The 70,883-nt window shown below is 44.8% G+C and overlaps 2 protein-coding genes across 8 annotated transcripts; one reads left to right on the forward strand and one right to left on the reverse strand.

Annotated features, from left to right (window-relative positions):
* Positions 1-20,191: 20,191 nt before the first annotated feature.
* Positions 20,192-32,209, forward strand: LOC121445334 (glucosamine-6-phosphate isomerase 1). Of its 4 annotated transcripts, none has more exons than XM_041647412.1 (7): positions 20,192-20,278; positions 20,893-21,022; positions 24,050-24,151; positions 26,888-27,070; positions 27,481-27,665; positions 29,620-29,794; positions 30,796-32,209. In XM_041647412.1, exons 2-7 carry the CDS (start codon positions 20,899-20,901, stop codon positions 30,894-30,896), a joined length of 870 nt encoding a protein of 289 aa, XP_041503346.1. In that variant the 5' UTR covers positions 20,192-20,278; positions 20,893-20,898; the 3' UTR covers positions 30,897-32,209. The 4 variants fall into 4 exon arrangements, with proteins under 4 accessions (XP_041503346.1, XP_041503345.1, XP_041503348.1 ...); XM_041647411.1 differs by having other exon boundaries at positions 20,216-20,270; XM_041647414.1 differs by having other exon boundaries at positions 20,216-20,270; positions 26,888-27,046.
* A 4,196-nt stretch (positions 32,210-36,405) lies between these two features.
* Positions 36,406-60,118, reverse strand: LOC121445337 (E3 ubiquitin-protein ligase RNF14). Of its 4 annotated transcripts, none has more exons than XM_041647418.1 (9): positions 59,997-60,118; positions 57,388-57,546; positions 56,748-56,909; positions 55,589-55,740; positions 47,480-48,010; positions 45,553-45,781; positions 40,613-40,785; positions 38,464-38,594; positions 36,406-37,675 (listed from the first exon to the last, which is right to left on the reverse strand). In XM_041647418.1, exons 3-9 carry the CDS (start codon positions 56,899-56,901, stop codon positions 37,618-37,620), a joined length of 1,428 nt encoding a protein of 475 aa, XP_041503352.1. In that variant the 5' UTR covers positions 56,902-56,909; positions 57,388-57,546; positions 59,997-60,118; the 3' UTR covers positions 36,406-37,617. The 4 variants fall into 4 exon arrangements, with proteins under 4 accessions (XP_041503352.1, XP_041503353.1, XP_041503350.1 ...); XM_041647419.1 differs by lacking the exon at positions 59,997-60,118 and adding an exon at positions 59,364-59,972; XM_041647416.1 differs by lacking the exon at positions 59,997-60,118 and adding an exon at positions 58,737-59,292.
* Positions 60,119-70,883: the final 10,765 nt, after the last annotated feature.

The raw sequence follows: 70,883 nt of genomic DNA on the forward strand, positions 1-70,883 counted from the left end.
GGATGGAATCTCAGCCTCGATAAGAACCGGCTTTAGGGCATTTTCTTAATTAGTGATTGATGGGAGAGGGTCCAGTGCACTGTGAGTGGTGCCGTTGATGGTCCTGCGTTCTATGAGAAAGAAGGCTGAGCAAGCCTTTCAGAGCAAGCCATTAAGCAACCCAACTCCATGACCTCTGTATCAGTTTCTGCCTTCAGGTTCCTGTCCTTTATGAGTTCCTATCCTGCCTTCCTTTGATGATGAACTGTGCTGTGGAAGAGTAAGGAGAATAAGCCCTTTCCTCCTAAGTTGCTCTCATCATGATGTTTCGTCACAGCAATAGAAACCAATGACATCATTGCCCTCAACCCCTCCCCTTACTATCCTCTCAACCCTCCCATCCCTTCCCATCCAACTTTGAGATTACTTCTTTTCTTTCCCTATCAAGTCTACTTTGTGAACTTTGTGTCTTGAGGTTAGGGTCTTCTCTGGTGTGCAGTCAGCCTACCAGAGGCCCCATCATTAAAGAAAACTGTAGTAATAAGTGCGGCGGGGCTGCGTCCCCAACACCCCAGCCGCCTGCCCGGCTAGCTTATGCCCCGAAATAATTACATGGACACTGTATTCTTTTAAACACTGCTTGGCCCATCCTCTTCTAGGCTAATTCTCACATATTAATTTAGCTCATTTCTAATCGTCTGTGTGTAGCACCCCAAGGTGCGCTTACCAGGAAGATTCTAGCCTATGTCCATCCTGGGTCGACCTTCATCGCTTGTGTCTGCCAGGGAGCAGGGCATGGCGTCTCTCTCTGAGGCATCTGCTCCCGAGAGAGCTGTGGAGTCTCTGAGCTCACTTCCTCTTCCTCCCAGTGTTCTGTTCTGTTTACTCCTCCCACCTATCCTCTAACCAATAAAATGGGCCAGGGCAGTGCCTTTATTAGCCAATGACCGTCCTCCATCATTTCCCCTTTTTCGGTTTAAACAAAAAAAAAGGCTTTAACATAGCAAAATTACATATAACAAAACAGTTATCAAGTAAAAGTTACAATAATCTTTATCATAACTAAGGAAAACTATAACTATAACTAACTATTCTTAACTCCATCAAAGACTCCAGAAAGATATATTACCTAAGTAAACAAGAACTAAGAAACTTCAAACTCTAGAAATGACAAAGACATCTCGCTGCCTGGACAGTCACCCAAAGTTCCTCTGTATCGTTGGGGCATCCATCTTCAGCCTTCAGGCCCATGGTATCCAGCAGACATTTCCATAAAGCAGGAAAATTCAAAGTCAGTTCAGTCACTATCTGTTGTGTCCTGCAGAATGTCTCGCAGACTCTTTCATGAATCAGGAACCCCGAAAGATCATCTCACCTTAGGCAAGTTCAGTAGTCCTCTCTCTGTGGGTTCTCTGTGTCCAGTTTATGCAATAGTCCAGGCAAGAGCAGTTTCTTGCCCAAATGGCTATCAAACTCCATAAGGTGCCTCTTTGATGCCCATCTTCCTCTTGAAGTACATTGGTGCTGCCAGGAGCAGAGTGTCTCATTGTCATGAAAAGTCCTCAGTTATTAAAACATTAAATGTCCTATTCTGTAATCTTTGAAAGACATGAGGAATGTCTATCTAAAATATATCTCTATATATCTAGAAAATCTAATTAATATGACTACAAGCTTTACTATTATCGATGATTATCCATTAACAACCTATATTTCTTAATTATACAGTACATATTTAAATGAACTACACAATCACAATACCTTAATCAAAATCAGAAACATATATATAACAAAATTGACCGTAAATCTCTATCAATAAAGCAAAATCTATACTAATGCAAATTATTCATACCTATATCATATCCCCCTTTAAATGTAAAAGAACATTTATAAACATTTTTTGGGAATATGGGCACAGGTATTTCTCCCCAAACTGCTTCCTGCTGAATGGGGGCGTCGTTAATTAGGTCTTTCATGGTATAACCTGTGTTCTAGTTTCATCTCAGTTGGCAGTTGAGCGAAGCAATTTTTTGAAGGCGTTCACACCAACCCTTCAGGAGGGCGTGGTCATCATACCAAATCGGAATAGAAGAAATGAACAGCGTCTCATCCTCTGTGAAAACAAAATAAGAAACTCCTTTCCAAAGCATCATGTCCTTAGATCCAAATTTCAAAGTCAAGGCATCAAAATATCTATGTCGGATTAGTTCAGCAGCATTTATAAATAAATATCTTTTAGCAGCTGTTGCTCCTTCCTCAGCATTCAAACAATTCAAAGAGAGCATAATAGCATACAGTATCAAGATTCTCTGTGTATTTTCCATCTTTGTGCAGCTTTGTTTTAACCTCTATTTTGTTTATTTTTACTTTTAACTCTTTGCTTTTTGAGACAGGTTCTCTGTATCTTTGACCTGAAGTAACTCTGTAGACCAGGCTGTCTTTGAACTCTCAGAGATCCGCCTGTCTCTGCCTCCCAGGCATTGGGATTAAAGGTGTAAACTAGTACACCTTGAACTCACAGAGATCTGTTTGTCTCTGCCTTCTAGGCACTGGGATTAAAGGCATGTGCTACCACACACAACAACTCTCTTCCTTTTTTTGTTTTTTACTTTAAGAACTTCAACTTTTAGTCTGCATATATTTTTAACACACTGTAAACCATTTAAAAATTTTCTTTGTCTTTGAATCTCTCTTTACTGTATATCTCTCTTTTTCTGACCACATGAGTCTTTAATTTACCAAGCAATATCAGTAGGATTAAAGGCGTGGCTTTGCCAGCTAGATCCAGTCCATTCCTTAGCTTTCCAGCCTCATGGCTGAGGTACTGGCTGTAGCCAGCAAGCGAGCTTCAGCAGCCTGTGCTTGCAAACCGCACAAGCCGCCTGCGTAAAAGAGTCAGAGTTTGCCCTGGCAGGACGGCCCAGAAAGCCGGCATTTTCAAACGGCGCAGCTTTTTTCCTGCTGTGGCTGAAAACCGAAAAGTATGTGTTCAGCTTTTCGTCAACACCGTTTAAGTGTTTCGTGGCAGGACCTCTTAATGAGCTGCAGGCTTTGCAGCTAAAGCTGAGTCAGGAAGCCTCTCTTAGATGAGGTGCTTGCTTGCCTATAGCAAGCAGAGTAGAACCGAGAAATTGCTGCTACCAAGAAACCAGGCACAATGCTTTCATTTTGTTCTAGAATTACTTCCCAAGCTGTCTCAGGCTTTATGTGGAAGCAGTTGTCCACGTGGGCGCCATATGAAGTAATAAGGGCGTCGGGGCTGCGTCTCCAACACCCCAGCCGCCTGCCCGGCTAGCTTATGCCCTGAAATAATTACATGGACACTGTATTCTTTTTTTTTTTTAATTTTTTTTTATTGCGAAAAGAAAAAAAAACATAAACAAAAAAACAAGTTTCCACCTCCTCCCAGCCTCCCATTTCCCTTCCCCTCCTCCCACCCTTCTCCCCCTCCTCCCACCCTTCTCCCGACACTGTATTCTTTTAAACACTGCTTGGCCCATCCTCTTCTAGGCTAATTCTCACATATTAATTTAGCTCATTTCTAATCGTCTGTGTGTAGCACCCCAAGGTGCGCTTACCGGGAAGATTCTAGCCTATGTCCATCCTGGGTCGACCTTCATCGCTTGTGTCTGCCAGGGAGCAGGGCATGGCGTCTCTCTCTGAGGCGTCTGCTCCCGAGAGAGCTGTGGAGTCTCTGAGCTCACTTCCTCTTCCTCCCAGTGTTCTGTTCTGTTTACTCCTCCCACCTATCCTCTAACCAATAAAATGGGCCAGGGCAGTGCCTTTATTAGCCAATGACCGTCCTCCATCAGAAAACTGACTTTCCCTCCCCCGCCACTATCCTATGCCAATAGTTCCTCAGCCAGTGGTGGGATTACAAGTCCACCTTCCCCACCATTTACTGGGGTTTTTCTTGAGCTGGAGTTTACACAGGTCTTGTGCATGCTGTTAAAATCACTGTGAGTTCATATGTGCCTCTGCCCTGCTTGTGTCTGGAAAATGGTTTCCTTGACATTATCCATATTCTCAGGCTCTTACAAAACTTTCCATTCCCTCTTTCACAAAAAACCCTGAGCCTTTCTGGGAAGGGGTGTGATGTGAATGTTCAATTTAAGGCTGAGCTCTCTGCACATTGACTAGTTGTTGGGGAGGGTCGTCTGGGTTAATTGGCATCTACTACGAGGAGAAGCTTCTCTGATAAGGGTTGAAAGATGCTGTGGTCTATGGGTATAGCAATAAGTCATTTTTGCTGCCATGTTCATTGAGCAGAATGATAGTATTTTTTTTTTTCCTAGAGCCTGTGACCTATGGAGTCATAGGTTCTTGACCCCCATGGTAGTGTCAGGTATTGATTCCATATCCTGGAGCAGGCCTTTAATGCAAACAGAAAGTGTTTGGTTACTGTGGTGGTTTGAAAGAAAATGTCACCCCCATAGGGAGTTGCACTATTAGGAGGTGTGGTTTTCTTGGAGTAGGTGTGGAGGAAGTATATCACTGTGGCAGCAGACACTGAGGTCTCCTATGCTCAAGCTCTGCACAGTGTGTCACTCAGTTCACTTCCTGTTGCCTGCAGATCAAGTTGTAGAACTCTCAGCTCCTCCTCCAGCACCATGACACCCACCATGACGATAATGGACTAAACCTCTGAACTGTTAAGTTAGCCCCAATTAAATGTTGGACTAAACCTCTGAACTGTTAAGTTAGCCCCAATTAAATGTTTTCCTTTATAAGAGTTCTCATGGTCATGCTCTTTCTTCACAGCAACAGAAACCCTAGACAGCTACTCCCATAAACTTTATGCCACTACTGCATGTGTAGGTCTGTCTTGTCAGAGCAGTCATCATTGTCGTTTGCAGGGGTCACAGCTGGGTGAGAGTGAGCCTTGCATTTCTTCTTGGCAGCGTGCCTAGCACCTTCAAGCTTAGTAAATGCTAGTCAGTGGTGATAAGGCTTGCCAGAGACAGATGTCTCCATATTCTGTGGTTCAGATAAGCCATGTCTTCAGTAATAGGGTCTTATCCCCATGTTCTAGAGGGTAGCTAGGAGTATTAGCAATGACCTGTAATGCTTAGAGGTCTAGGTGTCTGACTAATGGCTTCAAAAGAGACAACCCACTTCTGACCCATGAGCTTTGGACAAGCAACTCCAGTCTCAGAATTTTTAATTTACTTTAAATATTTTAAGGCAGGGTCTCACTACGTAGCCCTAGACAGCCTAAAATTCACAGAGATCTGCTTTCTTCTCCTTCCCAAGTGCTGGGCTCAGAGGTGTGCTCCATCACACCCAGTCCAACTGTTGGAAAATTTTAAGAACGCGATTAAAGATTCATGTTGTTTATTATAACATTGTAATAGGGGAAAATTGGCTGTTGCTCCACAGCAAGGGAATTGATTCAACTATGACACATCTACCTAATGGAACATTATTCAGCTTTTAAAACTATGCTATCATGAATATTCATAGACATAAAAAGATGGTTATAGTAAATTGTTGAAAAGTAATTGTACTATGATAACGTTTCTGTCAATGTAGACAGAGATGTAGGATGTGGTGTGTGTGTATGTGTGTGGTGTGTGTATGTATGTGTGTGGTGTATGTGTGTGTAGTGTGTGGTGTGTGTGTGTGTATGGTGTGTGTGTATGGTGTGTATGTATGTGTGTATGTGTGTGTGTGTGTGTGTGTGTGTGTGGTGTATGTGTGTGTGGTGTGTGTGTGTTACCAGTACCTGACCTACCTGAAATGACTAGAATTTTCATCTTTCCTATTGCCTATATTTCTGTTCTAGTTCCTTTCTGTTGCTGTGATAAAAACACTCGGACCGGCCAGGCGATGGTGGGCACGCCTTTAATCCCAGCACTCGGGAGGCAGAGGCAGGCGGATCTCTGTGAGTTCGAGACCAGCCTGGTCTACAGAGCTAGTTCCAGGACAGGCTCCAAAGCCACAGAGAAACCCTGTCTCAAAAAACCAAAAAAAAAGATAAAAGAAAAGAAAAGCTAACTGGATGGAGCGTGACATCAAGACATCAAGCAAGGTTTATCTTAGGAGGAGGCATCAACAAGGAAGGAACATTAATCCCAGGGTGCTAGCACTGTTCTTCATCAGGCTGTCTCAAAGAAATGCAAGCAGCATATCTTAAAAATATCCACTAGCCATCTTTAAAGAAATTTTTTAAAATCTAAAGACAGTAAAGAGTTTACTTAGTAGAATATATACAAAGCTCTTACTTGTGCATTAACTAATAGCAAAGCCATCAGTGATCTCTGTTCCTTTTCTACTACTGAGCTGCCAAGGGGGCATCTCAACAGTAACTAAACACTCAGTGCCTGTATGAGGCTGGGACTGCTGAACACTGTGAGACTGTCTGGAGCTAGTTGTGGCTTCATCTAGCTAAATATATAGTTAAATTAAAAAAAATTAGGGTTGAGAATTTAGCCAAGGTGGTAGAGTGCCTGTGCTGGGATCAGTCCCCAGTGCCACATAAAACCAGGCTTTGTGTCACAGGCCTGTAATTCTAGCACTTAAATAGAGGCAGAAGGGTCAAAGACTCAAAATCATCCTAGCTTTCAAAGCAAGTTAGGAAGCCAACCTGGCTTATATCATCTCATCTCAAAAAACAAGCTAACAGAAAAACAAAACCAAAAAAATTACTAAGTGAAAATTGAGTTGTACATTTAACTTAATATATAAAAGTTACACTTCAAAAAAAAAGTGTAGCAGGATGGTGGTGGCACATACCTTCCATCCGAGCACTTGGGCTACAGACATAGGCAGATCTACTGAGTTTCAGAACAGCCAAGATGGTTACACAGGTCTCGAAAAAGCAGAGAGAGAGAGAGAGAGAGAGAGAGAGAGAGAGAGAGAGACTTGAGGGGCTGGAGAGGTGGCTTAGCAGTTTGGAGCACTGAATGTTCTTCCAGAGAACCTGGGTGGATTTTGTCTGAGAACTTCAGGTCACAATGACAGAATGACATAACTTAAGACTCGGTCTCAAGACAACGTGTCACAGAGCATGATGAGATCAAACAATAATCAAGAGTCAGGCGATGGTGGCACACGTCTTTAATCCCAGCACTCGGGAGGTAGAGGCAGGCGGATCTCTGTGAGTTCAAGCCAGCCCGGTTTACACAGTGAGTTCCAGGACAGTCAGGACTGTTTCACAGAGAAACCCTGTCTCAAAAAAAAAAAAAAAAAAAAAAAAAAAAACAAAAACCAAGCACCAGCATTAAGAGGATTCATCGTGGAAGGAAGAGTCCTAACCACAAGGACTGGAAGCTGTCAGCCCTCTCCTCCACACGTCCGATATCTTTCCAGAGACTGTCTGTGTGTCCGGGAGCACCTGGTCCTCTTCCCTCTGACCCTGACGCATATTTCAGCATAAATGAAGGCACATGTACTCTAGATCTTACTTTTCCTGGACTGAACTTTTGATGATCCTCACAGAGGCTTGTGGAACTGGGCCCTTTAAATTATTAATTTGTTTACTTTGCAGTATTGGGGATTAAACCCAGGGCCTTGGGCCTGTTAGGCAAATGTCCTTCCACTGTATTATATCCCCAGCCCATTTTGTATGTTTTTTTAAAATTGATTTTATGTGTGTATGTATGTATGTATGCCACATGAGTGTCTGGTGCAATGGTAACTGGAGTTACCGGTGGCGATGAGCCATGATGTAGCCGCTCAAAATCCAGTTCCTCTGTAAGAGCAACAAGTGCTCTAAATTTCTGAGCCATCTCTCCAATCCCAACTTTGTATGTCTGTTGGGGTTTTTTGTTTTGTTTTTGTTTTTTTGGAGGACAGGTGTTGCTGTTGGTTGTTTTTTTTTCAAAACAAGGTCCCTGAGCATAGCCCTAACTGTCCTGGAACTTTGTAGATCAGGCTGGCCTCAAACTCACAGAGCCTTCCAAGTGCTGGGATTAAAGGCATGTACCACCATTGCCTGCTTGTTTTGGGTTTTTGTTTGTTTTGTTTTTGCTTTGAGACAGGGTCTCACTAAATTGCTCAAGCTGGCCTTGAACATACTCTGTAGGTCAGACAGGACAGATAAGCCTTAAATTTACAAATTTCCTGCCTCAGCTTCCCAGTAGTTGGAATTATAGGTCCGTGCCCCCACATCCACCTACCTGTGTCCTTCTGTGTGATTTCATATAGGTGCATAAGTGCCTGTGCACGTTAAGGCCAGAGGAGCACCTCAGCTGCCATTCCTTAGCTGCTATTCATCTTGTTTCTAGGACAAGGTCTCTCATTGGCCTGGAGCTTGTCAGATAGGCTAGGCTGTCCGGCCAGCAAGCCACAGGTATTAGCCTGTCTTTGCCTCCCTAGCGCTGGGCACTGGAATTACAAGCATGTGCCACCACATCCAGGTTTTTATTTATTTTTATTTATTTATTTATTTATTTTGGTTTTTCGAGACAGGGTTTCTCTGTGGCTTTGGAGCCTATCCTGGAACTAGCTCTGTAGACCAGGCTGGTCTCGAACTCCCAGAGATCCACCTGCCTCTGCCTCCCGAGTGCTGGGATTAAAGGCGTGCGCCACCATCGCCCGGCTATTTTATATTATTTTTTTAATGAAACGTGTTTTGGAGGCTCGAACCCAGGTCTTCAAGCTTACAAGATAACCGCTGAGTGAGCTATCACACCAGCCCTAATTGTGACTTTCCAATTGCTCCATTTTATTCTGTATTATAGCTGCATTGAACTGTTCAGTTTTTGATAGACGTTGTCAGCTCTTCCAACGGTTCCTTAAGCCTGGGACTTTTACAAGGAGATAAGAGTTCTATTTCCTCCCATCAGGGTGGGCTTCCTCTACTTCCCCCGGCCCCTCTTCACACAATCGCTTGCATTTATCGGGTACATCTTTGTCCTGTGACTTGCATTTGACTTTGTCGCTACAACGCCCCCCCCCCCCATTTCGAATGCCTTGTTTTTCTCCTTCCAAAGCATTCTAAATTCTGTCTATGCTAATTTTCTGCCACAGCAACAGGCACTTAAATCACTTTAGTGGCTGCTCTTTGCTGAAAAGCTCATTTTCTCCACAAATAAAGAGCTGAAAAGTCCCTTCTGCTCTGAAGTAGATTGGGCCAAGGAAAAACAGACGGGAAGACCTAGAATTAAATCCATATTCAGGAAGGAAAGCGCTGTTCTCAGCAGAAATTCCAACAGTAGCCACCGATAATTACCCAAGTCAACAGTCAGCACCGGCGTCCTCAGCCTCAGCCAGTCACAGACGGCCTCGCTCCAGTAACCACGCTCCAGAGCCAGAGTCAAAAGACACAGCCAATCAGGGAAGCCTCTCCAGACCTCAGCCAATAAATACCTGAGGGCCTCTGGTGACGTCAAGGCAGCCTGGAGCTGATGAGCTAACCCAGCTGAAAGTCCTGAAATGCCTCAACACTTCCTCTTCTGAAAGCCTGCCAGGCTCTGAACGCCAAGTTCCCAAAAGCCTCATAAAACCAGTTCTGGGCTGTTGAGGAGACTTTGAGAATCTGCGCAAATGTCTTTTTTTTTTCTGGCAAACAGGAAGTTCTCTCCCTACCCCGCCCCCATCAGATGCCCAGTTCGGTTTTACGAAACACTTAACCGCTGGCCACCACCCTTCCGCCATCCCTGTTTATGGTTTACCGTGAGTTCAGACTTGTGAGTGACCGGAGAAAGAAAGCGCTCTGCATTTTGCACATTCAGTATTTTTCATTCTTGTGACGGCTTCTATTTTCTATTCTTTTATTTGTTCTTATAGTCATATAGGAACTCACAAATGCCAGGGAGGAAAGTCTATATTTGCTTAGGTATGGATATATATCGGGAGGAAAGAGCCCCTTTATGCTCCTTGTGCATCGTGCAGGCAGCTCATTTAATATAAAAACAGGAAAAAGACTGAAATAAACTAGCTTATATCAACAGGCATAAAGAAAATGCATGAGCCGGGCGGTGGTGGCGCACGCCTTTAATCCCAGCACTCGGGAAGCAGAGGCAGGCGGATCTCTGTGAGTTCGAGACCAGCCTGGTCTACAGAGCTAGTTCCAGGACAGGCTCCAAAACCACAGAGAAACCCTGTCTCGAAAAAACAAAACAAAACAAACAAACAAAAAAAATGCATGAGCAGGGCTCACGCCTTTAGTCTCAGCAATCTGGAGGCAGGAGCAGGAGGGTCTCTGTGAGTTCAAGGCCAGCCAGGTTTGCAGAGCACGTTCCAGGACATCCCGTGCTACACACGCAGTGAGCCTACGACAATATCACACCAAGCAATAGGTATGTATGGTGTCCTCATTTGTACTAAGAGAACTGCAAAGCAGATAAAGTTTTGGTTATGAGAAATCCAGTTTAAAACAATATTGGAAGTTAGGCGTGGCAGCACCAGCCTCTAATCCCAGTTTTCAGGAGTCGGGAGCAAGATGACTAAGTCTGAAGGCTTCCTGGGCTGTATATTGAGACAATCTTAGAAGAAGAAGAGGAGGAGAATAGGGGGAAGCAGAGGTTTAAGGGCTTCCTATCTGAACTGCTAGCGGAAGCGTTTTCTGGTTTGAGGGGGTTCTGTTTTTGTTTTATGTGTATGTGTCTTGTCTGCATATGTGTCTGTGTACCACGTGTGTGCCTGATGCCCCGAAACTGGAGTTACCGAGAGTTATAAGCTGACATGTACATACGGGTGCTAGGAATCCTTGGGGGGAGCAGGCAGTGCTCTTAACCACTGGGCCATCTTGCCAGCCTGGCACTTTCTCGTTCTACATGGGAACTTGGAAGCACTTTTCAAATGCTAAAATAAGATCTGTTGCCAAAATAAAAGCAGCGGTGGTTCCATTACTTATCACAATATCAAAATGGCCACTTGACTTGCTGTAGCCACAACAGAAGTGATCACCGCGCGGGGACAGCTTGTCATTTGTGCTGCGTTTTTCCTACAAAGAGGAAGGTTTGCTTGTAAGGCTATTGCAAGCAGAACCCTTTCCAGATGAGACTTGAGAAACTAATAAATTTCACGGTCTTCTACTGAGTTAGCAGTTAAAGGGAAAACTCCCGTTGCTTTTGTTACCGATAATACAAATAAAACTTTGGGTGAATGTTTAGACAAAAGTACAAATAGTATTTATTCAAAACTGAAGCAAAGCATGGCTGATTTTATGGAAGGTGTCGGCTGTCTCTCCGATTCTGTGAGATGCTGCACAAACAGCATCCAGTGTGTCCCATCAAGACGGTGGTAACTGTCAGGAAACTTGGCCTGTGTCAGCAATCCTGGATTCTAGCTGAGCAGTTCTGGGATTTTAATGATGTCATTGGCATACAGAACTTTTCGTTTCCCTCGCATTCCAAGACCCAGGAAATCTGTAACAAATGCCATTGGAAGAATCCTTCATTTATTTGAAACACTGTTAATTCTAAATAAAAGAACCCCCAAATTCTTGACCTTTAAAATAATCCATTGAATGAAGTCTACTCCTTGTTCAGTTTTCCATGTCAATTTAGCAAGTTGACAGGATTATGCAAATTGAAGAGCAAAGCCTGTCACTGGAGTAGGCCATCGCTGGAAGAACAAGCAGTGACAAAGCTCCTTTTTGTCCTGGGGCAGAGTTTTTAAAAAGTCATTGAGCAGGAGAGTCCCTGCAGCCCTGAAGTGTGAGAGAGTGATGTTCTGCAAAAGGTGTTATGTGCCTAAGCCAATAAAATCTGGTCCACATTATCTTTTTCTTTTCTTCTTTTTTTTTTTTTTTTCAAGATTTATTTGCAGGCCAGAAGAGGGCACCAGACCTCATTACAGATGGTTGTGAGCCACTGTGTAGTTGCTGGGAATTGAACTCAGGACCTTTGGAAAAGAAGGGAGTGCTCTTAACTACTGAGCCATCTCTCCAGACCCTGGAGCACATTTCTTAGCACTGTTACATCTGAGCCAGTACACGTACAGTACTCTGGCTCAGGTAATGGTCTTGAGCATGGTTTTTTATTAATGAATATGTAATGGCCAAAGGAAGGGGGACTTGGTGGATAAAAATGCTTGCTGTGAAAATACCTGAGTTCGAATCACTGAAACCTGCAAAACAAAGCAAAACCCCACATGCATCTGTAATCCCAGTACTCTTGTGGGAAGATGACTGACAGCAGAGAGAGGACAATCCTTGGAAGCTGATGGGCCAGCCAGCCCAACCTATTCAGCAGACTACCAAAGAGACCCTGAACCTAACCTAAGATTGTCCTGACCCCCTTACAGGAGCTTGCGCGTGCACACGTACATGTACACAACACACACACACACACACACACACGGCAAGTCTGATGTGGTACTGGGAAGCCATGGTAAATTGTTAGTGAAACACAGACTATGACTCCAAAAATTTTTCAATTTCAAAATTCTGTTAAATAATCTTGAATTAAGATTAACCAAGTCACCAAAGAAATACAGGTGTATGCTTAAGACATAATTTATTTCAGAGAAATAGTCTATATGCTTAAGACATTTATAATTTATTTCAGATAGTCTATATGATTGTGTTTGAGTATATCAATAGCTTTCTTTTATCTTAATGCATACAAAGTGGAAATAACTGATATGTGTTACTGTATCTCGTGCCTTTATTTATTAAACCTGGGTCTTGCATCCCTGATGCATGTACCTCTGTGTCTTTGTTCATGTCTGGCTGCACACGTCCCTCCTTCTCTACAAAATCAGACCCTATTGATTTTTCCAACTATCTCTCTCTCTCTCTTTTTTTAAGATTTGTTTATTTATTATGTATACAACATTCCTCCCATGTGTGCCTGCAGGCCAGAAGAGGGCACCAGATCTCATTATAGATGGTTGTGAGCCACCATATGGTTGTTGGGAATTGAACTCAGGACCTCTGGAAGAGCAGCCAGTGCTCTCAACAGCTGAGCCATCTCTCCAGCCCTCTAACTATCTCTAAATCTTAGTAATGACCATAGAAATTTCTTAATGGGGGCTGGAGAGATGGCTCAGTGGTTAAGAGCACCACCTGCTCTTCAAGAGGTCCTGAGTTCAATTCCCAGCAACCACATGGTGGCTCACAACCATGTAATGAGATCTGGTGCCCTCCTCTGGCATGTGGGCATACATGGAGGCAGATGTTGTATACATAATACATAATAAATAAATCTTTTTAAAAAAAGAAATTTCTTACTGTTTTACGTATGCGCGAGCATTTACCTCTCTCTAGGGCTATCACTCTCAGTACTGACAGTTCACACCATACAGTAATTAGCATTTCTCTGTTTTGTAGACAAACCAATTAGGGTACAAGGAAACGAAGTCGTTTATCAGAAGTTAAACCATCTCCAGTGGTAGCTCCAGGACTTAGAACCAGACTGGGTGTTGTCAGAGGTGATGGCACATACCATCATCCCAGCACGGGGCAGGCAGAGATGGGACGCTCTCCACTTGCATACCCACCCAAGTGTCATAGTAAGACGCTATCTGAAACAACTGCCACCTATGCAGTAGCTTCAAAGTCCTTTCCCAGAGTCATCCCTGGAACCTGGCCCACACTGTATCTTCCGACATCTGGCCTGCCTTCCCATCCCACATCTGAGTCACAACACCAGCAATGTCTTTCGTTTTCATTCCTTTGTGATGGAGTCTACAATAACTATGTTTGTACTCCCCCCCACACACTTTTTGTTATTTGTTTTTCAAGATGAAGAGTTTCTCTGTGTAGCCCTGACTGTCCTGGAACTCACTCTGTAGACAATCCACCTGCCCCTGCCTCCCAAGTGCTGGGATTGAAGGTGTGTGCCTACCACAGCCTAGTTCAACTTGCTTTTTTATAGACCCAGCTCAGGGGTGGCCCCACTCAATGGACTGAGCTGACCCAAGTCAATCACTAATTAAGAAAATGCTCCAGAGCTACATAGAGAAACCCTGTCTCCCCACCTCCCAAAAGCTAATTAGTTGTACTTGGTATCTTATGTCTTTCCTCTTAGCATTCGGGAAGCAGAGGCAGGTGGATCTCTGAGCTACACAGAGAATCCCTGTCTCGAACACACACCCTCTGCATACAAAAAAGGAAAGGAAGAGGCAGGGGAAGAAGAGGAGGAGGAGAAAAAGATGTCCTACAGGCTTGCCTACAGTCCAGTCTTATGGAGGCATTTTTTTATTTTAGGTTCTCTCCTCTTAGATGACTCTAACCTGTGTCAAGCTAACATAATATTAGCCAGCACAGACTTCTTCCAGCAACTGAAGGCATGTCCTTGAAGAGAATGCTGGGCTCTAGACTCTTGAGAATTAATAAATCTTTTATCCTTTCTTTTTAAAATTTCTTTGAGGCAGGCTATTACTCTGTAACACTGGTAGCTGGCCTAGAACTCACTGGCTACATGCTGGCTAACCTTGAAGTCACAGGGACACTGCTTCCCAAGTGTGCCACCAGCTTGGTGCAAACCTTTTTTTTTTTCTCCTTCTTCCTCCTTTGTTGGGAATCGTGTGGCCTAGTTTCAGACCAGTATATGAGTGTTTGTCCAACGGGTCTCCAGATGAGGCAAAGCCCACGGGGACAGTCTCATTTGGCAAGAGCCATTGGACGCCAGGACAGCGCAGAATACTGCTAGGACCGCGTGACCTGCATGCTCTCTTCTCCCTTGTAATATTGATGATTCTCTTGGCAGTTTTAGTCTATCATGCAGGGGACAGATGTGATCATTCCCGGAAACCCCATTTTTTTCTGAATATTTTCCCCTAAAATTCATTGGGAGCTGATGCTTCTCAGGTTTCTTGCCTGCAGATGCCGGCTGTCACTCTAGATGCCTGCAGATGCTGGCTGTCACTCTAGATGCCAGGAGCTGTTCTCACTCAGTGCTGACAGGATCGGAGGCAGATCACCCCTCTTTCTGTAAAGATGTTTTGAATGGGATTGTTGTTCTTGAAAATGTGTGCCTATGTCAATCACCTTTTAGTTTTGTAAAAACAGTATGTACCTGGCTCGATATTTGGCCAAACAAGAAAATGATTAGTTTTGTTTTGTTTGTTTGTTTGAGACAAGGTTTCCCTGTGTAACGGTCTTAGCTGTCCTGGAACTAGTTTTTGTAGACCAGGCTGGTCTCGAACTCACAGGGATTCACCTGCCTCTGCCTCCAGAGTGCTGGGATTAAAGGTGTGCGCCACCACCACCCGGCCTTAGTGTTGTTTTTGATTTAAAGATGTTTTGATGTAAAAGTTGGGAGAAAAATATATTTGACATATTTGTTAGCCAGACGCTAACATTGGAGGATGAGAAAAATTGTTTGTTAGTATGGGAAAATATGCTTGTTTTTGATGTATAACTAAAGACGGCTGGAGATATTCAGTGCTGGCTTCCTATGTGAAACTCATCTGGTGGTTGGACAATACATTTCTTCGCATTGATAACCTTTCCCCATCTCAGGACTTGAACCCAGGCTGTGGGGAGACCTCAGCATTCCTCCTCTCCCTCCTCTCCCTCCTCTCCCTTCTCTCCCTCCTTTCCCTCCTCCTCCCCTCCCTTCCTCTTTCTTTTCTGAGGGTTGAACTTAGGACCTCACATGTGCTAGACAAGCATTCCACCACTGAGTCACATCTGCAATCAAAACCTTCCTGTCACATAAACTGCTTATCTTGGGGCTGTAGAGATGGTTCAACTCTTAAGACTTTATACTGCTTTTGCAGATGACCCAAGCTCAGCTTCTGGCACCTAAATTGGGTGGCTTCTAATTGCATGTAACTCCAACTCCAAAGGAACTGATGCCCTTTTCTGGACTCTGAGGGCACCTGAATTTACACATATGTACACACACACACACACACACACACACAGTCTTTTTATTTTAAAGAAGCTGATTATCCCAGACATTTGTTCCAGTGATACAAAGCTGATACACAGAGCTAGCATACATGCGAACACTTTATGACTTATCATATCTGTGAGCATTACAGCTTGAATGGAAAGGTCTCCTAGAAGCTGGGAGCCAAGGAATACCACAAAGTCACACCACACGACAAACCTCACACAAGAGATTTATTGGGAGGGAAAAACCAGGAGGGTGGCTGTCTGCTCCATCGAGAAACCACGGCAACTCAACAGGACATGGGGCTTATATAGAGTTTCTTGGGAAAGGGGGTGGAATTTTTCAAGGTGGATATTGGTGGGATTTCATATCCAGAGATTGGACATTTTACTCTATAGGATGGGGGCAGGGTCCAGCAGCTAGGGCAGTTACAGTAGTCTGTGGGTGGAACCTGGCTGTTAGAGGTCCTTGAGGGAGGGGCTTACAATATTACTACAGTAAAATGTATGAAACAACCATACTAAAGGGAGTACAGAGAAAGCACTTGCTTGCTTAAATATCTTTGGCAATGAATGGAGCTTATCACCATCTTAAAGCCCAGAGCAGTTGCACGTAGCCCCAAACTCTTTGATGCACCTGTTTCCCGGGGGTTGTATGGGTTAGCAATCCTGATGCTGTTTTGTACTAGAATTGAGCAATTAAACTGATGGGTAGCAGATAACATCTAAAAGTATGTTTATAAGACGAAATATTACTGTCTAAAGAGGAAATTCTGACCCATTCTCCAACATGAGCAACCCAGGTAGATAGACACTGTTATATGAAAGAAGCCAATGTACTGAGATTAGCCTTCTGAATCCCAGCCAGGGTAACTCCATAGGATGTAAGCTGCGGGTTATCTGATCTACTTGCCAGACTGCCATGAAACAAGACATCCTCCCCACAATCAAACAGTGCCTGCTGAGACCAGCAGAATCCCCGATAAGAGAAAGGGCAGAGTACACGTGAGCAGATACTTTAGCCTGTCTGACCCTGCTGCCTGTGTCGTACTAACACTGGGCAGTTCTCAAAGCACTTGCACATAGAACACAGAGGCTTAGTAGACGTTGGCGTGTGTGTGTGTGTGTGTGTGTGTGTGTGTGTGTGCGTGTGTGTGAGATCAGCTCACCACTCTGTACGGAATCCCATTAAATTCATTTTACAAGGTAAGCTTGTATGAGTCATTCTTGGGGCTGTTGGTGCCATCTCGATTTGGAGGCAGATATTAATTTGACATTTCCCCTGGAGAGTCACCCAGCAGCCCAGCGCAAAGGAACACATTACGCACTGTTTACTGACACGAACAATCTAGAATAGCCTAAGACCAAAGGCAGTAGAAAAGTAGCTGTCAGGGACTGGGGATGGGTGGGCAGAGCTGGGCAAAGAGGAAATGGGAAGTTGTTCTTAGTGGGTGTACCCTTCCAGTTTGGCCAGATGAAAAAGTTCAGGGTTGGAGCCTAGAGGCACAGACCTGTAATCCCAGCACTCGGGGAGCTAAAGTGGGAGGACCAAGAGTACAAGACCCTGAGCTGGGGGATGCATAGCTCAGTGGCAGAGCTCTTAGCAAGCAAGCATGAAGTCCTGGGTTCAACCTCCAGGACCTCAAAAGAGGGAGTGAGTGTGTGTGTGTGCTCGTGCGCGCTCAAAGTCAGCCTGGGCTCTGTAGCAAGACCCTGTCTCTAAAACAACAACAACAACAACAACGTTCTAGAGGTTGAGTGTACAGCATTGTCAATCCATTTAACACTCCTGTAGATGATACAAAGACCATTTGCTTGAGTTACTACCTCAAGCGCATGAGCATTTCTGACTACTCTCCAGGCTGGCTCCAGGTTTCCAGGCTTAACAAAGGCCAGATGCTGGCTCCCTCCAGGAGGGATAATTCAAGAGAGATGGGGTCAGCTGCAGAGTCACCCTCTTTTGGGAAGGGTCTGGATGTAGATGCTGCAGTTCAGGCCTGTGTTTCTCATGCCTGTGGAGATCAGCGCCAGAACTTCCATGTGGGACATCTGCCGTCCTCATATTGAGGTGCAATTTCTGATTAAATTTAAAAGTAGTTTAAAATGTATCGACTTTAGGGAGGCCAGAACCAAATCCCTTAGATTGTAAAGGTGGACTCTACCACATCTGAAGCAGACAAGAATGTCATGCATACAGTCAGTGGAAGAGGAAGATGAACCCCTGGGTCTATCCACAGTAGAACTAGTCAAGAGAACTAAATATAGCTACTGTATACATGAACGACATGACCACTCTCTAAAATGGTTAAGGGGAAGGTTTTTCTTGTAGATATGAGAGAACAGCTAGAGGTATCTGGAGGAGTCTTGAGCAGAGAGAGAAAGAAGTAGACTGGACATGGCCAAGGCTGTCTGTGAGAGAGGGGAGAATAGCAGGGGATGGAGAATAGAAAACAAACCTAGTGAGAATAGCAAGGTTATAAGGAGAATGAGTAACTGGGTGTGTTGGGAGACGCTGTGAACTGAAAGCAATTTAGGGTAGAGGAGAACACGGTGAGAAATCTAGGTTGCTAGCATGGACTTTGAAACATATGACAGGTATTTGTGATACCAGCACATGGTCTGATATACTGATAGCCCCCTGCCCCCCCCCCCAGGTAGCCATGTGTCTCTTCTGCCAGAGGAAAGGGAAATGACTCATTTTTGGCAGATGGGAACCAGTTTCACAAGTTCCTGAGGAATGCTGGCTTTTCTCTAACCACCAGAAATCCTCCTACAGTCCATGTTGAGTTTGTTTCTGGATATTTGGACTGTCTTTTGAAATTTGGGGAACTGGAATTCCCTTTGGACCTAACAGCCACCTCATTGTTTGAGGAAGGCTGTAGGGGCATTTCAATTGTATTTTAATAAATAAAGCCTGCCTGAAGATCTGAGAGTAAAACAGTCCCACTGGTCAGCCTGATAGACCGGGTAATGGTAACACGCACCTTTAATCCCAGTAGCCACAATGACACAGACCTTTAATCCCAGTAGCCACACTAGTTGCCATAGAAACCGGGTGGTGCATGCCTTTAATCCCAGCCCTAGAGAGGATTATAAAACGGGAGGAGACAGCTCTCAGACATAGTCTCATTCTGAGATTCCTGAAGGCAGGATTGCCATTGTCAGACTAAGGTCAAGGTAAGAGGCGGTGTTTTGCTTTTCGGATCTTCAGATTGAAGCAGGTGTGTTTTAGATCTGAGGCAAGGGGTGGTGGTGGGGAATGACACAATGACACGCGGACAGACACAGGCAGTTCCAGGACTGTCTGATTAAAGCAAGCTGTAGTTAGAACTACAGTGGCCAGTGGGTTATCTCTCCCCAAGCTGGGCTTTCAGAGAGTAGCTGCTCACTGGCTTTTGAGGTCCCTTTTTTGGGGGTAGAGTTAGGGTTGATAGAAAACAGCTGTAGAGATAATAGACCTTCAGCACCTGAACAGAAGAGTAAGGGACCAAGGACTCAAGGCTTAGGAAACAAACTTATTCCTATAAAGTTTGGAGACTTAATAACTAAGTATAACAATGTGGCGCCTTAACAATAGTGTGGCGCCTGTTTTGGTTTCCCATGTGGTGGCTCATGCCTTTAATCCTAGCACTCAGGAAAAGAGAGGCAGAGCTATCTTTGTGAGTTCAAAGTCAGCCTGGTCTACATAGTTTCAGGACAGGCAGGGCTATAGAATGGCAAGGACCCTCCTTACTCTCCTTGTTCTGATTTCCATCTCTGGCTGGCTAACACACAAGAATTTCGACATAAGTAACTAGCCTGACTACTGGCAAGGGAACAATAGTTCCCCCTCCGAGAAGCTTCACAAATGAGGTGATTGAAAGGGCAGTGAGTGTACCTTCCTCTGGCTTCCTTGTGACCTGAGCATAGGAGGGAGCCCTTTGACTGTTGATGTCTCTCTGTTCCACTGTGCGATCACGAGTCTGCACAGCCAAACCTTTAAAAAGTCTCCTTTTCAAGGTCAGAATTCTGTGGATAAGGAAAAAAGCTCATACTCATAACCAGATTTAGCTGCAGATTAAGCCCTGTCAAAAGTCCCTTGAAAGCAGTGCTCAGATAGACTGCACCTCTCCTAAGGCCAACATGGGGCAACTCCTTATCCAGAACTCCTGCTCTGCTTGTGCGCACCCCACCCTAGGCTGAGGGGGAACACGATCGCACAGTCAGCAGCCAGAGTCACGGTCCACTTCGCACTTAACATCTAAGTTTGCACAGACAGACACACACACACTTTGCACTTCACACACACAGACACACACACTGCACTTCACACACACATTTTGCAACACACACACACACACACACACACACACACACACACACACACACACACACACACACACACACACACACTCGCCTCCACCCCCAGGTCAGGAGACCGCAAGCCCAGCAGCGCGGCAGGGCTGGGCCGCCCTGAGTCAGCTGGCGGCGCGCGCACCGCGTGACCCGCGGCCACGTGACCCGCGCGGGCCCAGCCGCCAGTGCTGTAACCTTCGCAGCCGCGGGAAGCGTGCGTGTAAGTGGGTACGATCCAGCCGGAGCCCCCGACCCCCGGACCTGGGTCACTGGCGGGCCGAGGGGCAGCGCTAGCGCAGTCTGGGAGGGGGACGGATGGCAAGCCACCTGCCCTCCTGCCGCAGGCTTATCTGTATCCCTTGGTACTTTGGGGAAACTAAGGACCCAGGAAGCACCTTCCCCCCTCTGCAGGACTCGCCGCCTCCTCCTCTAGTGCCCCAAGGTGACCCCGTGGCACCTCTGGTAGCGAAGGGAGCTCGAGGCCGAGAACCCGGCCTGGGTGAGGATGAGGATGTGGGCAAGAACGGGCCCTACTGCTAGGTCACTCCATGCTGTGTGTGTGTGGTTCCAGTGCCCTATCGTGAGATCGAGGAGGCACTGACCCACCCCGTTTACGCAGGAAGGAAAGGGACCAGAAAATTCTGGGGCGTTGGGTGGTCCTCCCTAGCCAAGGATGGCCCCACAATACCGCCTCCTGGTGGTCAGTGGAGGCACCCGGCCTAGCCTGTTCACCTGTGAGCTGGGAGAAGGCTGTTGCCAGGCTAGAGAGACTCTGTCCCCCTCCCCGGCCTTCTCTGCCCCCTGCCCTTCCCTTAATTCAGCCTGTTATCTCCATGCTGCAGGACGAGATGAAGCTCATTATCCTGGACCACTATTCCCAGGCCAGCGAGTGGGCGGCCAAGTACATTAGGAACCGCATCATCCAGTTTAACCCAGGGCCTGACAAGTACTTCACCTTGGGGCTCCCCACCGGTATGCTGTGGGAAAGGGGGTGGTGTGCCGAGGGGCAGACAGGTCGCTGGAGCCCTTTAAAGGGGTCAGGATCATGGGCTCACTTAGCCCAGAGACTTTAAAAGATGGATTAAAATGCTGTTGCCCTGGTGTCCTCCCCGTAGAGAAGAAAGGCACCGGGCTTGCTTTAGTGCTGCCTATTCCTGAAAAATCCTGGAACAGGAGTCTCGGTGAGGCAGTGTTAGTCCTGAGAAAAACCAATTCCACGACTAATTAAAGCAAGCCTTATTAAGAGGTGCACCAGGAACTAGCCAGCCGGCTGCTTCTGGAACCCAAAGTTGGGATTTCAGAAGGCAACATTGGAAGTGAGGAAGACAAGGCTTCTATAGATCTCAGGGGTAGGGGTTCCAGACTGGGGGGAGGCATAGGCGGGGTGATGGGAACAGAATATAACAGGTGGTCAAAGCAAGGAAATCACAAATGGAGTTATCGTAGAGGGTCTTATAACGTTTTGAAACAAATGTAGGGTCTCGAGATGGTTATAAACAACTTTTTGAAACAAACACCCGATTGCCATTCCTGGGACAGGCAGCAGAAAGCCATTTGTAGTTAACGTTACAAGTGGGGCATAGCCTAATCCTTGAGAAACAGAGGTTTAATCATAAACAGGAATGAAGCTAGTTCATCTTTTCTATAAGATGGCTTGTAAGCCTAGGATAGAGGCAGGCTGGTTCCTTAGCAGTAGTGGCATCCTAACTCAACCCTGAGATGTTCATTTTATAGGGTTAATTTCTGTTCTCTGCATGTAGGGGGTACTAGCTAAGTACTGGTCATGGGAGAATTGAGAAGTTAGTCATTCAAATAATTTTCCATAAAACTTAATTGATTAGAAAACCCAATGTCTTCTGAAAAAACAATGTTACCTTTACAGGGAGATACTTTGGTCCAGTGCCTCAAGAAAGTATCCTAAATATTTCTTTCCCAAGTGGGGATATTGGTCTTCGTGGTTTTGTTTGGCCCATCCACAAGAAAGAGGCCTTCAGACTTTTGCAGTAAATAATATAGCAGCAAATGTTTCAGCTTCAATATTATAGCTCCTTATTCTGCCGCTGTAGATAGGAAAACAGCCGCAGACAATATGCACATAATGTGTAGCTCTGTCAATAAAACTTTATTTGTAGACACTGATGTAATTTTTATATGTCATGAAATAGTCTTTTGATTTTTAAAAACTATATTAAAAGTTTAAGACCCATTCTTAGGACTGGGGAGATGGCTCGGCAGTTAAGAGCACCGCTGTCTTGCGGAGGACCCGAGTTCAGTTCCCGGCACCCATATTAGTATGCTCACAACCCTCTGTAACTCCAGCTCCAGGAGCTGCAGGGCCTCTTTAGGAGTCTGTAGCTGCCTGCACTCACACATACATGAAATTGAGAGGGAATCTTTTGTTTTTTGTTTCTTGAGACAGGGTCTCACTAGGTAGCCTTGGCTGGCTTGGAGCTGGCTATGTAGACCAGACTGGTCTCAAACTCAGAGAGATCCGCCGACCTCTCTCCCTAGTGCTGGGATTAAAGGTGTGTGCTACCATGCCTGGCAAGTAAGTCCTTTTAGCTGCTGAGCCTCCTCTCCATTTCCACTCAGTAGATGAGTCTCTGAGTGCCTGCTGTAAGCCAGGCAGTTAAGGTTCTAGGGATAAAGCAACAACACTTAAAAAAAAAAAAAAAAGAACATAAATTCCTACTTCCCAAAGCTTAAATTATAGTGGAGAGAGAGAGGGTAAACAAGTTAATTAGCAAAATGTAGAGTATTTTAGGAGGGAACAGAAGAGAAAAGCAGCACAGGAGAAGGCTAGGGAGCGTGCTTAGTGGGGAGCTGTGTCAGATGTGGGGGCAGAGAAGGCCTCTGGGAAAGCCCGAAGAAGTGAGTTAGCCATGAAGTTGCTAGAAGGAAGAGCACGGCCTATAGAGAGGACTGGGTGGAAAGGCCCTGAGGTGAAGCCCAAGGCAGGCTTGGGCAGTCTCTGTGAGATTAGTTATTATGGGGCAGAAAGGAGACGTTGGTGGATTTTGGAAAGGAGTGATGATCTCGGCTGGATGAGGTTGAATTTTTCCCTTCTATATCTTTTTAGTTTAAAATTTTTTTCAAATATTTAAAAGAATTGAAATCAGCAGTATGGTATCTTTGCCTAGAATCACCAGTTAATATTGTAGCACATTTTACTTTTTTCTCTGGTTCTTGTTCTCTGTCTACCCTTATAAAATTTGTTGTTGGAGTCACGTGACAGTCAGTTCCAGACATCGTGACCCTTTACCCTAAATCTTGCAGGCCTTACCTCCCAGGAATGAGGACAGTTGTTGATAGCCCTAAGGCCTAGTCTGCACAGCATTTTGCTGTATCCTCTAGTACACAGCCTGTGTTCAGAACCTTTCCCTGGGAGTCTACATGAGCTTTTATTCTTCTCCTTGTCTGTAGGCCTGGTTAGGGACTAATCTTGTGTCTTCAAGCCTCCCGTTGGCCACATCCTCATCTCGGAAAGTCAGTTTTTAGTTAACCCAGTATCCAATCAGGGTTCTTGTATGTGTGTTCTTTTTCTGCCATGTAGCTGGGGATGGGGCCCATCACTGCGCCATGCCCTCAGCTCGGCTCTTCCGTCTTTTACCCTCTTGTGGTCCTGTCTTTTGTTTGCTTACCTGTTCATGAGACTCAACCAGGACTTTGCTATTGTTCTGATAAGTCTTCCCCGAACTCTGAAGCACAGCTTACATCTCTGCTGTGTCCCCATTTCTGCATAGTGGTCTCTCTGTTCTAGGGTAGTTGCCTCTGTCTTCCCATAGTTGATGTTTGTAGAACATCACATCAGGAATCGAGTGTGGCAGTCACTCAGATACTGGCTAGTGACCTCTGTAGCTGATGGAGACCCTCACTGTCCTGACTCCTGGAATATAACAGTCTAATGGGCGATAGACACCAGCTCACAGTAGATGGATGGTAGGTGGGGCTGGAGCATAGAGGGGACTGCAGATCTGACGTTCCTAATGCTTCTTGCAGGGAGCACCCCACTTGGCTGCTACCAGAAGCTGATCGAGTACTATAAGAATGGAGACCTTTCCTTTAAATACGTGAAAACCTTCAACATGGATGAGTATGTGGGTGAGTGTTCTTCATGTTCTTCCCAGCGCTAGGGGCATCATGCTCCCTCTCACGGACTCAGCTTGGAGAGAGAGGAATGTCTTAGAGGTGATTGTCTCTGGCAGCTTGGCTTTACCCGGCTGTATGATGAGACTCACCTTAGTAGTTAGGGTAACAGAGGCCATGATTGGTGCAGAGGCTTACTGTGCATAGCAGACAGTTTAGCAAATACTTAATAACTATGAAGGTGCCTTCCCCTCTCTTGGTCCCCCATTCCCTGCCATTTCTCTTTGGACACCTGCAGATGAGATTCTGGAGTCCAGGTTCTGTGTGTGGCCTGTTTGCTCACATGTGTCCTTCAGCTTCTTTCTGACCCCTTGGTGGAGGCTGAGACTTGTGCCTTTGGTCCTCTGTCCTTGCCTCCTGCTACCCTGTGGTTTCATTTTAAAGGTTAAAAAACAAACAAGCAAACAAACAGAAACCTAATAAAGTACACATTAACCATCTTCAAAACTGGGGGTTTTGAAGTAGCCCAACTACTGGGTTAGGGAAAGGGTGGATAAGGCAGGCGGTTGATTTAGCCCAGAGAACTGAGGGCAGCCTGGGAAACACAGGCATTTCTGGCTGAAAAGCACAAAATCAAGGCTGGAGGGGTGGCTCAGTGGTTAGGAACACATACCGGCTTTAATTCCAGCACTAGGAAGGCAGAAGCAGTAGGATCTCAGTGAGTTTAAGGTCAGCCTGTTCTGCACAGCAAGATCCAGATAGCCAGGGTGACACAGAGAGACCCTGTCTCAATCCCACTCCCTGCTAGAGAAGGAACATATACTGCTCTTGCAGAGAACCCAAGTTCAGTTCCCAGCACCCACATCAGGTGGCTTACAATCTCCTGTAACTCCAGCTCCACAGGATCTAACACTTTCTTCTGCCTCTGTGGGCACTACACCCGTACCCCTGCCCCAGCCGCCACAGACACCTTTTTCTTGAGCACGTGTTAATGTTGAGTTCAACGCATTCACACCACTGTGACCCCTCGTCAGAACGCTCACCCTGCAGAGCTGAGACTTCCTGTCAAACTGCTCCCCAGTTTTCGTTCTCTCAAGGTGCTGGAAACCACTGTGTTCGCTCTGTTCCCCAGAACCTGACTTCTCCAGGCACCCCATGTGAGTCAGGTCACGGATACGCTTGGCTGTTTGTGCCTGGCTTCTTCACATAGCATTCATTCATTTATGGTATGGACCAGATGGTTTTTGTTTCCCCTTTTGGTTTTTATTTTGAAATAGGATCCTGCTGTGTAGCCCAAATTGGCCTGGAACTTGTGATCTTCCCACTTTTCCTCTCAAGTGCTAGGGGTCACAAGTGTGCTCTGCTGTGCATAAAGACTAAATATATTTTGAAAATTACATCTAGGGTGTGTGTGTGTGTGTGTGTGTGTGTGTATCAGAGGATTGCTTGCTGGAGTCCGTTATGTCCTTCCACCGTGTGACGTGAGTCCTGGAGATCAGGCCATCAGCTTGGTGGCAAGCACCTTTACCTGCTGAGCATCTTGCCACCTGTACTTTTTGTTTTTGTTTGTTTATTTTGAGACAAGATCTCACTATATGACCTGGTTTTCCTGGAACCCATTCTATAGATCAGGCTGACCTCAAACTCAAAGATCCACCTGCCTCTGCCTCCCCAGAATTGGGATTAAAGGCGTTTGCCACTAACTCTTGGCCAGCCCTACTTGTAAATGTTTTGAGACAAATTTTCCTTTGATTTTGGCATAGCCGACGATTGAACCCAGCACCTGAGGTATGCATGGCAAGTGTTCTACCCCTGATGAACATTCTTGGTCTCTGATTTAAAACGTTTCAAGTGTTTTGCCACAGGGTCTCACTATGCAGCCTTGGCTGACTTAGAACTTACTGTGTAGATCACATGGCCTTGAACTCCTAGAGATCCTCCCCCTGTTTTTGTTTCCCGAGTGCTGGTATTAAAGGCTTGACTTTATTTTTTTTAAGATTTATTTATTTATTATGTATACAACATTCTGCCTCGATGTATGCCCGCACGTCAGAGGAGGGCGCCAGATCTCAGTACAGATGGTTGTGAGCCACCATGTGTTTGCTGGGAATTGAAATCAGGACCTCTGGAAGAGCAGCCAGTGTTCTTAACCTCTGAGCCATCCCTCCAGCCCCAAGGCTTGACTTTAAATAATCTTCACATTGAGATTATTTTTAAACATCTTTCAGTTTTGAGAAGCTCTGATATTCTCTTCAATCACTTAATGTTCAAGTTGAAGTTCAGACTTAGTGGGAAATAATAGAAGCAGGGGTGGGATAGAAGGTCCAGGGTAAAGGATGTGGTCGCATCCATTACCCAAGGACTCGGTCTTCCCACCCAGGTGGGCAAGCCACCTCTAGCTGCAGTGTTCCTAGACTCCATCTTGTGATCATTCACTTATGAAAAGGTGATGAGTGTGTGCCTCTCTCCAACCCCAAGCTGGTGCAAAGGCTCAAACTGAGGCTCTCACATGCTGCTCAAATGCTCTACCACTGAGCTACAGTGGGGATCAGAATGAGATCTCCCAGTTCTCAGCCCACCCCCACCAGTATGCAGTTACAGCCCAGCCCAGCTCAGCCCAGCCCAGTCCTACATGGCCGGGGTCAGATGGGTGGTCTCCTAAGTGACTCCCAGTGTGATCTCCCAGCATGGCCCTTGGGAGGAGGGCTCGGGCTCAACCCCGGTCTGATCAAGGATCCCCTGACCCCACAGGTCTGCCTCGAGAGCACCCGGAGAGCTACCACTCCTTCATGTGGAATAATTTCTTCAAGCACATTGACATCCATCCTGAAAACACCCACATCCTGGATGGGAACGCAGCTGACCTGCAGGCCGAGTGTGCTGCTTTTGAGGAGAAGATCCAGGCTGCAGGTGGGATCGAACTCTTTGTTGGAGGTGAGCATGGCTCAGAGAGAGGCTCTGTCTTTAGGAAAGAAGAGAAAGGAAAACTAGCGGAGGGGAGGGCAGGAGTTTGCAGGTCCTGAACACTTACAAAGTCAGCCATCCAGGCTGTTGGGTTTGCTGGACTCTGGCTCTGGGCAAGAGGAAGGGAGAAGTAGCACTTCCCCAGTCTGGAGCACAAGGGAAGCATTTTACACAGTTCTAGCTGAGGGTGGAGGCAAGTTCCCAGAGTCTGTGCCTCAGGTAGAGGCGGTGGGAAGGGAGGTCACAGCTTGAGGTAGACCTGACTTAGGGCACAGATGAGAGAAGAAATGTAGCTTTCCAAGATTTCAAAGAGAAGGGGAGTCTGTTGTTTTTGAAGTTCTCAGTCTCTGGGACTCATGGCTGCTCTACTATCTCCACAGGCATCGGCCCTGATGGACACATTGCTTTCAACGAGCCGGGCTCCAGTCTAGTGTCCAGGACCCGTGTGAAGACCCTGGCCATGGACACCATCCTGGCCAATGCTAGATTCTTTGATGGTGATCTTGCCAAGGTACCCACCATGGCCCTAACAGTGGGCGTAGGCACTGTGATGGACGCTAAAGAGGTAAGGGTTCAAGGCCTGTCTGCCAATCTTCGCTAAGGCTGGGGAGAAGGCTTAATTTATTGTTAGTTTCAAGCTATACAGGCACCAAGTATATATTTTTATTAACTAACTTTTCATAAATAAAGCTAAAATTCCAACTGGCCTTGACACCGCTTTTCTTCTGCCTTTGGAGATGAGGTCATGCCTGGGGTGAGGGCAATCGTCTGAGCATTTTGTCGATGCCTTAGGGACCAGAGACTGGGCCAGCTGTCTCTGCTACTGTACCTCTTTTATACAGCTGTGGGCAGAAGCTTCCAGCACCACTAGCGGAGAACCAAGACTTTGTACCTGCCTGGGTACTGACCAGACGCTTTTGGTCCCTGTGGTTGGTCACTGTTTGAAAGGACTCTGCTCCTGCAGCCCAAGGATGCTGTGTCTGTAGCCCCGTGCTTGAAGGCGATAAATGCCATTAAATTGATTAGAACATTTTAGACTGAATTTAGTGACTTTTTTCTCTTAGAAAATCACATATCATTTTAATTTTGTTTTTGTGTTCCAGTTTCCTTACTGTGTCGGAATTATATTTTATCGTATTTTTATCTTTCTATTTTTAAAAGGTTTATTTATTTATTATGTATACAGTGTTCTGCCTGCGTGTATGCCTGCAGGTCAGAAGAGGGCAACTGATCTCTTTACAGATGGTTGTGAGCCACCTGTGGTTGCTGGGAATTGATCATTAGAAAAGAGACAATGCTCTTAACTACTGAGCCATCTCTCCAGCACCCTCATATTTTTCAGAATCTTATTTCTCTTTCTTTTTTTTTTGAGAAAGAGATTCTTTGTTTAGTTGTGGCTGTCCTGAAACTCATTCTGTTACCAGGTGGGCCTTGAACTCACAGAGATCCACCTGCCTCTGCCTCCTGAGTGCTGGGATTAAAGGTGTGCGCCATCACCACCTCAGAATGATATTTCTCATTGTGAGTATGTGCATGTGTCTGTATATGTGTGTATGCAATTGCATGTCACAGCATTCTCATGGAGCTCGTGGGACAACTTTTCTGAGTCAGTTCTCTCTTTCCGCCACCTGGGACCCAGGGACAGACAGACCTGAGGTTGTCAGGCGTGGCTGCAGGCACCTTTACTTACTGAGCCGTTCGTTGGCTCATGTGTTTGAATTTTAGAAGCACTTCCTTTTCCTTTCCTAGGTATTACACTCAGTGGGAAATAGCTGTAGATCACTTTCCAATGTCTTTGCTCAAGTCGGCGAGAAAGCTTCTAAATCAGTGGAAAAGTAAGCATTGGTGAATTAAGGTACCTGGACTTCCACTGGGTGGCCTGAGGCAGTCCCTTAGGCTTGGCTCCTGGAAGCACAGGGGTTTGGCGGCTAGGCACACCAGAGCGGACTATGGACTTGGAAAATGGACCAAGGGCAGGATGTAGGGTTTTTAGAACTAAGTCGCCTCCCTGTGCCTCTGTGTTCAGTTCTTTAGAGGGGAGCAGTAGTGGTGCACACCTTAAATCCCAGCACTGGGGAGGCAGGGGCAGACACATCTCTTCAGTTCAAGGCCAGCCTGGTCTATGGAGTGAGTTCTGTGCCAGCCAGAGCTGTGCATAGTGAGACCCTGTCTTAAATTTTTCATAAAAAGGAAAGGAGCAGTGATTGTATTGGTCACTCCATGGTGGGGATGGAGGACTTCAGGTGAAAGGGGTCCACAGAGCTGAGTTCTTTAGGTTGCCTTTCAGCTCGTGTGTCCTTGGTATCTTAGCTCTGGAGTTTCATGGAATGCCACCGCGTCCTTGCTGTCTGTAAACAGAAAACCCCACACCAAGTCACACGAGCACCTCCAATGATCTGAACTGGAAAGAGCAGATACAGGGGCAACCTTTGTGAGGGTCGACCTCGGGCCCACAGATAACTCCCACCAGGGCTCCCCAAGCTGCACACCCCATCACTGTTCTGTCTTCTGGTCCCCAGGTGATGATCCTCATCACAGGTGCGCACAAGGCTTTTGCTCTGTACAAAGCCATCGAGGAGGGTGTGAACCACATGTGGACTGTGTCCGCCTTCCAGCAGCATCCCCGTACCGTGTTTGTGTGTGACGAGGACGCCACCTTGGAGCTCAAAGTCAAGACTGTCAAGTATTTCAAAGGTGAGGCTCTGGCAGTGGAGAAAGTCCTGGGCAGTCTTGAGAGGGAGGGAGGGAGGAAGGCAGAGAGGGAGGGAGGGAGAGAGGGAGGGGTGGATCTGGCTTTCATTCTGGGTTTGCTTTGCTTTGCTTTATTTATTTGAGTCAGGGTCTTACTGTGTAGCTCTGGCTGACCTAGCTTTGTAGACCAGGCTGGTATTGAACTCACAGAGATCTGTCTGCCTCAGGCTCCTGAGTGCTGGAATTAGAGGCATTACTACCATGTCCAACTTATTCTGGGCATTTTAATCAGCACCTTTTTTTTTTTTAATGTGGGGGGGTATGCGTGAATTCTGGGTATCGAACTTAGATGGCGAGGCTTGTACAACAAGCACCTTTACCCATTGAATTATCTTGCTGGCCCACCACCTACGATCTCAATAATAATCAAACCCTACCATTCTACTATATGGTCATTTCTTTTTCTGTCCATGATTGGAAGGCTCTGTGTCTGGAGATCGTGACTGAGGGAGGAGACAAAAAGATGTAGTCACAGACCATAGGGCTGCAGTAACCTCACACGATGTGGAGCCTCAGGTTTCCTCCGTCAGGCATCAGACGGGCACTCCTCCTGTAGCTGGGGCACTAGACCAGCTATCTAGGGATCCGTGTTTCCTTTGTTTCGGGATGCCTGCTAGGACAGCGGTAGCTTTTCTAGAGCGCCTGCCCAGTAATCGTAAAACCCTAGTTGTAAGAAACTTACGTGACAATCCTCACTCATTAAGCAGCTAAATTAGAATTTGCCCTTTGCTAAAAAGACTAATCTTTAACAGCCCACTCCCACCCTGATAGGGCTGACACAGCTGTGAGCTCTGTCACTTCACAGAACGAACTGTGTTTAGTGTTTGGAGGTCACAGAGATCAAGGTCCTCTTGGGACCACTTGAGCCTCTCTGTGTTCCTCTTGGCAGTTGTAACATTGGCCTCCGCCTGCATTGAATACTGTTTGCTTTCAATTTGTTACAGGTTTAATGCTTGTTCATAACAAGTTGGTGGACCCCCTGTACAGTATCAAGGAGAAGGAAATTCAGAAAAACCAGACTACTAAGAAGCCATATAGCGACTAGCCTGTGCCAACTCACCGAGTACCTCAGAGGAACAGGCAGGTCTCTCTGGAACTTGTAAGAGAGTAGAATTACTTTGCTTCAGTTCCCTACGGTCGCTGCAGACCCGTGGCTAGGCACATACTGGCTGGGGAGTTTAGCTATGGGGAACATTGTTTATACCTTCTTTTTCAGTCCTGGGGTTTGAACCTAGGGCCTGGCATATGCCAGGTAAGTGTTCTACTAATTGAGCTGTGTCCCCAACCTTCTGCACCTTTTCGTGATTTATTTTTGTAAAATAGAGATGATTTCCATCATTGACTGTCATTATACCTAAGTGAAGACTTTCACCTCTCCATCTGCCCCTACACACATGGCCAACACACTCCCATCGAGAAGCCCTGACTGTATGTGTGCTTGCTCTTGAGTGGGCTTGTGCACTTTGGAGTCTTGAGGGTCCCTCTTCCACAGGTTTGCTCATTGAGAATCTTTTTTCTGAAGACCACACTTCCAGAACCCGAATTATGCACAAGGAAGCACCCTTCCTGTAGGAACCAAGTCCCTTAGGGAGAAGCCTATCCCTTGCTCCCATTGCCTGGATCTTTTCTTCTTGCTATCAACAGCTAGCCTTTCTGTAAACAGGCTTTCTGGGTAGGTTTGGACATGGGGTGAGGGGCTAAGGTGGCTTTCATAGATAAACTCAGAGTTTCCAAAGTCCAGCCATGTCTTGTTCTCCCTCAAGGTTCCAACACGAGAAAGGTGGAAGCCCTTTTCCCATCAGAGTTGTGTTTTTCTCGAAGGATTCTTATACACTCCCTAGTAAGGAGGTCCACTCGGGTGGTAGACATGCCCATGATTTCAGTGTTGTTTACCCAAGATGGAGAGCTGGAACCCGCACACACGTGCTGTGCTCTCGTGCTTCCTCAGAGCTGAGCAACAAGATTACACACAGGTTAATACTGGCTCCTCACTTACACCACCTGTGATTCCCCCACCTCTCAGGCTTGCGAGGTGTCCTCAGATGGTCTCAGCATCAGAAATACAACCCTTGCCTACTTGTCCTTCAAGCCCCCTTCCCAGGCTCCTCTGCTCCCCCTGTGTTTATATTCTCCAGCCTCAGTGGCGTGGTCACTGCCTCCTGCTTTGTCTTTGTACCTGTTGAAGCAACAGCTGCCTATTTCCAGGACAGGTTTTGAGGCCCTGGCAGCCCTCTAGAAGTACTGTGTTTAGTACCAGCATTTTGTCTCGTTTTTATATGTGATCATGCTGTCGTTCTTTGCTAAGATAATGGATCAGTAGACTTGTTTACAATGTGATATTTTCTATTAAATCTAATATTTTCAAATAAGATGTGTCATTTGTGAATTTTGACATTCTCCCGAGTTACTCTTCCATTGCTGTGAAGAGATACCACAACCAAGGCAACTTAGAAAGAAGAAAGAGCATGAACTGGGCACTTGCTCACAGTTTCAGAGGGTCAGCTTGTCATCATGATGGAGTGTGGCGGCAGGCAGGCGTGATGCTGGAGCAGCAGCCGAGAACTTACATCTTATCTGCAAGATGGAGGCAAACAAGGAGCGAGACTAGGCCTGGTGTGGGCTTCTGGAACCTCAAAGCCCATCCCCAGTGACACGCCTCCAATAAGGCCACACCTCCTTTCTAAACAGTCCACCAACTGGGAACCACCGCGTTCAAATAGATGAGCCTCTGGTGGCCATTCTTACTCAGACCTAACCCAGAGTGCAGAAAGTTATCTTCTGAGGATGTATTTGGGCAACCCCTGTAAACATGGTGTTGAGAGGGAAGAGGAGAGTGTGGGTCATGGCCGCCGTCTGCAGCCCAGCTCTTTTTTCTTGTGCTGTCTGGATGCTGCACACAGGACAGGCTCTGCTCACAGTGCCTACATTTGGAGACCCTGAGTTAACAGAATGGTACTAAGACAATGGGAAGCTTTTGCCGGGAGTTGGTGTTTATTGTAGTCTGAGGTTGGCGTAAACTGAAAAAGCAAAATGAGTTTAGTGCTTTGGGAAGAGTAAGCTACCACTGAAGCCCAGTCTCCACCAGGGGAGTAACTGAAAGTCAGTTACAAACAAACAAACAGCTGCTTTCACCACAAAATGCGACCCCTCGTCTAACCAGTTACTGTTTTTGTTATCTGTTTCTTGAGTCAGCCTTGCTATTTCACTCAGACTGAACCAAGCTGAGTAGCTGTTGGGTCAACCCACCCAGGCGTGATCAGGGTCAGCACCTCTATTTTTAATGACATAGTAACTGAGTAACTGCTGCCACCTGCTGGCTATGTTCCTAACAATTCTGGGCAGCTGTGACTTCCAGGCAATTGTTTTTTTTTTTTTTTTTTTTTTTTGGTTTTTCGAGACAGGGTTTCTCTGTAGCTTTAGAGCCTGTCCTGGAACTCCCTTTGTAGACCAGGCTGGCCTCGAACTCAGAGAGATCCACCTGCCTCTGCCTCCCGAGTGCTGGGATTAAAGGCGTGTGCCACCACTGCCCAGCATTCCAGGCAAATTTTTCATTCATTTTCAAAGAAAGTAGCATACAAATAGCATTAAGGTTCTCATCTAATTACTCTTGGCAGAAACATACATATATTAAGATATTTATAATGTTAACTAGAACCTTCTACTGCTAATAAAAATGACCAGACTTAAGCTGGGCATGGTGGTACACTCCTTTGATCCCAGCACTTGGGAGGCAGAAGCAGTCAGATCTCTGAGTTAGAGGTCAGCCAGGGATATGTAGAGAGACTCTGTCTCAAAAACAAAGCGAAACAAGACAAAAAAAAACAAACAAGTGAACAAACAAACAGGAAAAAGGGAAGACAGAAAGAAAGAAGGGAGGAGGAGAAGAAGGGAGAAGAAAAGAAAAAAGCCAACCCTACTGACCATGATCTGTAGCTCTAGTTAGGCAGATGGAGGCTTTTCCGCTTGCAGTCTTTCAACACAGGAAAAGATGAGCCAGCTGGCCAGCTGGCCCTTCCACACCAATTCAGGACCCACATGGGTTGACAGTCCCCACCCACCCGGGTATTCTCTGTTCAGTGTTTAAATGCTTTTTCTTTCTTCAGAGAACTGAGCAGGGAAAACAACATGGAGTATAAAGGGACTTGAATACCTTTGCTCTGTGGTTTGGGGTGAATTCCCACTGTTTTTGAGACAGGGCCTCGAGTTGCCCAAACTGGCCTTGACCTCTGATCTCCCAGTCTTGCCTCCCTCAGTGCTGAGCTTATAAACATGCGTATCATGCTTTCTTTGCAGCTTATCTATGAATCTAAACTTCAGTTTTTTCTTAAAAACAGCTTAAACAAGACCCATGCGCTGACTGGCCCCCCCCGAGGCCCGCTTGCCCAGAAGTCATCAATCAATGCTTGTGCCCATAGTCACTACAGTGAACAAGTACATGATGGAGAGGTAGGAAACACAGAAAAACGGAGCAGTGTGTACGCTAGAGAGGCATGGAACTGTAGGTATGACGGAGGTGACAGGGGAGAGAGAAGGCTGAGGTCTACACATTGTCATTGCCCGGTAGGGTCAGCCAGATGGTGTTTAACAGCCTAGAGCTTCTGCAGACAGCCTTGCATCACCTCTTGCCACCCCAACCTTCTGCCCAGCCATGGGATCGCCCTGGCTCTGGGCAACAGTGGAGGCCCAAGATGAGGAAAGGTTCACGTTTGGATTGAGCTTCTTCTAGGGGCCACCAGCATGGGCTATGTTGGTGTCAGTGGTCTATGCTGCTGCCCCGGACTTCAATGAAACCTGAGACACACGTGTTGGTACTGTCTACGACTCTGCCCCGTGGTGATGTCCTCAGGTTTTGCTGCCTCAGGGTGTCAGGCTGCTGTGAGTGGCTTGTGTAACCACCTGAGGCCACGCCGAGCCTCATGGTCTGTGCAGCCACTGAAGGCCATGGTGGGCCAGTAGATCTGGTACGGCCTGGATGTGTTACCTTCAGCCTGTATCACCACTGAAGCTCCTGTGAACGCCTGTGCTCAGGGCTGTCACTTGATGTCATGTTAATGTCCAAAGGCACTGGAGAGCTGGTCCCAACCCTCACCAGCCTATGGCACGGGCACTATGGTGCCGGTTGCGGAGGGGACCTGGGAGAGCTAGTCTCACCCTGCTCCAGATACTGCATGGCTCTCCTCAGCTGCCGGCTGCTGGCACGGGTACAGATGCCAGCAGAGAAAGACTCATCCTCCCTTGGGGGGCTGGCTACTAGGAATTTGACCACACTGAGGTGAACAGATGGACAACACAAAATGGACTTGCTTTTTGTTTTTTGGGGGAGAAGAGGGGAGGTTACAGGTGAGGGAGCCAGACTGGGAGGCAAGCAGAATAGGGGTATACTATGTGAGATTCCAAATAATCAATAACAAAAATAATTAGAAAGAAAAAGAAAAATATAAAAGATAGATTAAATACATCTCAGTTGACAAAAGCAGTTCAAAACCAGAAAGGCTTGCAACAATCTGTGACTACAGTTCCAGGAGGTCTGAAATTCTCTTCTGACCTCCTCTGGTACCAGGAACACATGTGGTATATAGAGACAAAACACCCATACACATAAAAATAAATTAAAAAAATAGAATTCTAGCCGGGCGGTGGTGGCGCACGCCTTTAATCCCAGCACTCGGGAGGCAGAGGCAGGCGGATCTCTGTGAGTTAGAGGCCAGCCTGGTCTAGAAGAGCTAGTTCCAGGACAGGAACCAAAAGCCACAGAGAAACCCTGTCTCGAAAAATCAAAAAAAAAAAAAAATAGAATTCTACTAAAACTATACCATCTCAAAATTAGGTGCCTCAAAAAATATTTAAAAATTCAATTGTCTGTGTTAAAACTGAGGCAAGAATTTTGTACCTAAGGAGAGAACAAAGCTAAAGTCAGGTAGTAAACAAGTCTAAGATTAAAACCACTGTTGGCTCCTGAAAAGCCACACAGCAGTGAGGGCTCTCCTGTTTCTGCCACGACAGCACTGTAAAGGCTTTATTCTCACTTCTAAGATATCACCAACAAAATGCACGATAGCTAAAGTTAAGTGAACAATTGCTAACATTTATCATGAAGCACGGCATGGCAATGGTTACACTGAAACACACCAGACCCAACTGCTACTAACATTTCTCTCTGCGATTTACTCAACAGTCATTTCTTCTCATTTCTTACCTTCAACTTATTTTTTAACTCCAGTTATTATGTAAAATGTGCTGGATGGAAGCCCATGAAAGTAACATGTTCAAACAAAATGAGTAAAAAAGGCACTGATCCAAGAAAAAAGGAGGTGTTATTGCAGGACTCTTCCTTCTCAATTTAAGATGTTTATGTATGTGTGTGTAGAGGGATACCACCCTGTGGTAGGGCTCAGGCTCAGCATGCTTGAGGTCCTGGATCAATCTCCAGAACAAAATCAAACCACCACCAAACACACACACACACACACACACACACACCAACACAAACACGAGCTAGTTTTAAATTCGATTACCGCTTTGGAGACGGAAGCAACAGGACATCTCTATTTCAATTGTAGAATGAATTTTAAATTATTTTTATTTTAAGATTAAGCATCCTCACTGACAATCCAGAATCAGTCTGTTCTGACAGTTGAGCAATTTCTTAATTTTCAGGGTCAAAGTAGAAAACACACATTCACAAGATGCAGGTCAATTACTGACCTTTTCAGTACATCCACCGGTGGCTACCAAGTCACTTACTGAATCATGAGGAAGACAGTTTTCCAAAAAGCCAATAAAACTCAGAAATATCAAGCTATAATTATCTCCCCAAATATTGGTGTCTAAAGGGGAAGCACAGGAAGCCCAATTTCTATAGGTGATTAGAGAAGACCCGAGTGTTCAGAGGCTGGGGCCAGAACCATGGCGTTGTCTGTACACAGGTTCAGAGAACATTCATCTGAGGAATAAACTGGGCTCTTTCCTATTCCAGCAGAGGAAATAAAAACACCCACTGCTGAAATCAGCACTAAAACTGTCCTTGTCAACAGAAGGCAGGAGAGCAAAGGGAGAAAGTGGAGAACAAATTGGGGCAGAGATAGTTCTGACTCTGAATTTCTCTCCCAGGAGGGGGAGCTCTGAATCAGAATCCTTCATTCTGCTTTTGGCTCTAAATCAGTGGATTCAATACACCATTCATAAATATCAAGTGACCCACAGGGTTTGTGGTACTAAAAGTATTCTAAAATTTATTGGAAATTTCTATTCTGAAAAGTAGTAGATCAAAATGACACTGGGACACTGGTCAGTTACAGAGTAGAAGGCTCCCCCGAAGGGAAGTGAGGGAAGAGTGAACAGAACACAGCAATGGACCGGAGTCTCAGTCCAGTGTCAATGGGTCACTACTGAGACAGCTCCAACAACATCAGGCTTCTTGGACATAATCTGAAAGTTTAACTCTTGACCCTCTCCCTAACCTAAAGCATGGGGAAGAAAATAAATATTTACTTTATAACTATCCACAGTTTGGGCATATTATAATATTTAATCTCTTATAGTTCTCATTTCTGAACCTTTGGCATACACTTTTATCAGAATTATGTTACATGGAAAAAATTATGTGCCTTAATCAGTAGTACCAAAGAAAAATATAACCCTGTTCTTCCTTCTACACAGGAAGAGTGAATACATGGCACCCTAAATATCTTGCAAGGTTTCTCTGTGTACTTGACAGAAGATTAGGGCAAACCATTCCATTTCTATGTGTTTAGCAGAGGAATGAACTAGTCTTCAATTTCATCTTCCCAAACGTCTCCATTAACATCCACAGCATGGAACAGTCTGGAAACATAAACAAGGTACATATTTATGCAGTTGGATAAAACTGAACATAATCTCTCTCCTTTTTTCAAAAACACCCTATTCTTTTGCTAACACCTCTACATAATACTGGCCAGCGAGGCGTGGTGGCACTGTGTCAAAGAATCACCTGAGACTCTTTTCTCCTAACAATGGGAAAACACAGCTTTGCATGCATTAAATGACAGCACACTAACAGGAACAGCCTGACCATGGCTCTCCCACTGGGGTACCATATACAGTCATCACATGAAATATCCTTGTCAAAACCGTTACTACTGAGTCTACAGAGTGAGTCCCAGAACAGCCAGGTCTACACAGGGAAATTCTATATTGAAAAACACATAAACAAACAAACAAACAAAAAATGTAAAAAAAAAATAAATTTTTTTCAAGAGATGTATACTCTGACTATAAACCCATTTTCAAGATTTAAAAATCACGTGTAGGAAGAGTTCTCCAAGTAGAGCTACTTTATAAAATAAACTAGCCTGCATAATGGTATCAAAGCATACTGCAGATGGGCTAGAAAGGCATTGGGAATGCCCGCTGTACAACCACGAGGACCAAGGTTTGGATCCCAGAACTAACGCAATGAACCAGGCATCCTGCAAATATCTGTATTTTAGCTCCAACTTTGAAAGATTTGACGCCCTCTTGGGCCTGTTCATATACACACAACACACACACACACACACACACACACACACACACACACACACACACCATTTAGCTTTTTAACCAATCCAGGGAACTCTGTGTGTACAAACCTGTTAAAGCATGGAGACTCGGGGTCATTGAAGTGTTTGTAAGGGTTGGCTCTGGAGAGAGAGCCCATGCAGATCCAGCAGAAGTACTGCATACAGCCGGTACAGGTCATCTTGTTACAGCCATCCAGCTTCTGGTGGGAGGAGACACGAAGCAAGGTGGTGAAAGCAGAAAAGGATGCATGAGCCAAAAGCAACACACCACACTCCCCAGTCTTTTGTCCTTTCTCAGGGAGAGCTGATACACAGGCAACAAACACACTGACAACCACTTACGCTCACAAGTTTGCACTGAAAGTAAAATACAGAAATATCGAACAGGTAGTCCTACAACTAGGTACTTAACACAATCTCTTCTCATAAACAGACAGAGATAAGAGGAACTTGAGACTAGATAAATATTAAAATGTTCTTTATTCTCAGCACTAGACATAGAACCTAGATTCCTTTCCATGCTGGGCAGCCACGCTACGTTAAGCTGTACCTCTACCCTTTTCTACTTTCTAGTTTTCAGACAGGGTTTAAGTTGTTCACCCTGGCCCTGGCAATCCTCCTGTTTCAATTTCCCAAATGGCTGGGATTACAGACTGAGCAAACCAGACTGGGATTAAATTTTAAATTTCTACACTAATCAAAGTTAATAAGTGACCTCATATCTATTTCTATTAAGGGCTCAGGCACGGCAGAAGAGGTCAAATAGGACGACACTTTCCTTAATGAGGTAACTAAGGAATCAAGAGCTTCAGTTATGATGTGCACTACTAGAAAAAATCAAACGGAAAGCTACGTTTTGATTTTAAAACCTGTGAAGATTTTTATGAGAACAGATTTGTCTACTTGGCTCAGATTAATAAGGAAAATGCCTCAATTTCCTGAGCACATTTTTGTTAAATATGTTTGCTATTTTGAAGGACAAATAGTTCTGAAAAGTCAGTTATGATTTTTTTTTTCTGAGACTGTGTCATGTATCTATGTTGGCCTCGAACTTCTGATTTTCCTGCCTACCTCCTAAAATGCAAGGACTACTGGTATGCACTTCCATGTCTAGTTTGCTGTACTGGGGACTGAAGCCAGGACTTTGTGCATTCCAGACCAGCACTTGACCAACTGAGGTTCACTCCCTGCTCCAGATAAGGTTTTTTAAAAGCAGACTGGGACTGGAAAGATGGTTTCTTGGTTAAGAGCACTGGCTGCTGTTCCAGAGGATTCAGGTTTAAATCTCATCATCCACATGGTGGTTCACAATCATCTGCCACTCCAGTTGCAGCGGATCCAAAGCCGCCTCCTAGCCTGCAGGCACCAGGCATGCACATGGTATAGAGACAAACATGCTGGCAAAGAGCCATACACATAGAATAAAAACCATCTGTAAAATCACACAAATTAAGAGTTGACTATAGCTCTAGTGTGGTCATGGTCTAACCTGCTATTGTCTCTTTCAAAACTCATGTTGGGAATTTAATCCCCACTGTGGGCTATTAAAAAGATGAGATCTAGCCAGATGGTGGTGGTGCACACTTTTAATCCCAGCATTCAGGAGGCAGAGGCAGGTGGAGTTCTGTGAGTTCAAAACCAGTCTGCTTTATAGCTAGTTCTAAGACAGCCAAGGCTACACAAAGAAACCCTGTCTCAGAAAAAAAAAAAAAAAAAAAAAAAGGAAGGAAGGAAGGAAAGAAAGAAAAAAGAAAAAAAAGTGGGAACTTACCCTGAATATTGTATTTAGAAGCAGGGCCCTTGGGAGAAAATGAGGTGAGATAAGTGATGAGCCTGGAGCGTCACTGAATGAATACTGGTGGCTTTCTATGAGGGCACTATCAGTGCAGACACACTACTTCTCACTGCGCCTCAAGACAGACCCAGAACATAATCTGGAATAAGTTTTATAACTTACCTAGTTTAAGTTAGAAAAGAAAATGGAACAGTGCAACATCTTCTCAATTTTGAGGAAGACACAATGTGAGATAAATTGTCTTTTTCTATAAAAGCACTTCGAATAGAGAAGCCTATGTGTACTTAAAGTCTGTAAGAATATTTACTAGTTAAATTTTATCGTCTACGTAAGAAGGCTGTGTTTTCTCCATGACTATTACTACAATTAACCAGTGGGCTGCTGAGGGTAACGCGTGCGCTAAGTCTGTCCTACAGCAGTCACCTGTATGGGCGTCCCGCAGCAGGGGCAGCTCTTGGAGTTCTTTTCCAGCCAGTCCTTACTTTCCATCTCTTCCAGGGCCTTCTGAATCACCCTCTTGCCATACCTCTGCTCCAAGAACCTTTTAGTAGCTTCATCTGCTTGTAGGTATTCATTTCGTAAGTCTATTAATTTCTCTAGAAAGTACAACAGAAAATTAACTGTTACTCTGCAGTGTTGATAAACACTCAAGACAGCATAATGGACACAGTGGTGCACAGCTTTAGCTCCGCACTTAGGAGGCAGAGGCAGGCAAAGCTCACTGAGTGAACTTGAAAGGTCAGCCTAGTCTGCATGGAGAGTTCCAGGTCAGCCACAACTATACAGTGAGACTCATTCTTTTTTTTTTTTTAATAGGCTATAAATTATTTATTTATTTATTATTATTTATTATGTTTGTTTATTTATTTATTTATTTATTTTTTTTGGTTTTTCGAGACAGGGTTTCTCTGTGGCTTTGGAGCCTGTCCTGGAACTAGCTCTGTAGACCAGGCTGGTCTCGAACTCACAGAGATCCGCCTGCCTCTACCTCCCGAGTGCTGGGATTAAAGGCGTGCGCCACCATCGCCGGCTTCATTATTTATTATGTATACCATATTCTGTCTGTGTGTGTTTGCAGATCAGAAGAGGGCAGCAGACCTCGTTACAGATGTTTGTGAGCCACCATGTGGTTGCTGGGAATTGAATTCATGACCTTTGGAAGAGCAGGCAATGCTCTTAACCACTGAGCCATCTCTCCAGCACCGAGACTCATTCTTTTTTTTTTTTTTGTTTTTGTTTTTGTTTTTGTTTTTTCGAGACAGGGTTTCTCTGTGGTTTTGGAGCCTGTCCTGGAACTAGCTCTTGTAGACCAGGCTGGTCTCGAACTCACAGAGATCCGCCTGCCTCTGCCTCCCAAGTGCTGGGATTAAAGGCGTGCGCCACCACCGCCCGGCTGAGACTCATTCTTGAAACAAACAAACAAAACAAAAACAAAAAAAACTCACCAAAAAACCACCCAAAATATTTAAATATAAAAAATTTAGGAGATTGGGGGATGGGGACAAAAAGGGACAATGGATACTATGACCAAAACATATGCATGCATAAAAATTTCAAAATGAAGCCGGGTGGTGATGGCGGCACACACCTTTAATCCCAGCACTCGGGAGGCAGAGGCAGGTGGATCTCTGTGAGTTCGAGGCCAGCCTGGTCCACAAGAGTTAGTTCCAGGACAGGCTCCAAAGCTACAGAGAAACCCTGTCTCGAAAAACAAAACAAAACAACAATAACAACAAAAAATTTCATAATGAAACCCGTTATCGTCAATAAAAACCATAAATATATTGTGTGTGAAAATGTGAACAATCTTCTGTAGTTCAGATGTGTGTATCAGATAAAGCTTTCAACATGCTGCAAAAAATAACAATAGACACAAAGAGACCTTTAACTGGAGGGGCCACTATTCAATCCAAATACTCACAGAACCCACAAACAGTACATTTACATGATGAGCAGGTAAAGGTTATGTATGCAAATGACAGAAGCAGGTAGGATCCACCCACTAGGAAAGTCAGACTTGCAAAGGAGGCAGGGTTTCCCTTTGACTTTGATTTCTCAATATTGGCATGTTTATGTAGCTGGCAACATTCAACAAAAACTGTCTCATCAAAAAGAACAAAGAGCCCGTGAAGTTCAGTGGAAGAGTGTTTGCCAAGACCCTGAGGTTAATACCCAATACCACACCATACCAAATTCTATAACTTGTAGACACTGACTCTACACTATATAAGTATTAATCAGCATAAAACTCTGTAACTTAACAATTTGACATACAAAAATAGTGACTAAAATTCACTTTGTTCCAGGTGCTGGAAGCTCATCCTGGGGTAACTGAGATGGCACCGCGGGTAGAGAAGCTGCCAAGCCTGATGACCCAAGTTCAACAGCCGGGTCCACATGGTGGAAGAACCAACTTCCATATGCTATCTTCTGACTGCCACGTTCTCACCAAGGTATGAGTGTGCCTCCCATCGCCAAAGATAAATAACAATGTGATTTTAGAGCAGTTCTTCCTTGAGGCTGGAGAGGAGGCTCAGCAGGTAAGAACATCTGCTGCTCTTCCAGAGGTCCTGGGTTGTTTCCAGCACCAACATCATTAGGCTCAAATGTAATACCAGCTCAGGGGGAATCAAATGCCCTCTTCTGGCCTCCATAGGCACTGCATGTACATGTATATACCCACATATATAAATAAAAACAAATTTACAAGGAGTTCTTTTTGGAGCTGGAAAAATAGCTCAGAGGATAAGAGCACTGACTGCTCTTTCAGAGGTCCTGAGTTCAATTCCCAGCAACCACAGAGTGGCTCACAACCATCTGTAATAGGATCTGGTGCCCTCTTTTGGTCTGCAAGCATACACACAGACAGAACACTGTATATATAATAAATAAATCTTTAAAAAAAAAAAGAGAAATCTTAAAAAAAAAGAGTTTTTTTCATCTTTTCTCCCAATATTGTTTTTTTTTGTTTGTTTGTTTTTTTTTTTTTTCGAGACAGGGTTTCTCTGTAGCTTTGGTGCCCATCCTGGAACTAGCTCTTGTAGACCAGGCTGGCCTCGAACTCCCAGAGAGCCGCCTGCCTCTGCCTCCCGAGTGCTGGGATTAAAGGCGTGTGCCACCACCGCCCGGCCTTCCCCCAATATTCTTCAGCTGGCTTACACTGCTGCTTTACTACTTAACTGGACTAGGCATCCATCTGCAAAGGTTCCAGCTGCAGACAAAAACTTTGGTTCACAACTGTATTCCCTTCATTTTTCAATATAACTGAAGACCTCTCATAAACGTTCTAGCTATTTAATTTTTCTTTGGGGGGATATGTGTGTAATGTGCACATAAAAGCCCAGATATGTGTGTATGTGTGTGTGTGCATGCGCGCACACGGATGTGAAGGCCAAAGGAGGACATCTGCTATGTTCTTCTACAACTCTCTTACTAAGACACTGACCAGAAGCTTGCCATTTAGGCTGGACGAGCTGGTCAGTGAGCTCCCAGGATCCACCTGTCCTTGCCACGCAAAGATGCGGTTTCAGGCATGTGTGATCATATCCAGAGTTTTACAAGAGTGCCGGGGATTCAACCTCAGGTTCTCATGTTTGCATAGCAAGCACTCTACCCCTGAGCTACCTCCCTAGCCCTGCTCTTGTTACTTTATCAGTCTGCTTTCCTCAAGTTACTTAGAGGTCTCATCCTTTTAAGCAAAAGACACGTGAGGCAGACTACATACACTTTCTCTTTTCAATCTGTAAGTTCTTAAGCGTATTGTGCATCCAGAATATAGCACCACCACTATATTCTGATGTAAGAGACATCTTTCTCATCTAACAATTCAAAGCGTTTTTGTTTCTAAATATCTTAAAGACAAAAAATTATTGCTCAATATTCTCAAAATAACTATTTCATGGGTGTGCGTACCCTCACACATATATACACATAGCCAGATTCCTAATTCTGCTGAACCCCCAAGTCTACTTGAACTTCTCCAAATTTGTGAAACAAATCCTTCTCTCATCAACAGGATTAGAAGTAAAGACTAACACTGTACTTCAGAATTCCCTGAAGTCTCAAGCACCCTTATACTTCAGGCCACAAGCCTCTCCCTTAAGACATTTCCCTGCACATGAAGGCGGTCTCCTGGCATTACCAGTCAATGACTGTAGCAGCATTAGCAGTCACCACTCCACGTTTCATGCCCACTGTTTCTCACAGTACCCAGGATGAAAGTCCAGTCCTCTGTCAGGAATAAGTACTTTTGCAAAATACAACAGAAGGAATTTCTAGAAATATTAACAACAACTACAGATTTAAAATTTGTATTAGATTTGAGTCATTCTGAAATTGCTATAAGTTTTTCACTCTGACTTTCAATTTCTGTATCTACCTTGTCATAGACTCAAATGACAATGTAACAATAACTTTGCACGGCATTTTCACTAGTTTTGTCAGTTTTGTCCATTTTCAAACACCTTTGGAGTATTCTTTTTTTAAATATTTATTTATTATTATGTATACAATATTCTGTCTGTGTGTATGCCTGAAGGCCAGAAGACCAGACCTCATTACAGATGGTTGTGAGCCACCATGTGGTTGCTGGGAATTGAACTCAGGACCTTTGGAAGAACAGGCAATACTCTTAACCGCTGAGCCATCTCTCCAGCCCCACCTTTGCAGTATTATCATCTTCATTAATTTGAGAAAACAGGACACCAACGACCAAACAAATTGACAAAAAGGCCTGACTCCCCAGACCCCACCCCGCCTACATTCGCTCCAACACATGGCTCAGGGAGAGCATCTGAGGACTGAGCAGACGCAGGTGCCGAAGAGTCAAGAGTGGCAGTCTGGATGCCGCCATCTGCCATCCGGGACCTGTTACTCCACATGCACTGGCAGATTCCACATGCTAGTCCTTTTCCTAAGCCTTCCCTGGTTCTGCTTGCTTCCTCTTCCCTCAGAGCACTTCCTAACCTGCTCTTACTTTCTCTCTCTTCTTTAGCACTCACCACTAGCTCTCTCTGTGCTGTTGTTCCCACTGGACTGCGGGTCCATGAAAGGGTTCTGTCTCTTGGTCATTCCTACATCATCCCTAGAGCCAAGACGGTAACTGACAAAAGTAACTGCTAAATGAGTTTCACCCAGCATTCAGCAAGTTGAGTCAGCATGCCACATCTGTTGTTGGGCTCAGGGGACATTGGAGCAAAAGTTGGTCATAACTGGCATGCAACTCTACTTCTAGTAACCCTCTGACTTGGAGAAAAATACAAACACTACAGGTGTGAGGACTCTAAATGTATGAATGAAAGTCACAGGCCTTGAGTGTGAGGGAAGGCTACTGGATGGGGGTTGGGCTCCCAGTTACAACATACCTGCAGTTACCTTACACGGAGAGACCCCGTGATAGGTCAGTCTGCACAAGGTACAGAAGGCAAAATTGCAGCTGGAGCAGATAGCCATGGTACCGCCAGGCTCCTGCATCACAGGGAGCTGGCAGCAAGGACGGGGGCAGTACACCACATCTGCCATTAGATCCAAGGTAGACTGGAGGAGGAGGCGGTCATAACGGGCAAACAAGTCTGCTTCTACCAGCTCTTTGACCTGAGAGGAAATACAGAGCACCATAGTTAATCATTTCTCAACTAGTTCTGCTCCTGAGAAGAATCTTAGGTAGCTGATATAAAATAGATAGGTGCACAATTCAAACCTCTATTCTGATATCAGAATCAAAGCAGGTTTGGTAATAGTTTATACCCTTTTCATTTTTTGAGCAAGGGGTGGGGCATGATTGGGACAGGCTTTCCTATGTAGTCCACTGACTGAATTTTCAGCAATCCCCCTGCCTCAGCCTCCTATGTCTTGCTCTAACAGTCTATATCCCAACTGAAGTGGTGGTTGCATGGGTCCACATGGCTGGGCAGCTGGGCATGGTGTGTTGACGTATTCGGTTGGTACAATAAATAACCAGACCAGCTCAAGAACAACAGATATAATTTAATAATTGAAAAAGGGGGGAACTCACGTTACAAGAGTGGAAAGTCCAAATCCAAAATGGTCCGGTGAGTCGGCGTAGAGAGTGCGCGTGCCTACCTACCCTGGTTCTTCTACCTGGGCTACAGGCGGCCACACCCTAACCAGATGTGATTGGTTGAGCTTCCCCATCATCAGTGGTACGTGCTTTCAGTCCCAGAACTCAGGAGGCAAGTAGATCTCTGAGTTCAAGGCCAACCTGGTCTACAGAGTGAGTTCCAGGACAGCCAAGGTTACAGAGAAACCCTGTCTTGAAAAACAAGACAGGGTTGGAGAGATGGTTAAGTGGTTATGAGCAATGGTTTCTCTTCCAGAGGACTTGGGTTCAAATTCCAGCACCCACACAGCAGATCACAGTTGTCTGTAACTTCAATTCTAGGGGATCTGATACCCTCATATAGAACATGCAGGCAAAGCACCAATACAAATGAAATAAAATTAAAAGACAGAGAACAGAAATCTGCCTGTATGTGTGTATATGTGCATATGCCCACAAACAATTGTGCAGGTTAAAAGACAACCTGAGGAAATTGGTTCTCTCCTTCAACCATGTGTGTCCTAAAGGTCAAACTCAGGTCATCAGGTTTCTGGCAAGTTTCTTTAGCTAATGGGCTGTCTCACTGACCCTGGTTTTGATTTTTGAGATGGATCTCACACAGCCCAAATAAGCCTTGAACTTGCTATATAGTCAAGGAAGATACTGACTACCTGATCTTCCTGCTGGAAGTACTGGGGTTACAGGTGGGCGCTGTACCCACTTTGTAGCCTTCTTTTTTGAGGCGGGGGGGGGGGGGTAGAGGGGTATTGGAGCCTGTCCTGGAACTCACTCTGAAGACCATGCTGGCCTAGAACTCACAGAGTTCCACCTGTCTCTGCCTCCTAAATTCTGGGATTAAAGGCGTGCGACCACCCGGCTAGCATTCTTAATAGATATAATGAGGACTTGTAGACTGCACCCAAGGACTTGGTCTATCCCATGAGTACTATCAAGAAAGTTTCTGAGGGTGGGGGTTTGGCTTAGTGGGAGAGGGCTTGCCGAGCATGTGTGAGGCTTGGGATTGATTCTCAACACTGCAAGATAAATACATTAATTATGAATTAATTAGAATTCCTGTGGCGAGTGTAGTGGCATACAACTACCATCCCAGTATTTGAGAAGTCAAGAAAGGAGGATCATGAGTTTGAGTCCAGTCTGAGCTACAGAGGAAGATCCTATCTTAAAAGGAAACAAAACTAGGAAGCCATGCGGCATCAACAGAGTGACAATACCTGACCAGGAGTAGCCACTGAAGAGCACTTTGGTTCTGGACAATTGAGGCATTTAACCTGGCCATCTTTGATCTGGATTTCAAAGTAGTCCTTCAGACAGGCTTTGCAGTACACGTGTCTACACTCCAAGAAGTGCATGCACTCACTCCCCAGCTTCTCGCAGAAACAGATATTGCACAGGAACAATTTACTATTGAAGCTCTTCATCTGCTGAGCTTGATTGAAGTCCAAGATTTCCTGGATCAGACTCGACAATGATTCTACATCCTGCACAGCTCTCTCATCCACCATTTCTTCTTGGTCTACATCGGATCCCGTAGCTCCTCCAAAGCCTATCTCTGTGCTGGAAGAGGCCTGAGCTGTCGTCCTTCTCTGAACTTTTTTCTGAGACCCCATTTTGAGCTCAAAAGGAGAGACAATATTCAGGTAGGTGAGAGTCTCCTCCTTAAGAAACTGCATCCAGGCAAAGAGCACCACACTGCCTCGGTGTTCTTCCCACAGGTTGTCTAGGTGCTTGCAGAGAGCAGAGAGCTAGGAGAAAGCACACAAGGATGCTGAGTTGGGAAAGATGACGATCTTCCTAAGGCTCTTTGAAAGTTATGTTAGTATAGCCTCCTGACACTACTTTTTCTCACTCCCAAAACAGCAGCAACATTCTCACCAAATCATTTCTTAAACTGTTCAGTGATAGAGGCCAGAGTTAAACATAAAATCAGAATCTAAATGGATTAGTACGAAAACAACAGAAACGTAAAATGCTGTAAGATACAGAACCAAATTGCTACTTAAGCTACGAAAACAGCACTTTAACTTCATTCTGTATTAGAAAGGAATGTAGTTCTAATAGGAACTGGTTCTCTTTGGCGGTGATGGTGCACGCCTTTAATCCCAGCACGTAGGCAGAGGCTGGCGGATCTCTGTGAGTTTGAGGCCAGCCTGGTCTACAAAGCTAGTTGCAGGACAGCCATGAACTGTTTCTCTTTGGGAGCCCTACCTTTCTTTGCAGGCGATCTAGAATTGTAATTAGAAAAAGGATGGTATATAGAAGTCATCCAGGCCCTGTAAGAGTCTCATAGCCCTTGTTTCTGGGTAGTAAAATTTGATGATTACCTGTGTTCTCTTCTCCCATACCCTTTTTGTTCCTCTTTTGGATTAACTGTACTTCCTATAACAAATCTGTCCAACAGAAATTTGTGAGGCACATATGAAATAGTAAATAGGCTGAAACAAAAAGAAAAATAAATGAAACTAAAAGTGTCATTCAAAGCTGGGGACACAACTCAATGGTAAAGTGCTTGCTTACCTAGTCCATAAGAAATGACAAAACAAAAACATCCAAGAAAGGACAGCAATTTCAACACACAGTGCTGGGAAAATTGGATATTCATACTCAAAGTGCCCAACTAAATGCATACCCCCAACACATTACACACCGGTTACAAAATCACCTCAAAACCGATGAAGCGTTTTATCAAACTGAACAGCTTCTGTAGAGCAGAGGAAAACTGAGTGCAAGGACAACCTACCAGAAAAGAGTCACAGGAATAGACACCTGACAAGGGGTTAATGTTTAGGATACATGACAAACTTCAAAAACCACAAATCCCAAAGTCTGATTCTTTTTTCCTTTTGGCAGTACTGAGGATGGAACTCGGGGCAGATGCTCTAACATAAGCTGGAGTTCTTAGCCTGCCTTTTACTTTTTATTCTGAGACAGGACCTTGCTAAGTTGCCCACGTTTGCCTACACATACACACACACACACACACACACACACACACACACACACATATATATTCATGGCTGGGCATGGTGGCACACGCCTATAATTCCAGCACTAAGGAAGTTCTAGTAGGTCTCTTGAGTTTGAGGTGAATCTGGTCTACAATGCAAGTTCCAAGACAGCCTGGGATACACAGAGAAACCTTGTCTTGAAAGCAACAAGAAATATGTATTTATTTTGTATGTAGTTATGTGTACATATGAACATGGACATGCCATGGCCTATATGTAGAAGTCAGAGGACTAAGTTCTCTCCTACCATGTAGGTTCCAGGGATCAAACTCAGGTCATTAGGCTTGGTGGCAAGTGTCCCTGTTCACTGAGCCATTTTACAGGTCAGCTCTTGAACCTTTAAGGTTCCTGTCTCAGCCTCCCGAAGAGATGGAATCAAAGGCTACTGCTGGTTCAAACAATCTGATATTTAAGTAGGCAGATGAGGGCCCAGGGTATTGCTCAATGGCAGAACACATACTTAGCACGCACAAGGCCCTGGGTTTAATCCCCAGTACCACTCTCAATAGATACACACAAGGGCAAGACCTAACAGACAGTTCTTAAAAGAAGACACACAGGGCTGAAGAGATGGCTCAGTGGTTAAGAGCATTGCCTGCTCTTCCAAAGGTCCTGAGTTCAATTCCCGCAACCACATGGTGGCTCACAACCATCTGTAATGAGGTCTGGTGCGCTCTTCTGACCTGCAGGTATACACGCAGACAGAATATTAAATATAAATAAATAAATATGCAAACTAGGGTAGTAGTGGTGCACGCCTTTAATCCCAGCACTCAGGAAGGCAGGTGGATCTCTGTGAGTTTGAGCCCAGCCTGGTCTACAGAGCAAGTTTCAGGACAGACTACAAAAAACCAACCAGACAAAAAAGAAGACATGCACTTGGCAGGCAAAGTTCATGATAATGAGCGGTGTCACCAATCAGGGTGATGTAAAACCCAGACACCTCACATTAGTACGAATGGCTATCAAGAAATGCTAGCAAGGATGTCGAAAAGGGAACTCTTGGCAAACTGTTGGTGGGAATGTAAAACTGTGGGGAAACAGGACACAGTTTCCTCAAAAGAATCAAAACCACAAAACCAGCCAGGCCGTGGTGGTGCACGCCTTTAATCACAGCACCACTTGGGAGGCAGAGGCAGGAGGATCTCTGTGAGTTTGAGGCCAGCCTGGTTTACAAGAGCTAGTTCTAGGATAGGCTCCAAAGCTACAGAAAACCCTGTCTCAAAAATCAAAAAAAAAAAAAAAAGAATCAAAACCAGAACTACATTATCCAGCAACCCCACTGCCCAATATTATCTATAGAAAATGAGATTATGTGTATCGCAGAGCTATTCATTATTGCCAAGGAAGGAAACAAACATCCATCAACAGCGGGGTAGATAACAAAGAAATACTATCCATCTATAAAAGAGAATAAACTCCTCTTATTGTAACAACATGGATGAACTTGGGAATCACTGTGTTAAAGAGCTAGGCTCAGAAACACAAGCACTGAGTGGTTTTGTTAGGATATAGAATATAAAAAAGTTGGCTGGGTGCATGCCTTTGATGCACTTGGGAGGCAGAGGCAGGTGGATCTCTGAGTGTGAGGCCAGCCTGGTCTACATAGAGCATTTCAGGACAGCCAAAGCTTCACGGAGAAATCCTGTCTTGAAAAAAAAAAATAAAAATAAATAAAACAAACAAACAAAAGAGTTAACCTCAGCTAGGCAAGGTGGGACAGCAGAGACTGAGGGCAGCTGGAGGTACATGAAATCCTGTCATTGTTCTCTTTTTTTTTAAAGGGGTGGGGAGCTGGAGAGATAACTCAGCAGTTAGAGCACTGGCTGCTCTTCCAGAGGACCCAGGTTTGAGCTGGTGATATTGTGGTGAGAATAGCTGCCTTCTAGAAGACCCAGGTTCAATTCCCAAAACCCACATGGTAGCTCACAACCATCTGTAATTCCAGTTCTGGGGAACCCCAATGCTCTCTTCTGTCCTCTATGGGCAATGCATACATGTGATACACAGACAGACAAGTAGGCAAAACACTTATACAAATAACAAAACCAAAAGTAAACACAAAAACAGTTCATTTTACAGAGGTGGGACTGGGAAGTGAGAGATGGAGTAAAACTGACCAATGCTTACAAAGTCAGTTTCGGGAACAAGAAGTCCCACTTGCACATAGTAGAGATGGAGGAAAACTGACCAGGGCAAACTAAGTCACAATTACAGGACCAAGAAGTCCCATGCGCACATAGTAGAGATGGAGAACTGACCAGTGCATAGTATGTCACAGTTATGGGAACAAGAAGTCACATGTGCACATAGCAGGGATGGAGGGAAACTGACCAGTGTTTACTAAATCACAGTTATAGGACCAAGAAATCCCATGTACACATAGCAGGGATGGAGGGAAACTGACCAGTGTTTACCAAGTCACAGTTACAAGAAGTCCCATGTGCACATAGTAGGGAGTCATTGGTAATAACGTGATAGCACAGGCTTGAAATCCTAACACCTGAGAGGTAGGAACACAGCAATTGTAAGGTTAAGGCCAGCTCCAGCTACACAGTGTTTGAGGACAACCCAGACTACACAAGTCCCTGACTAAAAACACCAACCAAAGCCACTGTACACTTCAAAAAGCTAGAAGGGGGAAAAAGCCTAAAGAAGGGATTTTGAGTGATTTTACTATAAGTAAATAATAAAATGCTTGCAAAGACAAACACACTTATGAAAACAGTAAAAACATTGGTTGTCCAATCTTAAAAAAACATAAACGTACACATGTATCAAAATATTATACAACCCCCTAAACATATACAAGTTGTATTATCTACTGAGTTGAAATAAACTTTAAATTAAGTATGTTAGTGCACACCTATGAGCCCAGCACTTGGGAGGCAGAGCAGAGGGATCAGAGTTCAAGGCCATCCTCAGCTATATAATGAGCTAAAAACAGCCTAAACTATGGGAGACCCTGTCTCAAAATTCTCTAGAACTGTGAGAATGAAAATGACACTCAAAGTCTGAAAATTAACTCTTCCAGTCCCATCAAAGAGCCAAGAGAGCTGAAATAGTAATTTGTATAATTAAACCTGAGTTCTTTTTTCCCACATTTGCAATAAGCTTTTTTCCTTTCAGGCAGGGGATTGGATCCAGGGCTCCAGCATTCAGCAGATCCCCAGCCAACAGGCTCACAGCATTCTTTTTACTAAGAAATCTGGATGATAGAGGGAAACAGACTGACACTGCCCTGGGCATTCATTACAGGCCCTCCACACACGTGGCTGCCACAAAGAAAGCTCTCACTTCTAAACTAAGCCAGCTAAGTTAAACTATTTTGACCTTTCCATTTAAAAGTGGTCTATTTCATTAGAAAGTGGAATATAAGGGGCTGGAGAGATGGCTCAGTGGTTAAGAGCATTGCCTGCTCTTCCAAAGGTCCTGAGTTCAATTCCCAGCAACCACATGGTGGCTCACAACCATCTGTAATGAGGTCTGGTGCCCTCTCCTGGCCTGCAGGAACACACACAGACAGAATATTGTATACATAATAAATAAATAAATATTAAAAAAAAAGAAAAAGAAAGTGGAATATAAGATGATTTCCCATTAGAAATATAAATATTTCTAACTGGAGCTCAGGAATTATAAGCTTTTTCTTTTTTCAGATAAACACCTAAAAACAAGCCTTCCAGATGGCAAATTTTGTACATTAAATCCCAATGAAAAAAATACCATTTTCTGTTCCTTGCTCTGTGTGGTGCTTCTGACAGTTCTGCGGAAACACTTACTTAAATACTGACAACTAAAGCTTTTACAGATTTGCTTGGAGCTTATAATATGAAACACACTTTTTGAGGAATCTACTAAAACATGTAAAATGCAACAAACGTTTACTTTTGGGGGTTTTGTTTTATGTGTATGAGTGCTTTGCCTGCATGGATGTATGTCCTAGTGCCCACTAGGTCAGAAGGCATCAGATTCCCTGAAGCTGGAGCTGCATATGGTTGTGAGTTGCCATGTGGGTGCTAGGAATTGAACTGGGTCCTCTGCAAGAGCAACAGTGTTCTTAACCACTGAGTCATCTCTCCAGCCCCAAAGCAGGTAACTATTTAAAAGGAAAGTTCTGCATACTGTGTAAATGGAGTCTGATAAAGACGCATTCTCTTCCTTCCTTCCTTCTCCAGTCCTGTTTCAGAAAAGGCATACATATAAATGTGAAGTAGGGAACAGAGGGAACAAACAGAGATATGTATACTGGGGACTACAGAAAAGTCCTACATAATCAGAAACAGAGATATGTATACTGGGGACTACAGAAAAGTCCTACATAATCAGAAACAGAGATATGTATACTGGGGACTACAGAAAAGTCCTACATAATCAGAACCACTTTCTGATTCTACTACCCACCCCAATTCAGTGAATGACAGACCCGTGTGTCAATTTCATGATTAGTAGGTGAAATCCTTAATGTCATGACTCAGGGTATAGACACAAAGATTGAACTAAGAAATACAACCAATTAAATCATTAATTCTCTGTGAGATTTATTTGAAAAAGAATTCTACTATAATTTTATCTAAATTCAAAAAGTGACAAATCCTTCCCTACAGCGCTCCCAAAGCTAGCATTAAGTAGAAACTAGAATCTGAAAGTACATCATGCATCCAATTAATCTATCCCTTTTTGTGCATGTTTGGCGGAAGCACATGAAGGTATGCAGAGTATCAATAACTCTATGGAACTATATGAGGGTCTATCTACCTAAAGAACTAGCCATCCATCAGTGATCTAAACGTCACTCATGGCAGCCTCAACAGGTAATGCACTCCTCACACCTACTGCTCCCTGTACAGTTATAATGTCTTTCCCTTAAAATTTAACTTCCCTTTTAAGCTGTAATCTTAATTCTTGTAAAGGTACCTTTATGCAAAAGATTAGATGGGGGAACAAAAAGTATATGATAAAACCAAGTGGGCCATTACACACACATAATCCCAGTTCTCAGATGGCTGAGGGAGGAAGATTCATGAGATTTAGCCCAGTCTGAGCTATGTAGCAAAACTCTATCTCCAAAAATAAACATATCAAAACTGTATGACTAAAAGAAAAGACTAATGAGCTATTTCCTTGAGGTCAACAACTGACAGCTTCTGTCTTAATATCAGCTTATCAATCCTCATAGCTTCTGGAAAAGTAGCTATTGATCCATCACATCTCAGAACACTGTACTCACTTCAAGTCATATTTATGTCTTAATCAAATGCTGACGTTGAAGAGAGGTGCTTGAAGGCTCCAGCATAAATGATACAGAGAAGACATGCTAATTACCTGGTTTGATCAATACATGCTATACACAATATCACACTAAAATATAACAATGTGCCCCATCATAAATCCATACAACTATTGCCTGTTAATAACAGGAGTTGAGGTCATCAGAAAAGGATAAACAGCACACAGAGAAGAAGGCTTTCAATATTAGGTCTCCAGCCTTAGAAAGTATCTACAAGGGGGCTGGAGAGATGGCTCAGCGGTTAAGAGCATTGCCTGTTCTTCCAAAGGTCCTGAGTTCAATTCCCAGCAACCACATGGTGGCTCACAACCATCTGTAATGAGATCTGGTGCCCTCTTCAGGCCTGCACACAGACAGAATATTGTATGCATAACAAATAAATAAATATTTAAAAAAAAAAGAAAGTATCTACAAGAACTAAACACATTTATACTGTGTGCATTTACAGCTAAGAGATACTAAGTGACAATTATCCATTATTAATACACAGATTTTTATGGAGAAGCATTTATAACATTTATTCAGGAAATTTGCTTATTATAGCTATTTAGCTCAATTATCTGTTGTAATTACAATTAAATCTTTCATTTAAGGAATGAATAAGAAACTGAGAAAATAATGTCAGCATCTAAGGAAAATGAGGATGACCTTGTCTCTAGGAAAAGAAACAATACACTTGATTAAAAATCATTGCTGTTTCAATTCACAAGGATTAATTAAGTTTGTTTACTGCCATTTCTTTCTTTCTTCTTCGAGCACTGAGGCTAGAACCCATGGCCTTCCGTGTGAGGAAAGAACTCTACCACTGAGCGATATCCCGGCCCTGCCATTCTTTCTAAAAACATCAAGCATTTTCAGTTCATTAGCATTAGAATTCGAGAACACTAGGGGGAATATTTACAAAACCAAAGCCATTTGTTTGTTCTTTATGCACTGAATCAAAGATCACCAATTTTTAGTTTTCAATTAAAGATGATTTTGAAAGTTTCTAAAAATGGATAGGAAAAATTAAGTTTTGGGTCTACCTGAGTTGGTGACAGCCATTTGCCACTAAGTGTGAATGAAGGTGGGGAGGAGGATGGATAATCTGGTGGCAGTTCAAAGTTCAGCACAAGTGGTGGCAGAAAGCAAATGGTGTATTCAAAGCCACTATTCTGGAGACACTCATTTGAATTGCCTGAACCAAAAACAAAAATCAGAAAAGATCAACACTGGAGTGTCCGAAACCACTGAGCAGTGCTCAGCCCTAATGCTTTAGCAGAGGGGATAAAAACCCTCCCCCAGAGCACCGTCTATGCCTTAATGTTAATTTCCTAGTCCTGCTTTCAAAAACCAAACAATACAACACCTTACAAGCCCTTGAAAAATCTACTTAGGTGCCATGTACTGTATGAGGTCACACAACTCATTCTTGTAAACACTTCCTAGTACAATTCCTAACACTAACGACAATGCAGCACACAATGTTTTGTTCTATTGTTGGTCTATAGTAAACAATTAAAAGACACAATCTAGAGAAAAAGACATTTATTTCTATGAAACAGCCATGACTTACTAAGACCAGCATATGCCCACTAGTCATGATTTGGTTGGGGAAGTTTGTGCCAACAAAATAGTCTCAGGACTGAGGGCATAACACGGCACACCACAGTCACAGGGTCATCTAAGATCACAGGTTCTATGAGAAACATTGTGAGAAAATGTGCATCAAGTTCTCTGCAGATTATCAAAAACAGTTTTGTTTTTCTCCAACAAGAGATGGCAGAGTAACAGCGTGCTCCATACCTGTCCATGGCAGTTGCACTGATTCTAAAAGCCACGCAGCATCAGCCATGTGGCAGGCACTCTACGGTGTGCCAAGAATCTTCACAGCTGCACGCTATTATCTGTTTTCTTTGATTACCTCTAATTATCAACGACTGTGCTGATCCAACTACTGATTATACTAGGCTGCATGAGATATGCAGGGTATCTCAATTCAGTGGTCAAAAAGGCAGGATCGAATCAAAAACTGTTTTACATTCCCCCACACACACTTCTTTTAAAACAAACATGCATTATATCTGTGCCACCAATACTTATCAATTACCCCTTACAGCTATATACACAAGTGACAACTAAAATATAGTAAGAAATCAAGAATAATTTTTATTTAGAAAAAATCTGTGTAAGATATTAACTAACCGCTCACAAATATCTTGAAATTCTGTGGCAGATCCAGATGGATCCTGGTTTCGCCGCCTTGGACGGACTCTGCTTTTCTAAACTCATCGGCATCATAGATACTCGCCAAGGCCAGTAGTTCATCCTCCTGGGCTTCCAGGTCTTCTGACGACATTGAATTTCCTGAGGATTGAAGACAATCACTCAAATCAGCTAGGAAATGCACATAACTGTTTCATGGTATATAAAAGCTCCTCCAGACAACTGCAAAGGACTTGTTGATCCTCTCTTTCCTGCCCGACACCTAGCACTCTGCGCTGTCTTCTTCACTCAGGTGGCTGTGGTGCGTCTAAGGACTAACCCAGGAAAGCAACAGCTGCCTTTTCACGCCGCACCTTCTGAAATGGGGGCTGGTCTCAAAGCTAAAGAGAGAGCATGTTTTGCACATTCTAAAAGACGATGCTACAAAATCTATGATGCTACAAAATCTGAACATCTATTTAAAAGGCTTCATTTTCTTTTCATTTTTTTTTCTAAATGTCCCCTATCTGAAACAATTCCATTTTCAAAAACTATTGCTTTTCCTCAGCAGTTGTCATGCTCTGCTTAAGCTAAGCCCTGCCTGAAACAGCGACATGTTCCATTTTAGGTCACTTAGTACCTGTTAGTAACAACCAGAAGAAAAGGATATTAACACTGCAGCCGGGATTTCAGTTCGGCTTGGAATTTGTGCAAATCCCATTTACTTTTCTAGCCAGTGGAGCTGAGACTGAAGGTGGGTAAGGCACGGACTCAAGATAGGCTACGGAAACTCTGCCATCTGCAAAACAGAACCAGGAAAGAAGTGTGAGGACACGATCCAGATTCAAATTCCCCATCTGTACTGCCATCACTTAAGTCAAACACTCCAGCACGCCAACCGTGATCCACAGGGGTTCATACTCTCCGAGGACAGACTGAGTCACGTGGTCAAAGGGCAACTGTGTTTCCCAATGACACACCCCTTATCAGACTGCACTCAGCCTTGCAACTGAGGTGGTTATATAAGATGACGGACACCACACCCAACAAACGTCATCTTAAATTTGTTTCTTGCCTTCTCTTTTCCTCTTCTACTTCTTCTGTTCCTTCATTTCCCATCCCGCTGGCTTTCACTCTCACCTGCTCATAAATTAGCCTTGCAGGTGACACAGTTAACTCTGTGGGTGGGATAGCATTTCAAAACAAAATAAGGGCATGCATATGCACATGGACTTGTGAGATTTTTCTCCAAGTATTTAGAGCCAGACTTCCAGGACGGGGGCTATAGCTCAGTGGGAGAATGACCTCTAAACTCGAGTTCCTTTTTAGAGAAGTGTGGGCCACAGATAGGTTCTGGAGCACAAGGAGCGTCTTGAGATTGTATGCAAAGATGTTACATAAACTAACTTTCAAACCATATTCTCAGAAGTGATTCCTGAATAAGTTAGGATCGTGTTTACGATTACAGAGCACTGGCTATGTACGGTCCTAGGTCCCAGCACATCACCTTACCATGTCCACCAATCTGACCAGGAAGCAGCGCATGGTGAGGATGGGATTAAGTCTTTTGTTTCTTTGTAAACAAAGAGTTTTCTGATGTGAGAGATGTATTTACTGACTTCACCATTTTAGGTTAGCATTCTTCATCTTGTCTGCACATCAGAATCTCCTGGTGAAACTGCCTCTTAAAATTCCAATACCCAAACCTTATATTCAGAAACAACTAAGTCAGGACTCTACAGTTGTGAGCTCCCCCACCCACCCCCCATACACAACGTTTTAGAAATCAGACTTCAAAGAGGTCTCATTACAACACTGTCAGATATAATGTGCTTTTGAAATTCCTTCCCACCCTTCCTCATCCCCTTGGTGCCCATGCACCTTTAGCAGACCCCGCCCCTTTCAGCATCCACGTCACACGTGCTGTTATCTGCCCTCCCTGCCTGAAACCCTGTTTCCCCTCAGTCTCCTTCCCAGTCTCACACGCACCAAGCAGAGCCCTTCATGAATTTACATGTCCTTCTGTCACCGAGGCCATGCTAATCTCTGCATCATTTCCATCACGGCTGGTGTGCTGCCAAAGGGAACACACTTCTAGTTCTCCAGGAAGCACAGATGATTACAGTCTGCAGTCGGGACTGATAATCTTTACTCCAAACACCACCTCTGACAGTCCTTTCCGACCTACCCCACCTGAGCCCAGCTCAACCAGAAGGCTAGAGTCAGGTGGTCCTTAATTCGGGTTGTCTGCTTTCACTTCCTGCTCATCCCACCCACTCAGCCTTTGAGGGCAACCTCTCAAGTCCCAACTCTACAGAGCGGTTTCCCAACAGATACCGTCTTCTTTAAAATCGGACCTTGCACTTCCTCTTTTACTAGCCTGCATTAGCTCGTCAAGGCGCAGGCCCAAGTCATTTCCACCTCCCTACTGTTCTCAGCATCTAGCAGTGCCCTGGGCACTGAGAAAAGACCTGGAGTTAAAATGCTATGTCTTGGAATGGAGGACCAGGGGCAAAGGATTCAGTGACCACTTTGTCACATTCCGCTTGAAGCAGGCGTCTGGGTCCGTTGTCACAGTAACACTGGTAAGAACAGTAACAATTAGTGAGTTCTTACCAGGTGTCAGGCATTGTGCTAAGCCCTTTCGATGCACTAACTGACGCTAGGCTCCACAATCACGTGAAGCAAGTCCTATTACTTTCTTCATTAATCAAAATTAGACAGGTGACGGCTTGAACTCTTTTCTGGACCATCTCTGGGCATAAGATGCCTATCTTCATCTGTAAGCCGGTAACAGGAATAAACCCTGGCAGCACCAAACAGATAAAAGTTTAATAACACTACTGTTGCAAACCGGAAGCCGCTCCAGCAAGGCGTGGAGCCCCTCCTCTGCCAGGTTTCCCTAGCTTGGGAAAATCCTACTCATCTTCCCGGCCACTCCCAGCACGCTCCGGCCCTGGCATCAGCTCGGCTCTGTCTCCGCCGCCTGCCAATCGCCGTGCAGACGTGTCTGTGTGACTCCCCCAACAACCCGGGGGCAGGATCAGGCAGGGCCACAGGCCCAGTGCTGGCAACGCCGCAGAGGAGCCGGCCCCGGGGCGTGCCGGGCCCGTCCGCCCCGCCCTGTCCCCTTGGCGCCCACGGAGCCGGCCGCCCGGTCCCGGGCAGGGGAGCCCCGGTATCCACAGAGCAGGCCCGGCCTGGCCACCCGGCTCTGGCTCGCGCACTCACAGCGCGTCCCCGCCGTACCTTCCGGCCGCCCCACCGAGCCCGGCCCTAAAGTTCCGCGCTACGCCCTCGCCCAGGGCCCGGAGACACGCTCGCAGCCAGGCCTGCAGACACCCGGCTCCACCTGAGCACCGCCTCTTCCGTCTCCAGAGCTGTCAGCTGAGAGGGGCGGATGCCGGCGTGGGGACGGCTCTGCGCAGCCGCCGTGAGCGCCGCTGGCTCCTGGGCGCCCTCCACAGGCCGTGGACAGCGCTGCAGGCGCCACCACCGACCATACCCGCAAGCTTCAAATACTCCGAATTTGGGACAAATGCAGGTTCTGACCCGCGAATTCGAGTTTTTTGTTTTTTGTTTTTGTTTTTTTTTTTTTAACCGATCCCTAGACGTGAGCCAGAAGGAACGGTCTACCTAGGGACAGAGATCCCTTAACAATCAATCCCAGACCTGCTTCTTTAGGTGAATGGCTGCAACCTTCTTCCTATCTAAGAATGCATTAACTCACTTTGCATATGATATTCGTCTGTTGAGCAGTTACAGGCTTCAAATTATATGTACATTTTCCCTCTCTTAACTAAACCTTATGGTTTGGGTTCTGTTTGTCTCATTTCACAAAGGAAATTGAGACTCAGGTTCGATAAGTTACTAAAAGCCACATGATTATTGAGATTTAAAATTATATGCCTCCTACCTCATACAGCATAATGCAAACATTAACTAAAATAAACCGAAGATTTAAATGTGAGAGGCAAAGCTATAAAACTCTACAAAGAAAATGTAGCGAGGAGGGAACCCTCTGGAACTCAAAGAACACAATAGTTTATATATAGAGAGAAACAAATAAACAAATAAATTATGAAAATTAGAAACATTTGTGCTTTAATGAACGCTAGTGAGGAAGTGAAAAGATATTTTCAAATTATACACCTAATAAAGATGTATCACCTAAAATATCTATAACTCCTGTGAGCCTGAGTGTGGTAGTATCCATCTCTAATCCCAGTACTGAGCTAACAAAGGGGACTGAGTGTTCTAGGCCAGTTTGGCTACATGAGGAAACACTGTCAAACATAGTGAGACCAAAGAAATAAAAAGAATTGATGGGGTTATAGATAAACAACAGGAACTTTCACACACTGATGATTGGAATGAAAGATAATACAGCCACTTTGGGAAAGTTTGGCTGGTCCTCAGGAAAGTTAAATACAGGATTATAATAACACTCGGCAAATCTACTCCTAGGTATAATATGTAAGGGAACTAAAAAAATGTTTGCTTAAACACTTGATCACAAATGTTCATAGCAGCACCATATATAAGAACCAAAAAGTGAAAATCAAAACTCCATCAATGAATAAACAGAATATGGTATATCCCAACAGTGGATTATTACTCAGCAATTAAAAATATGTTGATACATGCTCTAATATGGATGAACCTGGAAAACATTAAACCAAGTGAAGGAAGTCAGATATAAAAGGCCACATTGTATATTTTCCCACTTATATGAAAAGTCCATAGAAAGCAAAGTGGTAGTCAGTAGGTCAGTGTTAGCCCGAGGGTCTGATAGGTAGCTGCTAAGGGGTAGAATTAGCAATGTAGAATTAGCAGTGACCATTGCACAACTTGGTGGATGTATGAGATACCACCAATTGTATATTTTTAGAGGGTTACTTTTTAGTGCAGGTGAATCATATCTCAATTAAGCAAGGGGAGCCTTACATAATGTTGTTCCCGACATTTAAACAGAACACAGAAACGTTGTTCTTCCCTTGGGAACCATCAAGCTAATGTGCTACTAATGATCTAGTAATATAGATCATAGTAATGATCTATGTTCTCCTTCTGTGTCCCCCACCCCAAAACCACCAAAAGAGTAGACTGCAGATGTGGGACCCTAGCCCAAGCATACAGGATTCTGAAGGTCTTATTCAAGTGAAACTCCCTGGAATAGATCGCAAGGGAGATACACACCCCTTTAGAGATGCAGAGGGGTGAAGGAAGAACCTCAAATGAGACCAAATACCTCAGGATCTCTCAGATGTAAAGAGCAAAGTAGTTCAAGAATCAGCTCAAGAGAGTCTCAAAGTTGGAGAAGAAAATGGATTGTGACATCATGCCGTGACCTCACCCCAAAGGTCACAGCACTGTGAGCAAGGAAGAGAGTGCTTGTTTCAAAACAGACTCAATAGTTCGGTGGAAGTTAAAAGCAAATTAAAGATTTAGGGTATAGTTTTGAGGAAAAGATTGGCTAAAGTTTTCTTTAATAAATGTTGTCATTAGACCCTGTGAAAATAGCAGGCTTTTTTCTCTTTGGTTTCGACTGCCTGGTTGGTTTTCCAGATTGAACTTTTCCCTTGTGTCCAACTCTCCACTTTATTAAGCATTTTATATGCATTACCTCGTTTAAAAACTCAGGACCCCATGACTTAGGTAATTCTCTCTCCCTGTTTTGTAAAGGAAGAAATCGTGTTAGTAGGAGGAAGTGATCTTTCCAGTACTGTTATATGATGCAGCCGGGATGAGGACAGATTCCTCGTGGTCTGACTCCAGTAGTCTGTGAGAGAATTAGAATTTGCTGCAATAAATAATGCAGAGGAAGAAATAGTTCTGGTTCAAAGTTGTAAAATAGAAAGTCTTAGAGAAGTTAGTTTCAAACTTGGTGAGACAGTGAAACCAGGCATGCCTAACAGTCTCAGCATTTAAGAGGCTCAGGCAGAGGCTTGCTATTTGTTTGAGGCTAGCCTGGGCTACACAGTGAAGTGAATCCCAGTTTGTCTAGGCTACAGAATAAGACCCTATCTCAAAAACATATGCGTTTATGTGTGTATAAATATACAAATATATGTGTATATATGTATACATATTGTGTATATATATATATGTATAAAGATTGACGGCATAATCATAGATAAGAATAAAAATTTCGGGAATGGAAGAGATAAACTCCATCCTCTGGTTGTAGATGAGGGCCCCCGGCTGTCAGAGAATGGGCTGTATGAGCTACAGCAGATGAGGAGAGGACATGAGTCACACAGTGCAATGGTCACTACACAGGTCACAGGCCTTCCACCAGGTCCCACACTTACTGCCTTCCAGTAGGCATTCAAAAACTCACCTCCACATATAGCCTCCTTTCAGGAGCCACCATCACAGTCATCCCTGAACCAGACTCTTCACACTTAGACAACAACAGTTCAGAAATAAAACTTCTGCCCAGTCCCAGAGACGACTAGACGTCGGTGAGACCTGCCCTGCATTGACTTCTGAATTTTTCCAGTTCCGAGCATTGAACCCAGGGACTTTCATATATCAGGCCAGCATTCTATCACTGTGGTACCCTACTGTGTGTGTGTGTGTGTGTTTTAATAGAAATATCTCCCATGGTTTCAGGCATTTGTACACTTGTCACCAGTTGGCAGCACTGTTGGGAGGTATGGCGTGGCTGCAGGAAGCCTGCCACTGGGGGTGGGCTTTAAGATGAAGGAGCCTTGCCTGTTTTCAATCCGTTGTCTCGATTCAGACAGGCAGCACAAGATGTAAGCGCCCAGCTTCCTGCTCCTGCCGCTCACCTGCCACTTGCTGCCAGGCTCTCAGACACGATGGACTCTGATTCCTCTGAACTCGTGAGCCCAAACAAACTTTCTTCTGTGCTTTGCTTTGGTCATGGAGATTCATCACAGCAATAGAAAGTAACTAAAGAGCCGGGCAATGGTGGCGCACGCCTTTAATCCCAGCACTCGGGAGGCAGAGGCAGGCGGGTCTCTGTGAGTTCGAGACCAGCCTGGTCTACAGAGCTAGTTCCAGGACAGGCTCCAAAGCCACAGAGAAACCCTGCCTCGAAAAAACCAAAAAAAAAGTAACTAAAGAAAGGTGTCAGTACCAGACAGTGGGCTGTTGCTGTGAGGGACCTGACCATGGTTGTTTTCTTTCATTTCGTTTGGATTTTTGTGGGGGGTGGGGGGTGGAGGACTGTGGAAGACTAGAAAAGGGGTTTAATGCTATAAGCAAAGTGGAATGGGCCGTTCTGGGATCTCAGAAGAGAGTTCTGGGAGCAAGGAGGACTGTAGAGGCTCAGCTCAAGCCATTTCAGAGGGGGATGTTAGCAGCTAGGTGAGAGGCCATTCCTGTGACATTTTAACAAAGAATGTGCCTGCCTTCTGCACTCGTCCTAAGAACTTGCCTGTGGCTAAACTAAATGGCAAGGGACTAATTTCTTTAGTAGAGGCAAGTTCAAGACAGTATACTATTGAATCTGTGGTATGGATACTATTGATAACTGCTCTGCCGGTCTACAATCAAAAAAGAGGCAGTGAGGCAGAGAGAAATACAAAACACACAGTGTGAAGAGGAAAAGAACACCAGGAGACTTAATGGTACAGCCAAGGCTTCTGCTGAAAGGTAACGGGGTCAGGAGAGGACACGGGTCTGCACTGGAATAAAGAGATGGGTTCCTCGGGATAAGACCACACACAGCCAAGCTTCCAACTTGCCAAAGAACCTAAGCTGGTTTCTATTCCTAAAGCATTGCTGAATAAAAGCTCTGCCCATGGGATTCAAGGAGTGAGGTCCATCCAGTCTGGCAGCTGGCCTTGGCAGTGTCATCTACGTGATACTGGCTTTAGAGGCACAAAGAATGAGAGAGAGAGAAGGGCTTGTGTTTTCCCACAGCAATAGGAAGTAAACTAAACATCCAGTGGCCATTATCACTGACCCTTGGTCAGTACTGTGTATTTGGTTACTATGTAGATCTTAAGGGAGTCTGAAAACTCGATTGCTATTTTTTGAATGTAGGTTTCCTCCTAAAAAACAAAATAAAACAAGCAAATGATAAGCAGAAGTATGCAGATAACTCTGTTATGAATAATTAACAGAATCCTAACCACGCACTGGGCTCTGCAGGAAGTGCTGTGTACTGACTGAGCTCAGCATACAGCAACCCAAGAGACAGTCATTGTCATGATCATCATCATAGTTGTCACCATCCCTACTTTTTAATTTTAATTACGTATGCTTGTGTATACGTATGTGCCCATAAGAACTGGTATTCACTAAGGCCAGAGGTATCAGATCCCCCTAGAAACTGTAGTTACTCTACAAGAGCAGCACATGCTCCTAACCATGGAAACACCACTCTAGTGCCTCCACCCCTGTTTTAAAGCTGAGGAATTGATCATGGAGAAGGTCTTTGGTTTGTCCTTGTCTCTGACAAGGACAGAGCCAAGCTATGAACCTGGACAGTGGGAGCCCTGAGCCCGCATCATTTTCCCCTACGCCACACTTAGAGCATCTCGACACTATTAGCAAATAAAGTGGTCAATCGTGTCGATCAGAAAAACTAATCAGATTGCTGGTGTGACCAGTTTCCTGGTCATCGGAGGATGATGTAAAGACAGATCCCTGCAGAGGCTTCGGGAGTCTGATAGCGTGGAGTATTTCCTCTGCTTCTGGTTATAGTAATAGGCACGGAATGATCGTGTTTATACTTGCAACCTGGCATTTTATTATTATCCCCCTGAATGAGAGTGGAAAGAGTTTTGTCACCCCAAGGTAACATGGTTCTGTGAGGAGGGAAGAGGGTGAAGTTTAGCAGCAGCTGCCATCATAAATCAGAGGGCGACAGTTTTTCTCGGAGCTCCGGGCTCAACTCCTGGCTGTCAGAAGCTTGTAAAGGGAAGCCCCATGAGAATTTATGTAACGATGGGAAGGCTCATTTTCCTTCCTGCAAGAGCCTTTCTGGAGCAAGGAGAGGATTAGGCTGATTAGATTCTATAGGAAGAAAAAAAAATCCAACCCCAAGGTTCAGAGGGAGGGAGAATGTGGGTCAACTTGAGCTATTTCCCTTGCCCACTAAAAAGTGACCTTGTAAACAGAGAAGAACATGCTCAATTCCACCAAATAAATGAATGATTGGGTGACTGGATGATTTAATGACTGAGTGCGATCCAGGCTTCCTCTGGGCTGGTTCTTTCAGTGTGAGAACAGTTCGATCCCAGACTGACCCAGAAATGCTGAGCACACAACGAGGCCAATCAACAGAGTCAGCTTCTGAATATCCATTGTGCAGATGGTGTTCGCAGTCAATGTGTTTGGCTTTTGTGTTTACTGGTACATTTTCAAATTCACTGCGGAGAGCAAAATTGTGGGGTGTCGGGGGACGGGAAGAAACTTGTACTGAAGTGAATATTCTATCTGAGCAGGACTGTCGGGTAAAAATACTTAGAGAAAGAATGTATTCACTGTTTATCTGAAATTCAGCTCTAACGGTGCATTCTATATTTTATATGCCAAGTCTGGCGATCTGTATCGGAGTCAGTCATGCTCAGGAGAGGGTTGAGGACAGTAGCTTGGCACATGCTACACCTGGGAGCCATAAGGAAGGAAAGCCAAAGGTGGGGTCTAAGAAAGAGAGAACTGTGCAGAATGTGGAGACCGTACCAGGTGGCTACAGAGAGACACAGGTATTGGGAGAGAAGGTGACCTAGAGGATGCTGCCGGGAAGCGTCCTCACTTTCTGGTGAAGCTATAGAGCTGGTTGTAGGACTTGACTTTATAAGGCTGCAGCTTCTGAGAAACTCTACTCAGAGTTCCCAGTAGGGTTGGGGTAGAGATCAGTGTATGTCAGAATCACCTAAAGAGTCTTAGAATTGAAGTCTATAAGCCAGGATCAGAGACACACACCTGTAACCCCAAGACTTGATAGATGAGGCAGGAAGACCGGGAGTTCCTGAATCCAACAATAATAACAACAACACCACAAACGAACAATAGACAGAATTAAAACAAGTAAATTAAGCCATTTGGTGGTGACCCAGACCTTTAATCCCAGCACTCAAGAGGCAGAAAAGTAGGCGAATCTCTGAGTTCAGGGCCAGCCTGGTCTACAGAGTGAATTCCAGGACAGCCAGGGGTACATAGAGAGATCCTGTCTTGAAAATCCAAAAAGGAAAAAGAAAAGGAACAAGAAAATGAGTGCCCTTCCCCTCTGGAGTTTGGTATGAGCGAGAGATTGAAAATACCATCAATCTAATTTTGCATTTTTCCTGAAAATTGTGAAGGAGGTACACAGTTTGCCATGATTTCAAATGTCCTGCTCGCCGTCCATTCCCTTTCCAACTGCTTTCTCCAGGGATCAAGTTTCATTGCTATTTTTTTTTCATCTTATTGTGTAGATCAATGTGATCTCTCCAGAAAAGGGTTCCAACAATCTGAAAGTAGAGGCCCGCTAGAAGGAGTGATAATTGAGCTAAAAATTGAAGAATCATCCTTGGCAGACCGGGAAAGGAGAAATATGAATGTTCTTACCCTGCCTCTGGCATTTCGCAGGCTTTCCAAGTCATTCCCATGTGTGGCCCCTTTGGGGACTACTACTCTTTTCTAAGACAGAACACCTTTTCATTTCTTGGAAAGTCCTATATCTTGGCAAGTTTCTCCTTGCAAAGTCCATTTTTCTTTCTGTACTTGTCTAGAAAGAGATGCCATGGTGTGAGATTTGACATTTGCCACCTGCCTTAGTAAAGCCCTAAAGGGCCATGCCAAGAGCAAGTGACCCAAAATAACTAGTTGGGTCCCCTAGTCAAGACTCCTGGCTCTCACTTCAGCAAGGTCTGGCTCTAAAAGGAGGGTGACCTTGGATGGTCCAGCCACCTTCATGAGTGGAATAATCCTCAGGCCAAGGCTTCCAAGTCTCCTCGAAGCTGTCTTGGGAGAGCCAATCCAAAAGGCCAAATCAGGGCAACTATACTGAGAGGGTGGGCTTAGCCTTTATCTAGCTGTCCTGCCAATGCCCCAAGAGACCTTAATACATCTTACTGGTGTGAGCCCTGGAGATTCCAAGTGTTTGGAAAAGATTTGCCGGTTCTCACCCTTCTCATTTTACCCCTCAGTGCCTTGCCATGCTCAAGAAGTCACCTCAAGGCTCAGGGTGAGCAAAGATGTCAAGCAGCAGCCCCAATCTACCGCTGTCTTCAAATCTCTAGGACCCGAGGGAGGCCATGTTCAGCATTTCAAACCCAGTTCAAATACTTCCTCTACTTTTTCCAAACTTCTTTCAAAATTCAAGGAAACGAAATCTTCCTGAACAAACTCCAGTGACAGCTTCAGTCACCCCTTGACAGACTGCTGTTAAAGGTCAGCTTCCCTCAGAAGAAGGAAGAAGAAGAGCGAAGGACAACATGGAGGCCTCCTTCCCAGAGACAAACCACCTGTAAGCAATCTGATGTCTTGTTTCATAAACCTTTGGGACTTCGAAGGGGTGGGTAGCTCAACTTTACGTCACCAGTTCCAATAAAACACACAAATGGCAACAATAAAAGAGAAAAAAATCACACCTAGCAGGCTGTGAATAGACCCATAATCTCAATATTCATTCAGGAGGCAGAAGCGGGAGGATCGGGAATTCAAGGTCATCCTTTGCTTTGCAGGGAGTTCAAGGTCAACCCCAGTTGCATGAACTTAAAACCCAAAACCAAAACAAGCAATAACAACAAAACACAAGTAAAATACAAATTCAAAGTCTCGTGGTGTGAGCTCATTTTTTTTGATTCAAGGTCATAATACACACATGCATGCATAAGCACATAAATTGTTTTATGATATGTAATTGTAATTGTATATAGCATTGCTCAATATGCATAGCAATTTCTTTTCAAGAATAGAAATATCACATGTAAAATCATGAACTCCATTGTTTCTGAGCCCTGGTTATCTATCTTTTGATGTTGTTGCTATTTTGAGACAGGATCACGTGTGGCCCAGGCTGGTCTCCAACTTGCTATATAGCCAAGAATAACCTTGAACTCATGATTAGCACTGGGTTTATATGCAGGTGCCACCACACCCAAGTTTGGTCATCTATTAAGACAATGGTTCTCCACCTGTGGATACAGACCCCTCTGGGGACCACATATCAGATATTTATATTATGATTCATAACAGTAGCAAAATTACACTTATGAAGTAGCAGTGAAATAATTTTATGGCTGGGAGGTCATCACACCACGAGGAACTATACTAAAGGGGTAACAGCATTAGGAAGGTTGAGAACTACTGTACTGAGATGTGTTATGATTTGTGGCATCTTTCTGGTTATGTACATCTGTGCAGAGCAGCTCTACGAACCCTCCCACCTTGGTGGCTGTGCCCTCTGTGCCTCTGTGCTTTGTTCTCTGCCTTTGGCCACCAGATGGCATTCTGGAAACATTCCCATTCTGCAAACATTTTCTGCATTCAGCTCTCCTGCAGGCTCTCAACTGGCCTCCCCTCTCCGCTACCTTTCTGGGAGCAGCTTTAGAGGCTTTCTGGAAGGTAAATCTGTAGGATCTTGGACAACTTTCCTGTGTTCAGCTTCTTCAACCTGATAACTTGGCCATGCAGGGGGTGAAACAAGAGGATGTGGGTAAATCACTCAGGACAGCCTGGCAAGTCATTGCTGATCTCATGGGCCTGCCCGAGCCTTCCCAAAGCTCCTCTGGCCTCCAGAACAAGTTTTAGGTCCTTCCTGTGAGGACCCAGGCCTTTTATCATCCAGTGACCCTGGTCCCATCTTCCTTCTTCTGTACCACATAGACCCTCCAGATGCAGCACAAGGAGCCATCTCTGCCCAGTCTCTGTCAGTGGCGTGCTTTGCCTTTCTCTGCTCTTCCCGTTGCCCTAGTGAACTATTCCTGTCTATCAGGGATGACCGAGCACTTGTCTCGAGGAACTGCCACTGACTCTCAGGCCACAGTCCACAGTGACTGCGCTGGGCTCACTTTTCCATTTCCCCTACTTTCGCATTGACCATTAGCCCCTTGGGGTCACAGTCTCTCTGCTGCCTGGTGCAACAGTAGGACGAATAAGGGTCAGACAGTGAGGTCATCATGTAGGCTGTCACCAGAGGACAATGAGCATCCACTGTGTTCCCGTGCTCTGAGGGGAACCACATGGCTCCCCTTTTAGTATATATAGGCTGAGCCTTGCCTACCCAGAGCTAAGAGAGATCAGAGGAAGAAAAAAATGAACAAATGAACAGAAGCAGAAAGGTAAATGCATGACTGACTCCTCATTTGCATTTGAACCATTAAATCTGCAAGATGAGAAAGAGAAAATGGCCATCCCTACCTGCTGAATGCTTCCTGCCAGGCCCCACACTCAGGCCTCCATGGGTGTCGCTTTTCCATCCTTACTATAAACTTATAAGAAAGATGGCAGTCACACTCTCAGAGAAGGAAGCTAAAGCTCAGAGACTTAATCATTTGTGCTCTAAGTCTGCGAGGGTCTGGCCGTCCCCAAAGTTGTGCCCTAGGAAATGGCCCTATAGACTTAGGACCCCTGCCAAGACTTAGTGGGCTCAGTGAGATGGTTGAGCAACCTCCAGAAGTGAATGCAGGATGGAAGGAGAGAAAGGGCAGAGGGAAGGGGAGGAAATGCACGTGGCTAACCCTCAGCCACCCCAAGCCTGACTGCCATGGATTTCCATGCCAACAAGCCTGAGTGGTATCACTGTGTCCAAATGGAGCATCTCTGGCCCCAAGGACTCAAGCAGTAGACACCCATCTCTGGGAAGCTGACCTTAATTTCCACCATTTCAAATGCTTTACAGACCTCCAGAATAAACCTACATAAGGCTGAGGCATAAGGCTGAAAGGATATTGGAGGCAACAGAAGGGGGAAACAGAAGCCACAAGGCCACACAGGCAGACTGCCCACTCCTCTGCCTGCCTGCACCTCGCCTAAGTGAGAGGATGAGTGGGAGCGAGGGCTCACCTTCAAACCAGGGCTGGGAGTGGAGGCAGGGCAGCTGTTCACAGGACTCTTGTAAACAAAAGTGTGCTGAGAAGAATGGGAGGAAGGGAGGGAAAGACGGATGAAAGGGAGAGGAAGGTGTGGGAGAAGGAAGCGTGAAAAGTTCGAGACAGAGGAAGGGAGGCC

Source organism: Microtus oregoni, unplaced genomic scaffold (genome assembly GCF_018167655.1).
Source record: "Microtus oregoni isolate MIOR12 unplaced genomic scaffold, Mior012 000176F_ref0000478, whole genome shotgun sequence".
Classification (NCBI taxonomy): Eukaryota; Metazoa; Chordata; class Mammalia; order Rodentia; family Cricetidae; genus Microtus; species Microtus oregoni.

What these genes read in the sequence shown, in the direction of transcription:
- LOC121445334 (XM_041647412.1), top strand. Translation starts at nt 20,899, where the DNA reads ATGAAGCTCATTATCCTGGACCACTATTCCCAGGCCAGCGAGTGGGCG. An exon ending in GATCGAACTCTTTGTTGGAG is followed by an intron (nt 27,071 to 27,480) that starts GTGAGCATGGCT and finishes CTATCTCCACAG; the next exon opens with GCATCGGCCCTGATGGACAC. An exon ending in CTGTGATGGACGCTAAAGAG is followed by an intron (nt 27,666 to 29,619) that starts GTAAGGGTTCAA and finishes TCTGGTCCCCAG; the next exon opens with GTGATGATCCTCATCACAGG.
- LOC121445337 (XM_041647418.1), bottom strand. Translation starts at nt 56,901, where the DNA reads ATGTCGTCAGAAGACCTGGAAGCCCAGGAGGATGAACTACTGGCCTTG. An exon ending in AATGGCTGTCACCAACTCAG is followed by an intron (nt 48,011 to 55,588) that starts GTAGACCCAAAA and finishes GCTTTCTCCTAG; the next exon opens with CTCTCTGCTCTCTGCAAGCA. An exon ending in TCCGTGTAAGGTAACTGCAG is followed by an intron (nt 40,786 to 45,552) that starts GTATGTTGTAAC and finishes TGTACTTTCTAG; the next exon opens with AGAAATTAATAGACTTACGA.